At 38.3% G+C, this 71,435-nt stretch overlaps 5 protein-coding genes across 6 annotated transcripts; 3 read left to right on the forward strand and 2 right to left on the reverse strand.

Annotated features, from left to right (window-relative positions):
- The first annotated feature begins 11,244 nt into the window (after positions 1-11,244).
- On the forward strand, positions 11,245-15,302 carry LOC145798959 (uncharacterized). Its single transcript, XM_082888397.1, has 3 exons — positions 11,245-11,606; positions 12,471-13,565; positions 14,113-15,302. The coding sequence occupies exons 2-3, from the start codon at positions 12,476-12,478 to the stop codon at positions 15,162-15,164; spliced, it is 2,142 nt and encodes a 713-aa protein (XP_082744523.1). The 5' UTR covers positions 11,245-11,606; positions 12,471-12,475; the 3' UTR covers positions 15,165-15,302.
- A 722-nt stretch (positions 15,303-16,024) lies between these two features.
- On the reverse strand, positions 16,025-22,727 carry LOC145798956 (uncharacterized). Its single transcript, XM_082888394.1, has 11 exons — positions 22,602-22,727; positions 19,862-20,820; positions 19,632-19,772; positions 18,144-18,993; positions 17,844-17,930; positions 17,442-17,745; positions 17,262-17,346; positions 17,084-17,173; positions 16,709-16,960; positions 16,454-16,593; positions 16,025-16,373 (listed from the first exon to the last, which is right to left on the reverse strand). The coding sequence occupies exons 2-11, from the start codon at positions 20,816-20,818 to the stop codon at positions 16,193-16,195; spliced, it is 3,087 nt and encodes a 1,028-aa protein (XP_082744520.1). The 5' UTR covers positions 20,819-20,820; positions 22,602-22,727; the 3' UTR covers positions 16,025-16,192.
- A 1,043-nt stretch (positions 22,728-23,770) lies between these two features.
- Positions 23,771-29,528, forward strand: LOC145798957 (uncharacterized). Its single transcript, XM_082888395.1, has 7 exons — positions 23,771-24,188; positions 25,970-26,928; positions 27,018-27,158; positions 27,797-28,646; positions 28,860-28,946; positions 29,045-29,348; positions 29,444-29,528. Exons 2-7 carry the CDS (start codon positions 25,972-25,974, stop codon positions 29,514-29,516), a joined length of 2,412 nt encoding a protein of 803 aa, XP_082744521.1. The 5' UTR covers positions 23,771-24,188; positions 25,970-25,971; the 3' UTR covers positions 29,517-29,528.
- Positions 29,529-29,601: 73 nt separating this feature from the next.
- LOC145798958 (uncharacterized) lies at positions 29,602-30,743 on the forward strand. Its single transcript, XM_082888396.1, has 4 exons — positions 29,602-29,706; positions 29,830-30,081; positions 30,197-30,336; positions 30,417-30,743. Exons 1-4 carry the CDS (start codon positions 29,698-29,700, stop codon positions 30,601-30,603), a joined length of 588 nt encoding a protein of 195 aa, XP_082744522.1. The 5' UTR covers positions 29,602-29,697; the 3' UTR covers positions 30,604-30,743.
- Positions 30,744-31,478: 735 nt separating this feature from the next.
- On the reverse strand, positions 31,479-35,528 carry LOC145798960 (uncharacterized). 2 transcript variants are annotated; one of them, XM_082888398.1, is made up of 2 exons: positions 33,197-34,495; positions 31,479-32,677 (listed from the first exon to the last, which is right to left on the reverse strand). In XM_082888398.1, exons 1-2 carry the CDS (start codon positions 34,284-34,286, stop codon positions 31,626-31,628), a joined length of 2,142 nt encoding a protein of 713 aa, XP_082744524.1. In that variant the 5' UTR covers positions 34,287-34,495; the 3' UTR covers positions 31,479-31,625. The 2 variants fall into 2 exon arrangements, 1 of the variants encoding a protein (XP_082744524.1); XR_014340884.1 differs by lacking the exon at positions 33,197-34,495 and adding an exon at positions 35,167-35,528 and having other exon boundaries at positions 32,538-32,677.
- Positions 35,529-71,435: the final 35,907 nt, after the last annotated feature.

Here is a 71,435-nt window from a genome sequence, read left to right on the forward strand (position 1 = left end):
CTTCTAGGTGGTATGCCCCTTTGCCTGCTAACCCAACCACCTTATAAGGACCTTCCCAATTTGGTCCTAACTTGCCGTCTCCTGGGATCAAGGTGTTTCCCATTACTTTGCGTAGTACCCAATCCCCAATCTTGAATTGTCTTGGATGCACCTTTTTGCTGTATTTTCTGATTAACTCTCGTTGGTATGAGGCGATGTGGACTAACGCTCTTTCTCTTCTTTCTTCTGCAAGGTTGAGTTCTAAGGCTATGGCTTCTCCATTTAGGTCTGGATCAAAATTTTCGCTTCGAATTGTGGGGAGGCCAACTTCTAGTGGGATTACTGCTTCCATGCCATAGGCTAAGGAGAATGGTGTTTCTCCAGTTGATCGTCGAGGCGTGGTGCGGTAAGCCCATAAGACGTGAGGAAGTTCATCTGCCCACTTGCCTTTTGCTTTCTCTAGCCTTTTCTTTAGTCCATCCAAGACGACTTTATTTGATGCTTCAGCCTGCCCATTTGCTTGAGGATATGCCGGTGTGGAATTGTAGAACTCTATCTTGTATTCTTCACAAAAGTTTCTAAAGATTCTGCCGTCAAACTGAGTTCCATTGTCTGAGATTAGTGTTTTTGGTATGCCAAACCGAGTGATGATATTCTGCCAAACAAACTTCTTCACATCTTTTTCTTTGATTGACGCCAATGCTTCTGCTTCCACCCACTTTGTGAAGTAGTCTGTTGCTGCGAGAAAGAATTTTCTGCCCCCGGGCGCAGTTGGAAGTGGTCCTACTATGTCCAAGCCCCACATTGCGAAAGGCCATGGGCTAGTTAAGGGTAGGAGTTCTCTTGCTGGTTGATGTATTTGGTGTGCGAATTTCTAGCATTTTTCACACTTCTTCACATATTTCTCTGAGTCTGCTTGCATATATGGCCACCAATATCCTTGCGAAATAGCCCTGTAAGCGAGCGACCTTCCCCTTTGATGACTTCCACACACCCCTTCGTGTATTTCAAACAGGAATGCTTCTACTTTGCTGGGATGAACGCACTTGAGGTAAGGCCCAGAGAACGACTTCTTGTATAATGCCAAAGATGGAGATAGCCAAAATCGCTGCGACTTTGCCCTTATTCTGTTGGCTTCTTTTTTCTCTTCTAGTAGGATGCCGTCTTTCAGGAACAGGATGATGGGATCCATCCAAGAAGGGCCTAACTCTGCGCAACATACTTCTTCTGCTTCGGGGTCTTCTATGCTTGGTCTTGGTAAGAAGTCGATGAGTAATGGATGAGGGATTGATGTATCTGCCATTGAGGCCAGGCCTGCTAGCTCATCCGCTCGGCTGTTTTCCTCCCTGCCAATTTGTTCTATCCTTACCACATCAAACTTCTTGATCTCCGTTCTGACTAACTCTTGATACTTGGCCATTCTGTCGTCCTTTGCGTCGTATTCGCCAGAAATTTGGTTTACTACCAGTAGAAAGTCACTGTACACCATTAGTTCGGTTGCTTTCATGAAGTGTGCCGATTTGAGTCCTGCGAGAAGCGCCTCATACTCCGCTTCATTGTTGGATGCTGGGAAGCCAAGGTTGATTGCTTGCTCTATAACCAGGCCATCTGGAGAGATGAGGACTATGCCAAGCCCTGCACCATGTCGGTTGGATGCTCCATCCACAAAGAGCTTCCACATCACTCCAACGAATAGTTTCCAGCAAGTGGAAGGGTCAGATGATGCCGTGGGGTCAAGGATGGTGTTTTCTTCAAAGTCCATGTTGGCTGTCTGTACTTCGTCCTCTGTTTGAATTGCTGGTGAGCCTTTGTTCGTTGCTTCCTTGTCGTCCTTAGTATGGTCTGCCTTGGTACTTGATTGACTACCTTCTGTTAGGGGTTGCGCTATTTCGGCGTCTACTTCCGTCCTTAGTTCGGTTAAGTCAGTTAGGTCGACTGGGCAGATATGATGACTTCCAGGAGTAAACTCTGCGACGAAGTCTGCCAAAGATTGGGCTTTTATTGCTGTCTTGGGTTGGAACTTGATGTCGAATTGTCCCAACTCCACTGCCCACTTCAAAATTCGCCCACTAAAGTTCGCCCTTTCAAACAGAGCTTTTAGTGGAAAGGCCGTGAGGACGACTATGGTGTGGGCATGAAAGTAGTGCGCCAATTTTCTGGATGCCATCATTAATGCTAATGCTAGTTTTTCCAAGGGCAAGTACCTTGTTTCGGCTCCCAACAATGTCTTGCTGACATAAAAGATGGGCAAGTGTTGTATTCCTTCTGCACGAACTAACACTGCGCTGACTGCGTGCTGAGAGACTGCTAAGTATAAAAAGAGTTCTTCACCAGGTACTGGAGTAACAAGTAATGGTGGGGAAGACATGTACTCCTTTAAGCTTTCCAGAGCTCGGTCACATTCTTCATCCCACACAAACTTGGCCTTTAAGGCTTGGAAGAACGGTCGTAGTCTGTCTGATGACCTGCTTATGAACCGGTTGAGTGCAGCTGCCATACCAGTGAGATGCTGCACTTCTTTGACTGAGTTTGGTCTCTTCAACTCCTGGATTGCTTTGATCTGAGAGGGGTCTGCTTCTATACCTCGGTTGGTCACCAGGAAGCCCAAGAATTTGCTAGATCCAACACTGAATGCGCATTTGGACGCGTTGAGGCGCAACTTGTGTTTCTTCAGGATCTGGAACATCTCGCCCAAATCTTTCAGATGGTCATTCTCATCCTTGCTTTTGACCACCATGTCGTCGATGTAAGCCTCCATTGTTCTGCCTAACAATGGTTCAAACATCTTGGTTACCATCCTTTAGAATGTCGCCCCTGCGTTCTTTAGGCCAAAGGGCATGACCTTATAGCAATATAACCCCCTTGGTGTTGTGAAGGATGTGACCTCCTGGTCTGGTTCATGCATGGCGATCTGGTGGTAGCCTCTGTATGCATCCAAAAAGCTAAGTCGGTTATGCCCTGCCGTTAGGTCCACCAGTTGATCTATCCTTGGTAGAGGGAAGCTATCTTTTGGGCATGCCTTGTTGACTGTTTTGTAGTCGACGCAGACACGCCATTTACCATTCTTTTTTGGCACTACGACTGTGTTGGAGATCCATCTTGGGTAGTGCACTTCCCTTATTGCTCCTGCCTCCAGCAGGTTGCCTACCTCTTCTGCCACTATTTCGGCGTGGTGGAGTGCCGATCTGCGTGTGCGTTGGATGACTGGTCTGGCGGATGGGTGGACATTGAGTTGGTGACTGATGAAGTTTGGGTCGATACCTGGCATGTCGTAGGGCGTCCAGGTAAACACTTCGATATTAGAGGTCAAGAATTCCAAGACCTCTGATCTCTCAGTGCTGGACAACGACGAGCCAAGCAAGAAGAACTTATCCGGGTTCTTCCCATCTATTTTTACCTCCACCAAGTCCTCCACCGCTTTCTGGTCAGCCTCTTTGCCGATGTCCGCGAATAGTTCATTACTTTCTGGCTCTTCCACCGAATGAACGTATCCTTTGGCAGCTCGGCTTCCATTCACTGTGGTGAAGCACTGTTTTGATATGATCTGATCGCCATAGACTTCTTCAATTATACCGGCGTCATTGGGGAACCGCATTACCTGATGGTATGATGACGCTACCGAACGCATGGCATGCAGCCATGTTCTGCCCAGGATGATGTTGTAGGTGGAGGGGACCTTCAATACCCAGAACTCTACTTGTTTTGTTACGCTTCCTGCTCTGACTGGAAGGATTATTTTGCCGACAGGCCACTCTGGCATGGAGTTGAATCCAATTAGGGGAGAAACTGCAGGTGCCAAGTCTTTGTCTTGCAGCTTTAGTTGCTTGAATGTGTCGTAATACATGATCTCACATGAACTACCCTGGTCAATCAGAATCCGCTTGACGTCAAAATCCTTGACTCGGAGAGTGACAACCAGGGCATCATTATGGGGACAGTAAATTCGTTCCAAGTCCTTATCCGAAAAGGACATGACGTTTGTTGCCTCTGTCCTCCCCTTCTTGATGGCAGGTTGGGCACTTAATACTTCCCTAAAGTGCTCAGCCTTCTTGATTGAACCCCTGAGCTCGCATACGCGCTCAGGTTCAAAAACTCCATGAATTACATTGATAATGCCTTGAGGTGGTGCATCGATTGGCATTCTATTGGGATGGTCATTATAATCTTGGGGGGCCGGTTGCGCTCCTCCTTCAATGTATTTGTCCAAGTGGCCTGCTGCCACCAATTCTTCCAAGTGCTGTCTCAGTGGCGTGCAATTCTCAGTTCGGTGCCCCTTTTCTTTGTGGAAGGTGCACCGTGATCTGTCGTCGTAATTCTTCTGAGCTTCCCCTAGCTTGGCTGGCCACTTGACAAATGGCTCGTCTTTTATTTCGCTCAGAATCCGATATATTAGTTTTTTGAATACCGTTGTTATGGCAGTGCGGATTCTCAACCATCTTTTGTCTGGGTCTTCTCCGTTATCTCGTCTGCCACGCCCGTTTTTGTTCTGCCTATCTACTGTATTGACCTTTGCTGAGGCCTTCTTTTCTGGTACCGTGGTTGCACTAGTTTTCGCTTTTGCACGTGCGCCATCCTCTTCTACCCTGATGTGCTGATGCACTCTTTCCATCAGGGCCTCCATGGTGAGGGGTGGCGCCATGGTAATTGAATCCCTTAGTCGGTTTCCTACTGGTAGGCCTCTTTTATATTGCGCAATGGCTAGATTGGTGGGGTAGTCTCCAATCTGGTTGAATGTCTCCCAGTAGCGACTGTTGTAAGATCTGAGGGTCTCTTTTTCACCCATGTCGATGGAGAGTAACTGGTCTATCTCCACCGGTGTTTTAGTGTTTGTTCGGAATCTCGTTACGAACGCCTCTGCCAATTGGGCCCAGGAGGCTATGCTGCCCTCTGGGAGCTTTTCGAACCAAGTCAAGCCTAGGTCGCCCAGACTTGACGGGAAGAGTATGCACATTAGGGCCTCGTTTCGCCTGTACACAGCCATGACTTGGCGAAAGTGGCTCAAGTGAGAATACGGGTCCGTCTTCCCTTCATATGTATTGAATTTCGGCTGAAGGAAGCCTGATGGCAGGGGCGCATTTTCGATCGCTGGGACAAACGGCGAAGTCTGTAGTCTTGCCAATGCCTTGTCCGTTGGTTCGTAGGCCGGTCGTGGTATTGGCATTCCAACCTCAACGCTTCCATGCGTTCGAGGAGCCAACCGTTGTAAGGCCGAAACTCGGTGTGGATCCCTTGCCCTGGCATCCTCCTTGCATCGTGCTTTTTCTTCGAGCACGGTTCGTAAGTCGGATGACCTGGGCAGATCTGTTTGTCTTGATCTGGTTTGGTGTGAATGTGAAGGCCAATACGTGCTTCCTTCAGTGTATGATCTTTCGGATCTCGTCCTCTCAGACCTGGAGTGACGAGTTCTGGAAGATAAGGAATGAGTGTCGCCTGCCCTGAGGCTTCTGCTTTCTCCTTGGGAGGGTGTAGTGTTCCTACTACGATTCTCTGAGTGGCGAGGGGGCGTCATGTGCTTGCGCCCCTCTCCTGTCGCCACCTCTTTAGTCTTCATCTGGCGTTTCAAAGCCTCCATGTCCGCCGCCATCTTTCGAATTAGTTCATCTTGTTCCTTCACGCGATCTTCCAGGGCTTGAGGATCAATCCTCCTCCTTTGCCTGTCAGGACTTTGAGAGTGACGAGGGCTGCTATTCCGCCTTCCCCTGCCACTCCTCCTGGAATTATGTTGTTGGGGCTCCAAGTCCGCCATGGGAGGGACAGCAGGTAACCCTTCATGCCTTGCGCCCCCTTCTGGAGTTAGTCCGTCGACGGCGGACTGTGGCAAGTCTTCAATGTGTGCCATTGAATGAAAAAAGGAGAAGCTTAGTCAAGAGGTTTTTGTTTTTGTCTGTTCTTCCCACAGACGGCGCCAATTGTACGGGGAGGAAATAATTATCCTCGTATAATCCTGTTGACCAAGTCCACGCTCCTCCGTACGACGTCGCTTTATCACCTGAAAATACAAACGTGAGCTAGCCGGCGGGTGTGTGCCGGAAACCTCTCCGATGCCTAAGTCAGTAAGCTTGACAAATAGACAAAGCTCTATGTTCTCAGAAAGAATTGTGTTCAATTACCTCCTCCAAGGTGATGCTTGTGAGCTTTTATAAGTTTCCGTGGCGCAATCCTAGTAGGACTTGTACTTCTCCATGCAGAGTCCTCCTAGGATTCATTCTCCTAAGGATAATGCTTATCCTTTTACACCCTCCCCCACTACTTAAACCAAGTGGGATGGTTTTCTTTATGGCCGAACTTCCATTTGACCGAAGTAAAATTGGCTATACCGACCCACAAAGGGCCGAACTATCCTTAGCTCGGTCTTCTCCTCTAACTCCTTACTTCGGCTGCCCTGTTCAACCTTGGTGTGCTTGGATCAAACTTCCAAGTAACAAGTTTTGACCGACCTAACCATTGTAAGTCACGACCGGACTAACTCCGAAACTGGCCTTCCCAGAACATACTGCGACCGGACTAACTCTGAGACTGGCCTAACTCCGAGTTGCCTCCGGACCGGAGTACCTTTACTCTTCCTTGGGCCGACGCAACTACCTCTTCTTGAGCCGGAGTAATCACACCTCCTTGGGCCGGAGTAACTTTGCCGGAGTAACCTTGCTCTCCTGGGCCGGAGTATCCTTTACGGCCTTTTTTACTCAGTCCTTCGCGTTTTGGGCCTCAAAGCCCAACTCGCAGCTCGGCCCAATTTTTCCCAAAAATTACCCTCTCAGTGCACTTTTTGACTTATTGGCTTATATGGATTGAGTTTGGGTTGGGTTTGATGTGATGTATTAGAGAGGTGATGTGATTTAAATAAGATGATGTGACTTAAATATGATAGTAACTTTTTGACTTTTTGTATTATTTAGTTTATGCCAAACCAATGTTTATTCTTTTACAGATTTAGAACGGTATAACTCATCTCTTGTTGATTATTCTTTTGCAGATTTAGAACAGTATAACTCATCTCTTGTTGATCTCTCGATTAATATATGTGAGATAATTTCAACTTCGACAATGGTCATTATAATTTAAACAACAGTCACATCCTCCATAAAAAAATGAACGTAAAATTATGTCCAGAAACAGAAACAAACGCACACAAAAAGAGATAAATTATGCAATTTGTTTTTAACAAAATTAAATATTTAATTTGATGAATTACAAAAGTAGCATTTGGTTTTATTTTGAAATTATGATTTCGATCAAAAAAATTTAAAATTATTTTTAAAATTCATAACCAAACATTCAATTCAAAACTATTTTTAAAACTCATAACCAAATTCTTTTCAAAACTCTTTTTTTAAAACAAAAAAAATTCAATTTTTAAATTGTATTCTTTAAAATTATTTTTTATTTTTTTGAAAATATTTTTTTCAGAAAATATTATTTTTATTTTTCAAAAAAAATATTTTGTTATTTTAATAATTTGTTATGATTTAAATATATATGGACAATTCAAAATTTTTTAAAATTTACAAAAATTAAATATTTTAAAAAATAAAAAATATTTATTTTTTTAAAAAAAACATTTAAAATATTTTAAAAATTAAAATATTTAAAATATTTTTTTAAAAAAATATAACACAAATGTAATAAATACAGCATACATTAAAAAAATAAATATTTACAATAAAAAATGTTAACCTAAAAAAATAAAATTAAGAAATTTCTTAAATATTAAAAAATATAAAACCAAAATAATTTTAAAATATAACTCAAAACTCTTTTCAACACTCATAACCAAATATGCTTTCTCTTTTGAAAAACTTATATTTCAAAATATAATTTCACACTCAAATCATGATTTTAAAACTAAATCAAATGGATATTTTATAATAAAAAAAAGAGAAAGTATAAAGATTTAAGAGAAATCCAAAAAAAAATTTAAAGGAAAAAATTTTAAAAAAATGATTTTTTTTCATTTTGAATAATTTTTTTTTATAAAAAATTGAGTAGGGTTACATAACTTTCTAATTTGACATGCTAATGTCCATAATGATTGATATTTGATTAGGGCCCGAAAATAGAGCCCAAATTAATCAGTGAGCTAAGTCAAATGGATCCAAACCTTGTTTAACGGGCCGCAATCCTTTGGACAAGATAATAATATCCTTGCATGTCTATACAAATATATAAAATTTATATATTTATAGATCAATATGTCATTATGTGACTTTAATTACAATAGCTGAATGCAACCAAAAATTTGCAGTTGTTTATTCTAATTTGCGGTAATTACAGTTTAGTGAAATTTTTACAAAATATTTATAGATTAATAAAATAGTTTATAAAATTGGCCATTAATTATTTTGTTTTAATTTAAAAATGTTGTAATTCACCTTTCTAAGTTCTAGTATGTATAATGTATGCATCTATCTAGAGAAACTATAAGGTGTGTACCATATACACTTTATTATATATTTTTGTAATATAATTTGTGGTTGAAAAATGAAGTTAACATTTTGTGGTAGTATTATGCATTTTTGTAATAAATGCATAATATTACAAAATGAAGTTCACATTTTGTAGTATTATACATTTTTTTATCCAAACATTTTCTAATTACAAAATGTATAACAATAACACAAAAATACATAACTTTATTTCTCAACTACAAATTATCATAACTCTTACAAAAACATATATATATATATATATATATAATTTTTACTACAAAAATATATAACAATATGCATATGATACATACCGTGTTTCCCATCTATCTAAGGCTTCAATAGCGTTGACACAATGGGAGGAGGTGAGAATCCACACCCAAGACTTTCAATTTGAGAAATAATAATATTTTTATCTCTTGAATGGCAAATAATATATATATATATATATATAAATTAAAATTAAAATTTTTATTTTTATATATATTTATAGGATAAATTACAAATACATTTTTGGGATTTTTTTTTTAAATATGGATTGCTCTTATAGTTTAAAAAATTACAAATATTCCATCGTCAAATTTTTTTATTTTAACAAAATTAATTGAAAAAATGAAATTTATAACTGTTCTCCTATATAATGATAAAATTACTAAAATTATTAATTGAAATAAATTTCTGACATCATTAAAAAATATTAATTGACTTGATAATTTATTAATAAATGGGTCATTTGTTATGAAATTAAAAATTTCAAAGGGCGAGATATAATTTCTACAATTATAAAAAGTAAATTGTATTTTAAGTAAAACTCATAAAATATATTTATAATTTACCTATATTTTATATATACACATGTATATGCCAAGAAAGAGAGCGTGTAAAAGTGAGGTTAGAATTCACAAAAAGTCGGCTGAGCATAAAAATTGAAAAAATTGTAAATTAGTCCGGTTTAAACCAATTCGCAGTTTAGTTTGGTTTGATTTTTTCAATGAACGATTTGATTTTAATTTTTAAAATATGCAAACCGTACTTTAGGATTTGGTTTGTGATTTTATAGTTACAAATCCAATTGAAATGGAATTGGACCATTTAGATTATGCCTCCGTTTGGGAAGTGGGTTGGCTTTTTGACTTTTTGGCTTTTTTGGCTATTTTAGCCTGGGCTAAAAAGCTTGGTTTGGGAAGGACTTTTTGGCTTTTTGGCTTTTTTGACTTTTTTTGTGAGAGAAGAATGTAATGATTATAGGTTGGATGTGATGTTTTGTTTGTTATGGCTAAAATAGCCTATTTTGTTTTTTGTGGCTAAAATAGCCAAAAAAGCCTGAAAAAGCCCTTGCCAAACACAGGCTATATAATTTGTTACAGTATGTAATACTAAAATATTTTATTAGTATCCAATATATATTATATAATCCAAGCAAAAACGTTATTGGTTCATTGAATCTCAAAGTTTTTAACTTATTTTCATAAATTTTTGAATTAAAAAGTTATAAAAATACACATGACACATTGTCATTGGTTCTTCTATTTTGATATTTTAATTAAATCCTTTGTTGATATGGAAAATCTTTTAAATTTATTAATTTATAACTATTCATGGTATCTATTATCATTACTATCTATATCCATATTCTATATCTATAATTTTAAATTTCAAAATTACTTTTACAAAAAGTCAAAAAATATATTTTAGCCATATCTTTTATCAAAATCTAAGTCACGTCTAATTTAAATATGGAAAAAATTAAAATAATATTTCAAATGTAATTTTATCCTTATAAAACTTGAACATATTTATATTTTTTTGAAAAATAAAATATAAATATGACATGAAACACGTGTAAATAGAATTTCAAAACAAAAATTTAATCATACTTAACCCCACAACTAATTTAAAATTTAGAAGAAAAATCGAAATGAAATTTTAATAATAATTTATAAAGAGTTATAAAATTCAAGTATACACGTCCTAATCCTATTAAGAAAATATGAAATTAAAACTTAAAATTTTAAATATAAAGTTTAAATTAATAATTAACACTTCACTTTTCTTAAGCAAGTTCTAGGCCAAAAGTATAGCACATACCGGTCTAATATTGGATAATTTTTCAAACGTAAATATACCTTAATATTAATAAAATAGACATTAGTTATATTTTAAGAATAAATATATAAAATTCATAATTAAAATTTTAAAATGTTAATAAATATGCAAAAAAAAATTATATACATATCTCTTATTTTTATGATATATATATATATATATATATATTTATTTATTTATTTATTTATAACAATTTAATACAAATAAATAAATAAGTAGACAAGTAACTCATGGATTGATTTTCAAGCAACAATTCTCCAATAACTGGATTTAGGATAATAATGGTATAAAAGTCAACCCGAAATTGGTTTTTAGGCTATGTTTATTGTCTAATCCAGTTGTAGCACTCATAATCTAACATATGCTCCTTACAATCTACAAAATTATTATATAATTTATCTAATCATTTACCGAATATTTATTGATAAATAAATTTTCTTAGCTAGGTTCGAGTGTAGGATTATAACATGACTCATGATATATCAAATTCAACTTGGTTTTGGATTAAATTTTTTCATATAAAAATATATCTAAATAATAATTTAATAGATTTTATGCCCAGGTTTACATTTTTTAATAATGAAAACAATATCGTTTAGATATATTTTAATAGATTGAATATTAACAAATAAAATTTTGCCCAAGTTTATATTTTTTAATAAACATGCATAAATATGTACATATTTATTATTTTCCTTATTAAATATATGTATTTACCAATTTAAAATAGGGAAAATTGGCCTAAGGTCCCTCCTCTACTTTTGATATGAGGAGAGGTCCTTTATAATATGTTTTGATGGCTAAGGTCCCTCAAATTTATTTTAGGTTATAAAGTACCTAAATTACCCTTCCTTTATAACATAAATTTGTTTGAATATTATATGGTTGAGTTAACTGATACATTTTGGAAACCGAATTTGAAGGGGAGATTTTGTCGGAGTTTTCGTCGGAGATTTCAGTGGAGATTTCTTCGGAGATTTCAGTGGAGTTGACGAGAAAGATTGCTACGATCGTGTAGATTTTGTTGGAGATTTCGTCGGAGATTTCAGTGGTGTGATAGTGTATTGATCGCGTAGATTTTCAGTGGAGTTGAATCAGGTTTGTTTTCGATGGAGATAGCACATGCATTTTGATATTTGTTTTGAATTTTTGTGTAGAGAGAGGCCAGCTTGATAGAGTTGATTTTTATTTTTGGAATTAATTTTTTATTATTTGTTTTTTAATCAATTTGAAAGAGTGTTGATCGCGTAGGTTTTTGAGTTGAGTTGGATTAGGTTTGTTTTCGATTTAGATTCCAAATGTATTTTGATTTTTGTTTAGAGAGAGGCCAGCTTGATAGAGTTGATTTTTATTTTTGGAATTAATTTTTCATTCTTTGTTTTTTTGATCAATTTCAGATAGTGTTGACAGTGTAGGTGATTTTGATGTTTAGAGTTCATTTTTGGTGCTCTGTTTTTTATCAACATGATGATGAATTATAGTTGTGTTCTATGTTTTTTCAAACCAGAGAAATTTCATTTTCTGCACTATTGTTTGTGTAGTCCAGAGGAAATTATAAGTGCATATGGACATATTATTAGAAGTTTGTAATGGAGATAGAATATGAGAAAGTCAATGTAAGTTCATAAATTTCTCTATACTTGTATTTGTAGTTCAGAGAAAATTGTAAGTTTGTTACTCACTTTCAGTTTGTAGTTCAGAGAAAAGTATTTCTCTGGACTTGTATTCTATGTGATTTTTTTTCTATAATTGTGTTTAATTGTTAGCAGTAAATTTCTCTGTGATTCATTAAGTTTCTGTGATTTTGTTTTTTATCATCTTGAAGGTGAATATCAGTTTGTAGATGTCTTTGGAGTTTTATTTTAAGTTCAGAGAAAATTATAATTTTTAGAAATTTCTCTGACCAGAGATGTTGTTATTGTGAAGTGTTTGTGTGATTTTTTTTGTTGTTTTTTGTTTCAGTTTTAATGGACAGTGCAGTGTTGTTGCTGTGCAAATATGGGAATGATACTATTGTCATTAATGTTTCATGCGAATTGAATTTTGAGGAATTGGTTGGCATTTTGTGTAAAACATGGGAGAATTTGAAACCTGAGACTATGTGTATTTCATATTCTATTTTGGGCCATCCGAATTGTATGGTTCGAAATAATATTGATTTTCTGAATATGTTGAGGGTTGTTTGTGCATGCGGTGTTGATATAGTTGATGTTTCAGTTAGTAGATGTAGTACTTCTGATGAAGAGGATGAAGTGGGGTCTAATTGGGTAGATGTTGTGGATGGTGAGTGTGATAGGCTGGTGGATGTTGAAAGGAATTCACTCTCTAAGTTTTGTTCTCACCAAGAAAATGTGTTATTGTCGGCTAGTTGGCGGAATAATATTACGAGTGTTGGACAAAAGTTTGAGGGTGGTGTGGTTGAGTTCCGTACTTTTTTATGCAAGTATGCTATTGAGGTTGGTTTTCAGTTTACGTATGTTAAAAATGACAAGCTGAGGGTTACGGCAGAATGTGCATATAAGGAATCAAGGGGATGTATGTGGCGTGTACATGCTTCTGTTGAAAAAACAAATGGGTTCTTCTACATAAGGACTTTGAACAATGAACATACGTGTGGTGTGGCGGTTCGTACGAGTAAACATTCGAGGATGACTTCCAGCTTGGTTTCTGGGCTGATACTTGAAGAGGTAAGTGCAAAACCTTTAACTCGTCCAGTGGATGTTGTGAAAGGAATGAAAGACAAGTATGGGGTCTCAATTAGTTATAACTGTGGTTGGTTGAGTGTTGAGAAAGCAAAATGTAGTACATATGGGGATTCTTGTTTGTCATTTGATCAATTACGGTGGTATTTTGATGAGGCATTGAAGAACAATCCAGGGAGTCGTTTTGAGTTAGATTTTGAAGATAACAAGCGTTTCAAAAGAGTGTTTGTGGCTTTTCATGCATGCATTGCTGGTTTCAAATATTGTCGGTCATTGCTTTTTCTTGATGGAACATTTTTGAAAGGACGATACAAAGGAGTTATGCTTGCTGCAACGGGGAAAGATGGGAATGAAGGTAATTGTAAATATATCTATTTTTATCTAAGTATGTGAATTTTCTATACATGTAGGAATTGAGTGAATGTGAATTTTCTCTGGTTTTGGCCACTGTGTGGATTTTCTATTGTTGTGGCCACTGTGAGAATTTTCAATGGATTTTTGTCAGTGTATGAATTTTCTCTGGATGTTGTCATTGTGTGAATTGTATCTGTAGGTGGTCACTAAGTGAATTTTCTCTGTATATTATGATTGTGTGAATTTTCTCTGTAGCTGGTCACTAAGTCAATTTTCTCTGGATGTTGCCAATGTGTGAATTTTCTCTGGATGTTGGCAGTGTCAAACTTCTCTTGTTGTTTTATTGGTCTATTTTTCTCTGTTGTTTTGTAGGTGGTCACTAAGTGAATTTTCTCTGTATATTATGATTGTGTGAATTTTCTCTGTAGCTGGTCACTTATTCAATTTTCTCTGGATGTTGCCAATGTGTGAATTTTCTCTGGATGTTTATTGTTCTATTTTTCTCTGCATGTGTGTACCTAATATGCTTGTTCCTATTTGTTTTGTAGGTTTTTTTCCTGTAGCTTTTGCTGTTGTTGATGCTGAGAATAAAGACAATTGGTGTTGGTTTCTTGAACATTTATATGGAGTATTAGGATCAGAAAGGGTGATAAGTTTCATATCAGATCGACATTGTGGAATTGTGGAGGGAATTGCTAGGTTTTTCCCTAACTGCTTTCATGGATTTTGTCTGGAACATCTAAAGAGAAATTTGAGGGATAAGTTGTCATGTGGAAACACAAATTTGGTTAGGGAGACGATTGTGTCCAAGTTTTCAGAATGTGCATATGCTCCAACAAAGGCATCATTTCATTTCAAGTTAAATGAGTTAAAAAGTGAGGGAGGAGACATTGTGAGTGTTTTCTTGAGAAGTTTACCATATGAAAATTGGAGTGATGCATATTTTGCAGGGAAACGTTATGGTGAGATGTATTCAAATGTTGCTGAGTCATTCAATTCATGGATACGAGAAGCTCGGCACTTGCCAATAACAAATTTGGTGGACATGATACGGTTGCAAATCATGAATATGAGGTCTGATAGGAGGCTGCTCTCTAGTAAATGGAATAAAATTTTGTGTCCTCGTATGGATAGTGTGTTGGAGAAGTCTTTTTTGGACGGGAGGACATGGAATGTGAGTTTATCATCTGATAATGTCTTTGAAGTGCATTGTTTTCCTTCGGTTATGGTTGATCTTGGGTTGAGAACTTGTTCATGTCGAAAATGGGAAATAAATGGGTATCCATGTCAACATGCTGTTGCTGCAATTTTTAGGAGTGGAAAGAATTTGAATTCATTTGTTGAACCATTTTTTCATGCTGATATGTATCGTCAAGCATACTCCTTTTCGATTGGCCCAGTTCCAACTGTTGAAAAACCTGTGTGTAGCATTGAAGATGCTATGATTTTACCTCCATTGAGCAAGAGACCTGCTGGGAGGCCGAAGAAGAACAGAATTGCTTCTACTGGAGAGTTTAAAAGGGTGATTAAGTGTAGTCGCTGTGAGAGTATTGGTCACCATAATAAGAGGACATGCAAGGAACCTTTGTTAAATAGTTGAGGATTATACATTTTATTGATGGAATAATACATTTGATGATTACTTTGTGTATTTTGTTTTGTGAAATTTATTTTTTGGACAGTGTATATAATAATATCAATCAAATTCATCCAGAGAAATTTTTCAATATGAGTTAAAGTGTGTTTGTTGATATATACTATAGGCAGTGGGTTTGTAGTACCTGTAAAATTCATCCAGAGAAATTTTCCTATGGCAGAGAAAATTCTGTGTGTTGTGTTTTGAAGCTTCATATTCATCCACATAAATTTGACAATGGCAGACTAAAGTACTGTGTGGATTGTGTTTTTTCAATTTGATAATTGTTTTGTACTAACACAGTGCATTAGAGATTGAATGATCATATAGGCACCTTCTTTGGTGAGATAGGAGTTAAATTTATCTGTAAATTTCTGGTAGCTTCATATCAGTCATTTCAAGAAATGTGCACAGCAGACAGAGGATTCAAAAAATTTCTCTGAGTTGAGAATTTCTCTGGACCAGGATAGAATTTCTCTGGACTCACTTGAACTCAGAAATTTGTGTCAAAGCCAGAGAAATTTTCATCCAGAGAAATTTTTCACCAACAGAGAAAACTATATGGGCATTGTGGTCTGAAATTTGAAACTCATGCAATGAAATTTTCCAGTGGCAGATAAAATTATTGTGTGCTTTGTGTTTTGTTGAGTTTGATGATTGTTTTGTACCAACACAAAGTTTTACAGATTACATGATCATATAGGCATCCCCTTGGGACGATACAAGTTAAATTTCTCTGTGAATTTCTGGTAGTTTATACCAGAGAAATTTCTGCAGACAATTTTCTCTGGTAGACAATTGTTGAAATTTACATTAGCCGAAATAAAAAAAAAAATGAAATTTAGATTAGTCAAGAAAGGATATATACATATACGTCAAGGATCATCATTCCTTCAATGTATGAACAAGAAAGGATATATACATATATGTGAGACAATTTTCTCTGTGTGGATATGTACATTGTCTTCCTTTCACTAGTTTCACTATTACATTTATGGTTCTTCTGGGGGTATTTCAATTGGTTCAGTCCATGACCTGCCAACTTCGGTCACAAATCTCTCTATGAGTTCTGCCCTCATCAACCTTATCTCTTGTGTGGATAATTTGGATTTGATAGGTTCATGCTTGCTATATTGTTTCATTATATAGCAGACGAAGAGGCCACAATCCAGACTGCATACAAATTATAGGTATGGTTAGTTTTAAGAAACATGCAACAGAAATTATCTTATTTATAGATGTATGAAACTTACGAATCGCTTTCTTGTTGTGGAGCATTGTTGACATACTCAAAGTCATAACTTGTGTTTTGTGAGTTAATTAATTTGAAAGAGGGTTGTGATTGAGCGTCTCTTTCAAGACAAGCTTTCAGAAAATTCTCCACGTAATCTTGCTGCAAAAAAATAATTTTTATATAAGAGAGAAATTTACGGACAAGTCAATGGGATTCTATGAAAATTATCATCACATAAAGATGATGATGGATCAGAGAAATTTGCACTCGTTACCAATTGTTTTGCATCTTTGACATATTTGTCTTCTGCATCATCCCTCCTTGGCCTCAATGAGTTGTAGAACCTCCATAAATTGTCTTGTTTGTCCAGGACAAGCAAGGTCCAGTGATTTCCATGTGTGGACTTCTCATTACCTCCAGTATTTATTGGGAAATGGAGGAACCTATAGTTCCTCCATGCTGTTTCAATATGCTTGTCAAATAAGGACACTCGAAAACTTTGATTTTCTGTCATGTTGATGAAATTCTGTGCTCAGAGAAAATCAAAAAATGGTTTTGTTAGTGAGACAACTGACTTCAAGAAGTATATTAAGAAGAGAAAGTAGAAAGTAAATTCCAGAGAAAATCAAATAAAATAGTAGTAACATACTAAGCACATGGATGTGAAAAAAAATGAGGTTGGTTGTTGTTTCTCTCTGATTTGGTCAGCCAAAAGGATCTCTCCATAGCCATCAATGACCTGAAAAATATGATTTATAATTGTAATATTGTTTTATAAAGGCTGATGGAACATTGCAGAGAAATGTTGATGAAAGGGAAAGACTTACATTGTTGGCAATTTCTTTTTGCTTTATGAGGTTTCCAATGTCTTCAAAGGTAATGATATTCAACTCACTTGTCCAAATTAAAGCTCTACAAGATGACAAAGAAGGGATTGAATTGTTGTTAATGCAACATAAGTTTGTAATTTGTTGTTTGTTATGTTCTATTTTGTTTGTTGTACTTACTCAAGCCCAGACACATTTGATATGTGCTGCAAGATGTCTTTTATATGATCTTTTATCAATCTTGAAATGGGAAGAGTTTGTGGAAAGACCCAAGATTTTGTGATGTTTATAGGTTGAGGCAAGACGTATGCATCAGCATCAAGCACTTCTTTGTCCTTTGTGCTTTGCTCAACTTGTTTTGCAGCTTGTTTTGAAGCTCTAGTCACTTTCGCAACTTTCGGATATTGGAATTCTGGATCATGCTGCTTTTCCTTCCTTTCTTTTGCCTTTAAATTTTTTATCATTGAGGTTGGATCTTTTTTGACTGTAGGCAGTGAAAATATTAGGAAAAGTGAAATTTCTCTGAAGCAACAGATGATATTTCAATATGTAAATTTATTTAATTCAATATTTTGTAGTTACCATAGAGTTTCTTCTTTTGTTTCGGTTGTTGTTTGTGTGGGATTTGCTCTTGTTGGGTTGTTGGTTGTTGTTCCAGTTGCATTCCAACTATATACAGTGAAAATCAAACAAGCCCCAAAAATGGAATAAGAAAATATACAGAGAAATGAAATGAGCAGTAGAAATATAACTAATGTGTTGAGAGAGATATAACTTCCAGAGAAAATTACCAATGACAGAGAAAATTATAATAAATAGAAATTTCTCTGAGTTATGATGGCACAAGGACATAACTTTTTGTGGCTCAAGATTTTCACTGACCTTGTGGTTGAAGTTGTGTTGGTGTTCGGTATGGTTGTGTTGCTAGTTGGACAGATAGTTCTTGAACTTGTTCATGCAATTTGGCATTTTCAGTTTCAAGCTCCGAATTTGAACACCTCAACTGTTGAATTGTTTTTGCATCGTCTGCTTTTTCAACCTCCAACATCCTTAGTTTCATTCGGATTGTGCTTTCTTTTTCTTGAAGTTCTGAGTTATGTGATGTCAGGATTCTTATTGAAATATCTTTTTCAGCAAGTAATTCCATCAAATTTCTGTCTTCTTCTTTTTTAGATTGAGACAGTGCCTTCAGTCTTTGACGTAGATCAGCAATTTGGGCATCCTTTGATTCCTCAAATTCTTCAGGCTGATGCATTGTTGAGCCACAAATGCCATCATGTTGTTGGTCCATCTGCTCATTATTTTCTTCTTCATCACTTTCATCCTTGTTCTCTTCTTCTTGTTCATCTTCATCTTCATCTTCTTGTTCACTTTCTTTCTGTTCATTTTCTTCTTCATCACTTTCTTCATCATGTTGTTGGTCCATCTGCTCATTATTTTCTTCTTCATCACTTTCTTCATCATTTTCTTTCTGTTCATTTTGTTCTTTGTCTTCTGGTTCTATTTCTTCACTTTCTTTGGTGGTTTCTTCTTCTGTGCTGCTTGCTTGATGTTCTTGTCCATTGCTGGTTTCTTTGGTGGTTTCTTCTTCTTTTTGTTCATTCCCTCCATCTTCAGATGGATCTTGTAATTTCTCCTTGAATATGACAATTGCCTTTTTTAATTCTTTCTTTGTCTTTTTGCCAAGACAAAACTCCTCAGATGGGTTTTTGACTAGCTGCTTGTTATCAATCTGTAACAGGAGACTCTTTTATTAGAGAAATGTTACAAAATTCACTCAGAGAAAAAATTCAAATAAGGAAAATAAAATTCATCTAAATGATACTAATTGGAAACAAACTTCAGAGAAAATTGTATTGGGGCAGAGAAAATTAGAGGCATGGAGTTAATTGTATGGGGCAGAGAAAATTATGAAACAGTGAAATAAACAGTGTTTATAAGTTAATGTTTTACTATATTTGTGTCAGAGAAATTTGAATTCCAGTGAAAATTCATTAGAAGGGTAGAAATAAACAGTGTTAATCAAAGATGCAAGGCACACAAGTTATGGGCAGAGAAAATTACACACAAGGAGATAAAATTTGATGGGCCAGAGAAAATTATGTGACAAAGAACATAATTCAGATATTAGAGAAAATGAATCAGGGCATATAAGTTAATGTGTTACAATTGTGGTCAGAGAAATTTGGATGGGAGAGAAAATTGATTACAATGGCAGAAATAGACCAGTGGTTAACAAAGAAGAAAACAGAAATTGATATTTCAGAGAAAATTAATCTTAATCAATCAATGCATAAGGAGGGAAACAAAGCAGTAGTCAGAGAAATTTTTGAAATTTCACTGAGATTTCGGTAGCAATAGGAATCTAACCTGTCGAGGTGCAAGAGAGTGGACTGGTGTCTTCTGCAGCTGTTTCGTCAAGGTTTGAAGGTTCCACTTGGCACATCTTGGGAAGTCTGTTGTGTTACTGTCTTCTGAGTCAATGATAGTTGCATGTTCACATAGCCAATACTGTGATGAAAATGAAAGTAAATAAAATTTTGTAAACGCACAAATTTGTAAGTATGATAACTGCAAATTTGAATGGATATTATACTTACCAGCAATGCAATGACACACCCCGTAACTTTTTCTGGAGTTCTATGCAATGCCATGATAGAATCAATCAATGTTGATGTGATTGCTTCCGGCCAATCATACTGTTTCATTGATTCAAGAGGTTCCACATACTTTATAAAAACCCAACCTATTGAATTCCCACTTGTTGCAAAAAATAGGGTGAGACACAAGTACAATGTAACAATGATTGCTACATCTTTGAAGTCAGTTGGTTGCTTGCCTTTCATTGCTTTGACCAAGGCATTTTTAAGAACAGGACCAGTGAGCCTTGTGTCCTTTTGGAATCTTCTCTTGAGGAATGCAGATTTTGGCTTTTTAGAGTATCTTAATGACATGGCTCCTTTACCTCCTTCCAAACCAAAAATCAAGGTCATGTCATTTGTTGTAAAGGTCAGGTTCTTCTTCCCAACTGTGAATGCTTTTGTTTTTTCATTGTAACATTGGATTATGGCAACTACATCATCATCGGATTTCCTAGATTTCTTTGGATCCATCCTTCCAGTGGTTAGAGCTTGAATCAAATACCAGAATGGGGTCTTTTGAAGCTCTAGAAAATGTTTTGAACTGAATTTAAGTGTTTGAAAGAAGGAGACGACAGATGAGAGGTTGGATCGGTATTGAATGCTGTAGTGAGCTCTCTTTCTGTGGAGTTTAACAGGTTTTTTCCCCCTTGAGCTTGAGTCTTTTGAAGTTGGGGTACTCATCTGGATGCTAGTTGCTTCATCAGCTTGGACTTGTGTGTTTTGGGAAGGAGTTTGTGGTGTTTTAGTGCTGGTTTTTGATCTTAGATGATAAGAGGACTGAGAGAGTTGTTCTTGCTTCCTTGGTGTTTCTAGTGTTTTGCTGCTGGTTTTTGATCCTTGTGCATAAGAAGACTGAGACAGTTTCTGTTTTTTGCTTGGTGTTTCCGGTGTTTCGCTGCCTTTACGTTTTGCCATTTCTAGACAATGATTAAAGCATAGAGATGTCAACATTAAATCCCAGAGAAAAATGGAAATGTCAGAGAAAATTACAGATAAGGGAGAAAATTGGAGATGCCAGAGAAAATTACAGATAAGAGAAAATTACAGAAAATTTGACATGTCAGAGAAAATCAACTCAGCATCATAAACATGGGAGAGAAATTTTCAATAATTGTTTAAATTACAGATAGAAGTAAACATACCAGAGAAAATGAATGATAGAAAAAAGTAAAACATGGCAAGTGAAAGAAAATTTGCATTCCACAATTAGCAAAGATAAAATAAACAAAGTAATGTAAACATGGCACTGAGAAGTATACCATATTGAAATCAAGAATTGAACAAAATAAACATACCAGAGAAAAATGCACATTCTGAAAAAAATTACACATTCTTGAGGAAATTTCCATTCCAGAGAAAATTTCAATTCATAATATTAAAATGCAAGAAAAATTTACATACACAAGCAGAGAAAATTAACCATGATAGAGACACTCAATGGAGGAAAGTGGTGCGATGTGGTCAGAGAAAATTATAAATACCAGAGAAACTTAGACAGGGGCAAGAGTGTAATTGACATTGCAGAGAAGGATACATATTCCAGAGAAATTTACAAAGCAGAGAAATTCAGAGACAAAATGACAAAACATATTCAAGAATAAGATTAAAATTCAGAGAAATAACTTTTTCTCAAAGTACATATGGCAGAGAAAATTCCAAGAAGAAACATTCATTCCAGTCCACAATATTAAAATTCCAGAGAAAATTTAAAATGACAAAGACACAAGGGAGGAAAGTGGTGCGATGTGGTCAGAGAAAATTGTAAATACCAGAGAAACTTAAGACAGAGGCAAGAGTGTAATTGACATTGCAAAGAAGGATACATATTCCAGAGAAATTTACAAAGCAGAGAAATTCAGATACAAAATGACAGAAACATATTCAAGAATAAGATCAAAATTCAGAGAAATAACTTTTTCTCATAGTACATATGGCAGAGAAAATTCCAAGAAGAAACATTCATTCCAGAGAAAATTATAAATACCAGAGAAACTTAAGACAGAGGCAAGAGTGTAATTGACATTGCAGAGAAGGATACATATTCCAGAGAAATTTAGAAAGCAGAGAAATTCAGATACAAAATGACAGTAACATATTCAAGAATAAGATCAAAATTCAGAGAAATAACTTTTTCTCAAAGTACATATGGCAGAGAAAATTCCAAGAAGAAACATTCATTCCAGTCCACAATATTAAAATTCCAGAGAAAATTTAAAATGACAAAGACACAAGGGAGGAAAGTGATGTGATGTGGTCAGAGAAAATTATAAATACCAGAGAAACTTAAGACAGAGGCAAGAAAGCAATAGACATTCTAGATTAAGATAGACATTGCAATTAAAAATACATATTACAGAGAAATTTACGGAGCAGGAAAATTTATAGACAGAATTACAGAAACATGTTCAAGAATAAGATAAAAACACAAAAAATTGTTGTGAAAATAAACTTGCCAGAGAAAATTGAAAGAAGAAAATTACATTAATCAAAAATCAGAGAAATTCAAATGCCAGAGAAATTTACAGATAAAGTCAAACAAACATGTTGAAGAATAAGTTCAAAATATACAGAAATAAATTTTTTCAAATGCAGGTAGCTTTTTATTACGAAATTGAAACCCTAATTTATGAAAGGTTATTATAAAATGCTATTAACTGTGTTTCCAGAGAAAATCTAGTTGTATTGTAGAAAAACTGACCAGAGTTAGGATGAAACTTGAATGATGAGCTGATATGGTCCGCGATGAAGATGCGACGTGACGAAGATGGACTGAGATGATGATGAGCCGTGAAAACGAAGCTTTAACGTAGGTCAGAGAAATTTGTGAGGAAGGAATGGGAATGATTTTTGGAGAGGATAACGAAGCTGTAATGTCGATGGTGCAGATGATGTTGAAACCCTAATTCTGCTGGTCTCCTGTTCGTGAAGATGCTGGATGTTTGGAATGTAACTGAGACGTCGGAATGAGTTTGGTTCTGTGTTGATTTTGGCGAGGGTATTTTGGTCCACAAAATAATTAAAAACGCGCGCCAAGTTGTTTCAGGGACGTGAGGCATCACTATCTTTTTGTGTGTCCTTTAGCCTCTAAATTGTTATTATTAGGGATCTTAAAAAAAAATCCCCTTTAAAATATATTTACATAAATAAGTTGATCAAGTAGCTCTTCAATTTGTATTGGTTGATTTAATCCTAACATGACTCGTGACAGTTCGACTAGCCCATAAAATTCTAGAATTCCCAAAAGGGTTTGGCTTCTCTCATATTGAGAATCCAATTTGAGAGAGTATTTAGGTTTAGCGGCTCTATTGTGAGCCCGATTTCAGTGATCCAAATCACTCATATTTTAAAACTCATTGAGAAATATATTTACGTAAAAAATCAAGATGACTTGACTTTCGTAGTTATATCTTTGAATCATACATGTCTTAAAAAAATGGACGGTTATTATGGAAATTATATTCGCAATCCATTTTTTAAGATAAATGTGATTCAAACATATATAGCTACCGAAATTCAATTATCTTGATTTTTTATATAAATATTCTTTTCAATGAATACTGAAAAGTGAACAGTTTGAATTATCAAGATTGGGCTCACAATAGGCCCACTAAGTTCAAATGCTCTCTCAAGTTGGATCTCAACATGAGAGAAGTCAAACCCATTTAAAAAATGCTTTTACACTTTTAAAGTCAACTTAAATTTATCCTACTATATCAATTAGTTATTTTTCTAAATCGCAACATGACAAACAATAATTCGAGTAATATTTTTAATATAGTTATTGAATTAAATATAAAATATAAAATTTTCACTTTATTTCTTTTTTTTAGGTCACATTGCGTTAACTCGTAAAATCCAAAGGGGATTTTTTTTTAAGATCCCTAATAATAACAATTTAGAGGCTAAAGGACACACAAAAAGATAGTGATGCCTCACGTCCCTGAAACAACTTGGCGCGCGTTTTTAATTATTTTGTGGACCAAAATACCCTCGCCAAAATCAACACAAAACCAAACTCATTCCGACGTCTCAGTTACATTCCAAACATCCAGCATCTTCACGAACAGGAGACCAGCAGAATTAGGGTTTCAACATCATCTGCACCATCGACATTACAGCTTCGTTATCCTCTCCAAAAATCATTCCCATTCCTTCCTCACAAATTTCTCTGACCTACGTTAAAGCTTCGTTTTCACGGCTCATCATCATCTCAGTCCATCTTCGTCACGTCGCATCTTCATCGCGGACCATATCAGCTCATCATTCAAGTTTCATCCTAACTCTGGTCAGTTTTTCTACAATACAACTAGATTTTCTCTGGAAACACAGTTAATAGCATTTTATAATAACCTTTCATAAATTAGGGTTTCAATTTCGTAATAAAAAGCTACCTGCATTTGAAAAAATTTATTTCTGTGTATTTTGAACTTATTCTTCAACATGTTTGTTTGACTTTATCTGTAAATTTCTCTGGCATTTGAATTTCTCTGATTTTTGATTAATGTAATTTTCTTCTTTCAATTTTCTCTGGCAAGTTTATTTTCACAACAATTTTTTGTGTTTTTATCTTATTCTTGAACATGTTTCTGTAATTCTGTCTATAAATTTTCCTGCTCCGTAAATTTCTCTGTAATATGTATTTTTAATTGCAATGTCTATCTTAATCTAGAATGTCTATTGCTTTCTTGCCTCTGTCTTAAGTTTCTCTGGTATTTATAATTTTCTCTGACCACATCACATCACTTTCCTCCCTTGTGTCTTTGTCATTTTAAATTTTCTCTGGAATTTTAATATTGTGGACTGGAATGAATGTTTCTTCTTGGAATTTTCTCTGCCATATGTACTTTGAGAAAAAGTTATTTCTCTGAATTTTGATCTTATTCTTGAATATGTTACTGTCATTTTGTATCTGAATTTCTCTGCTTTCTAAATTTCTCTGGAATATGTATCCTTCTCTGCAATGTCAATTACACTCTTGCCTCTGTCTTAAGTTTCTCTGGTATTTATAATTTTCTCTGGAATGAATGTTTCTTCTTGGAATTTTCTCTGCCATATGTACTATGAGAAAAAGTTATTTCTCTGAATTTTGATCTTATTCTTGAATATGTTTCTGTCATTTTGTATCTGAATTTCTCTGCTTTGTAAATTTCTCTGGAATATGTATCCTTCTCTGCAATGTCAATTACACTCTTGCCTCTGTCTTAAGTTTCTCTGGTATTTACAATTTTCTCTGACCACATCGCACCACTTTCCTCCCTTGTGTCTTTGTCATTTTAAATTTTCTCTGGAATTTTAATATTGTGGACTGGAATGAATGTTTCTTCTTGGAATTTTCTCTGCCATATGTACTTTGAGAAAAAGTTATTTCTCTGAATTTTAATCTTATTCTTGAATATGTTTTGTCATTTTGTCTCTGAATTTCTCTGCTTTGTAAATTTCTCTGGAATATGTATCCTTCTCTGCAATGTCAATTACACTCTTGCCCCTGTCTAAGTTTCTCTGGTATTTATAATTTTCTCTGACCACATCGCACCACTTTCCTCCATTGAGTGTCTCTATCATGGTTAATTTTCTCTGCTTGTGTATGTAAATTTTTCTTGCATTTTAATATTATGAATTGAAATTTTCTCTGGAATGGAAATTTCCTCAAGAATGTGTAATTTTTTTCAGAATGTGCATTTTTCTCTGGTATGTTTATTTTGTTCAATTCTTGATTTCAATATGGTATACTTCTCAGTGCCATGTTTACATTACTTTGTTTATTTTATCTTTGCTAATTGTGGAATGCAAATTTTCTTTCACTTGCCATGTTTTACTTTTTTCTATCATTCATTTTCTCTGGTATGTTTACTTCTATCTGTAATTTAAACAATTATTGAAAATTTCTCTCCTATGTTTATGATGCTGAGTTGATTTTCTCTGACATGTCAAATTTTCTGTAATTTTCTCTTATCTGTAATTTTCTCTGGCATCTCCAATTTTCTCCCTTATCTGTAATTTTCTCTGACATTTCCATTTTTCTCTGGGATTTAATGTTGACATCTCTATGCTTTAATCATTGTCTAGAAATGGCAAAACGTAAAGGCAGCGAAACACCGGAAACACCAAGCAAAAAACAGAAACTGTCTCAGTCTTCTTATGCACAAGGATCAAAAACCAGCAGCAAAACACTAGAAACACCAAGGAAGCAAGAACAACTCTCTCAGTCCTCTTATCATCTAAGATCAAAAACCAGCACTAAAACACCACAAACTCCTTCCCAAAACACACAAGTCCAAGCTGATGAAGCAACTAGCATCCAGATGAGTACCCCAACTTCAAAAGACTCAAGCTCAAGGGGGAAAAAACCTGTTAAACTCCACAGAAAGAGAGCTCACTACAGCATTCAATACCGATCCAACCTCTCATCTGTCGTCTCCTTCTTTCAAACACTTAAATTCAGTTCAAAACATCTTCTAGAGCTTCAAAAGACCCCATTCTGGTATTTGATTCAAGCTCTAACCACTGGAAGGATGGATCCAAAGAAATCTAGGAAATCCGATGATGATGTAGTTGCCATAATCCAATGTTACAATGAAAAAACAAAAGCATTCACAGTTGGGAAGAAGAACCTGACCTTTACAACAAATGACATGACCTTGATTTTTGGTTTGGAAGGAGGTAAAGGAGCCATGTCATTAAGATACTCTAAAAAGCCAAAATCTGCATTCCTCAGGAGAAGATTCCAAAAGGACACAAGGCTCACTGGTCCTGTTCTTAAAAATGCCTTGGTCAAAGCAATGAAAGGCAAGCAACCAACTGACTTCAAAGATGTAGCAATCATTGTTACATTGTACTTGTGTCTCACCCTATTTTTTGCAACAAGTGGGAATTCAATAGGTTGGGTTTTTATAAAGTATGTGGAACCTCTTGAATCAATGAAACAGTATGATTGGCCGGAAGCAATCACATCAACATTGATTGATTCTATCATGGCATTGCATAGAACTCCAGAAAAAGTTACGGGGTGTGTCATTGCATTGCTGGTAAGTATAATATCCATTCAAATTTGCAGTTATCATACTTACAAATTTGTGCGTTTACAAAATTTTATTTACTTTCATTTTCATCACAGTATTGGCTATGTGAACATGCAACTATCATTGACTCAGAAGACAGTAACACAACAGACTTCCCAAGATGTGCCAAGTGGAACCTTCAAACCTTGACGAAACAGCTGCAGAAGACACCAGTCCACTCTCTTGCACCTCGACAGGTTAGATTCCTATTGCTACCGAAATCTCAGTGAAATTTCAAAAATTTCTCTGACTACTGCTTTGTTTCCCTCCTTATGCATTGATTGATTAAGATTAATTTTCTCTGAAATATCAATTTCTGTTTTCTTCTTTGTTAACCACTGGTCTATTTCTGCCATTGTAATCAATTTTCTCTCCCATCCAAATTTCTCTGACCACAATTGTAACACATTAACTTATATGCCCTGATTCATTTTCTCTAATATCTGAATTATGTTCTTTGTCACATAATTTTCTCTGGCCCATCAAATTTTATCTCCTTGTGTGTAATTTTCTCTGCCCATAACTTGTGTGCCTTGCATCTTTGATTAACACTGTTTATTTCTACCCTTCTAATGAATTTTCACTGGAATTCAAATTTCTCTGACACAAATATAGTAAAACATTAACTTATAAACACTGTTTATTTCACTGTTTCATAATTTTCTCTGCCCCATACAATTAACTCCATGCCTCTAATTTTCTCTGCCCCAATACAATTTTCTCTGAAGTTTGTTTCCAATTAGTATCATTTAGATGAATTTTATTTTCCTTATTTGAATTTTTTCTCTGAGTGAATTTTGTAACATTTCTCTAATAAAAGAGTCTCCTGTTACAGATTGATAACAAGCAGCTAGTCAAAAACCCATCTGAGGAGTTTTGTCTTGGCAAAAAGACAAAGAAAGAATTAAAAAAGGCAATTGTCATATTCAAGGAGAAATTACAAGATCCATCTGAAGATGGAGGGAATGAACAAAAAGAAGAAGAAACCACCAAAGAAACCAGCAATGGACAAGAACATCAAGCAAGCAGCACAGAAGAAGAAACCACCAAAGAAAGTGAAGAAATAGAACCAGAAGACAAAGAACAAAATGAACAGAAAGAAAATGATGAAGAAAGTGATGAAGAAGAAAATAATGAGCAGATGGACCAACAACATGATGAAGAAAGTGATGAAGAAGAAAATGAACAGAAAGAAAGTGAACAAGAAGATGAAGATGAAGATGAACAAGAAGAAGAGAACAAGGATGAAAGTGATGAAGAAGAAAATAATGAGCAGATGGACCAACAACATGATGGCATTTGTGGCTCAACAATGCATCAGCCTGAAGAATTTGAGGAATCAAAGGATGCCCAAATTGCTGATCTACGTCAAAGACTGAAGGCACTGTCTCAATCTAAAAAAGAAGAAGACAGAAATTGGATGGAATTACTTGCTGAAAAAGATATTTCAATAAGAATCCTGACATCACATAACTCAGAACTTCAAGAAAAAGAAAGCACAATCCGAATGAAACTAAGGATGTTGGAGGTTGAAAAAGCAGACGATGCAAAAACAATTCAACAGTTGAGGTGTTCAAATTCGGAGCTTGAAACTGAAAATGCCAAATTGCATGAACAAGTTCAAGAACTATCTGTCCAACTAGCAACACAACCATACCGAACACCAACACAACTTCAACCACAAGGTCAGTGAAAATCTTGAGCCACAAAAAGTTATGTCCTTGTGCCATCATAACTCAGAGAAATTTCTATTTATTATAATTTTCTCTGTCATTGGTAATTTTCTCTGGAAGTTATATCTCTCTCAACACATTAGTTATATTTCTACTGCTCATTTCATTTCTCTGTATATTTTCTTATTCCATTTTTGGGGCTTGTTTGATTTTCACTGTATATAGTTGGAATGCAACTGGAACAACAACCAACAACCCAACAAGAGCAAATCCCACACAAACAACAACCGAAACAAAAGAAGAAACTCTATGGTAACTACAAAATATTGAATTAAATAAATTTACATATTGAAATATCATCTGTTGCTTCAGAGAAATTTCACTTTTCCTAATATTTTCACTGCCTACAGTCAAAAAAGATCCAACCTCAATGATAAAAAATTTAAAGGCAAAAGAAAGGAAGGAAAAGCAGCATGATCCAGAATTCCAATATCCGAAAGTTGCGAAAGTGACTAGAGCTTCAAAACAAGCTGCAAAACAAGTTGAGCAAAGCACAAAGGACAAAGAAGTGCTTGATGCTGATGCATACGTCTTGCCTCAACCTATAAACATCACAAAATCTTGGGTCTTTCCACAAACTCTTCCCATTTCAAGATTGATAAAAGATCATATAAAAGACATCTTGCAGCACATATCAAATGTGTCTGGGCTTGAGTAAGTACAACAAACAAAATAGAACATAACAAACAACAAATTACAAACTTATGTTGCATTAACAACAATTCAATCCCTTCTTTGTCATCTTGTAGAGCTTTAATTTGGACAAGCGAGTTGAATATCATTACCTTTGAAGACATTGGAAACCTCATAAAGCAAAAATAAATTGCCAACAATGTAAGTCTTTCCCTTTCATCAACATTTCTCTGCAATGTTCCATCAGCCTTTATAAAACAATATTACAATTATAAATCATATTTTTCAGGTCATTGATGGCTATGGAGAGATCCTTTTGGCTGACCAAATCAGAGAGAAACAACAACCAACCTCATTTTTTTTCACATCCATGTGCTTAGTATGTTACTACTATTTTATTTGATTTTCTCTGGAATTTACTTTCTACTTTCTCTTCTTAATATACTTCTTGAAGTCAGTTGTCTCACTAACAAAACCATTTTTTGATTTTCTCTGAGCACAGAATTTCATCAACATGACAGAAAATCAAAGTTTTCGAGTGTCCTTATTTGACAAGCATATTGAAACAGCATGGAGGAACTATAGGTTCCTCCATTTCCCAATAAATACTGGAGGTAATGAGAAGTCCACACATGGAAATCACTGGACCTTGCTTGTCCTGGACAAACAAGACAATTTATGGAGGTTCTACAACTCATTGAGGCCAAGGAGGGATGATGCAGAAGACAAATATGTCAAAGATGCAAAACAATTGGTAACGAGTGCAAATTTCTCTGATCCATCATCATCTTTATGTGATGATAATTTTCATAGAATCCCATTGACTTGTCCGTAAATTTCTCTCTTATATAAAAATTATTTTTTTGCAGCAAGATTACGTGGAGAATTTTCTGAAAGCTTGTCTTGAAAGAGACGCTCAATCACAACCCTCTTTCAAATTAATTAACTCACAAAACACAAGTTATGACTTTGAGTATGTCAACAATGCTCCACAACAAGAAAGCGATTCGTAAGTTTCATACATCTATAAATAAGATAATTTCTGTTGCATGTTTCTTAAAACTAACCATACCTATAATTTGTATGCAGTCTGGATTGTGGCCTCTTCGTCTGCTATATAATGAAACAATATAGCAAGCATGAACCTATCAAATCCAAATTATCCACACAAGAGATAAGGTTGATGAGGGCAGAACTCATAGAGAGATTTGTGACCGAAGTTGGCAGGTCATGGACTGAACCAATTGAAATACCCCCAGAAGAACCACAAATGTAATAGTGAAACTAGTGAAAGGAAGACAATGTACATATCCACACAGAGAAAATTGTCTCACATATATGTATATATCCTTTCTTGTTCATACATTGAAGGAATGATGATCCTTGACGTATATGTATATATCCTTTCTTGACTAATCTAAATTTCATTTTTTTTTTTATTTCGACTAATGTAAATTTCAACAATTGTCTACCAGAGAAAATTGTCTGCAGAAATTTCTCTGGTATAAACTACCAGAAATTCACAGAGAAATTTAACTTGTATCGTCCCAAGGGGATGCCTATATGATCATGTAATCTGTAAAACTTTGTGTTGGTACAAAACAATCATCAAACTCAACAAAACACAAAGCACACAATAATTTTATCTGCCACTGGAAAATTTCATTGCATGAGTTTCAAATTTCAGACCACAATGCCCATATAGTTTTCTCTGTTGGTGAAAAATTTCTCTGGATGAAAATTTCTCTGGCTTTGACACAAATTTCTGAGTTCAAGTGAGTCCAGAGAAATTCTATCCTGGTCCAGAGAAATTCTCAACTCAGAGAAATTTTTTGAATCCTCTGTCTGCTGTGCACATTTCTTGAAATGACTGATATGAAGCTACCAGAAATTTACAGATAAATTTAACTCCTATCTCACCAAAGAAGGTGCCTATATGATCATTCAATCTCTAATGCACTGTGTTAGTACAAAACAATTATCAAATTGAAAAAACACAATCCACACAGTACTTTAGTCTGCCATTGTCAAATTTATGTGGATGAATATGAGGCTTCAAAACACAACACACAGAATTTTCTCTGCCATAGGAAAATTTCTCTGGATGAATTTTACAGGTACTACAAACCCACTGCCTATAGTATATATCAACAAACACACTTTAACTCATATTGAAAAATTTCTCTGGATGAATTTGATTGATATTATTATATACACTGTCCAAAAAATAAATTTCACAAAACAAAATACACAAAGTAATCATCAAATGTATTATTCCATCAATAAAATGTATAATCCTCAACTATTTAACAAAGGTTCCTTGCATGTCCTCTTATTATGGTGACCAATACTCTCACAGCGACTACACTTAATCACCCTTTTAAACTCTCCAGTAGAAGCAATTCTGTTCTTCTTCGGCCTCCCAGCAGGTCTCTTGCTCAATGGAGGTAAAATCATAGCATCTTCAATGCTACACACAGGTTTTTCAACAGTTGGAACTGGGCCAATCAAAAAGGAGTATGCTTGACGATACATATCAGCATGAAAAAATGGTTCAACAAATGAATTCAAATTCTTTCCACTCCTAAAAATTGCAGCAACAGCATGTTGACATGGATACCCATTTATTTCCCATTTTCGACATGAACAAGTTCTCAACCCAAGATCAACCATAACCGAAGGAAAACAATGCACTTCAAAGACATTATCAGATGATAAACTCACATTCCATGTCCTCCCGTCCAAAAAAGACTTCTCCAACACACTATCCATACGAGGACACAAAATTTTATTCCATTTACTAGAGAGCAGCCTCCTATCAGACCTCATATTCATGATTTGCAACCGTATCATGTCCACCAAATTTGTTATTGGCAAGTGCCGAGCTTCTCGTATCCATGAATTGAATGACTCAGCAACATTTGAATACATCTCACCATAACGTTTCCCTGCAAAATATGCATCACTCCAATTTTCATATGGTAAACTTCTCAAGAAAACACTCACAATGTCTCCTCCCTCACTTTTTAACTCATTTAACTTGAAATGAAATGATGCCTTTGTTGGAGCATATGCACATTCTGAAAACTTGGACACAATCGTCTCCCTAACCAAATTTGTGTTTCCACATGACAACTTATCCCTCAAATTTCTCTTTAGATGTTCCAGACAAAATCCATGAAAGCAGTTAGGGAAAAACCTAGCAATTCCCTCCACAATTCCACAATGTCGATCTGATATGAAACTTATCACCCTTTCTGATCCTAATACTCCATATAAATGTTCAAGAAACCAACACCAATTGTCTTTATTCTCAGCATCAACAACAGCAAAAGCTACAGGAAAAAAACCTACAAAACAAATAGGAACAAGCATATTAGGTACACACATGCAGAGAAAAATAGAACAATAAACATCCAGAGAAAATTCACACATTGGCAACATCCAGAGAAAATTGAATAAGTGACCAGCTACAGAGAAAATTCACACAATCATAATATACAGAGAAAATTCACTTAGTGACCACCTACAAAACAACAGAGAAAAATAGACCAATAAAACAACAAGAGAAGTTTGACACTGCCAACATCCAGAGAAAATTCACACATTGGCAACATCCAGAGAAAATTGACTTAGTGACCAGCTACAGAGAAAATTCACTTAGTGACCACCTACAGATACAATTCACACAATGACAACATCCAGAGAAAATTCATACACTGACAAAAATCCATTGAAAATTCTCACAGTGGCCACAACAATAGAAAATCCACACAGTGGCCAAAACCAGAGAAAATTCACATTCACTCAATTCCTACATGTATAGAAAATTCACATACTTAGATAAAAATAGATATATTTACAATTACCTTCATTCCCATCTTTCCCCGTTGCAGCAAGCATAACTCCTTTGTATCGTCCTTTCAAAAATGTTCCATCAAGAAAAAGCAATGACCGACAATATTTGAAACCAGCAATGCATGCATGAAAAGCCACAAACACTCTTTTGAAACGCTTGTTATCTTCAAAATCTAACTCAAAACGACTCCCTGGATTGTTCTTCAATGCCTCATCAAAATACCACCGTAATTGATCAAATGACAAACAAGAATCCCCATATGTACTACATTTTGCTTTCTCAACACTCAACCAACCACAGTTATAACTAATTGAGACCCCATACTTGTCTTTCATTCCTTTCACAACATCCACTGGACGAGTTAAAGGTTTTGCACTTACCTCTTCAAGTATCAGCCCAGAAACCAAGCTGGAAGTCATCCTCGAATGTTTACTCGTACGAACCGCCACACCACACGTATGTTCATTGTTCAAAGTCCTTATGTAGAAGAACCCATTTGTTTTTTCAACAGAAGCATGTACACGCCACATACATCCCCTTGATTCCTTATATGCACATTCTGCCGTAACCCTCAGCTTGTCATTTTTAACATACGTAAACTGAAAACCAACCTCAATAGCATACTTGCATAAAAAAGTACGGAACTCAACCACACCACCCTCAAACTTTTGTCCAACACTCGTAATATTATTCCGCCAACTAGCCGACAATAACACATTTTCTTGGTGAGAACAAAACTTAGAGAGTGAATTCCTTTCAACATCCACCAGCCTATCACACTCACCATCCACAACATCTACCCAATTAGACCCCACTTCATCCTCTTCATCAGAAGTACTACATCTACTAACTGAAACATCAACTATATCAACACCGCGTGCACAAACAACCCTCAACATATTCAGAAAATCAATATTATTTCGAACCATACAATTCGGATGGCCCAAAATAGAATATGAAATACACATAGTCTCAGGTTTCAAATTCTCCCATGTTTTACACAAAATGCCAACCAATTCCTCAAAATTCAATTCGCATGAAACATTAATGACAATAGTATCATTCCCATATTTGCACAGCAACAACACTGCACTGTCCATTAAAACTGAAACAAAAAACAACAAAAAAAATCACACAAACACTTCACAATAACAACATCTCTGGTCAGAGAAATTTCTAAAAATTATAATTTTCTCTGAACTTAAAATAAAACTCCAAAGACATCTACAAACTGATATTCACCTTCAAGATGATAAAAAACAAAATCACAGAAACTTAATGAATCACAGAGAAATTTACTGCTAACAATTAAACACAATTACAGAAAAAAAATCACGTAGAATACAAGTCCAGAGAAATACTTTTCTCTGAACTACAAACTGAAAGTGAGTAACAAACTTACAATTTTCTCTGAACTACAAATACAAGTATAGAGAAATTTATGAACTTACATTGACTTTCTCATATTCTATCTCCATTACAAACTTCTAATAATATGTCCATATGCACTTATAATTTCCTCTGGACTACACAAACAATAGTGCAGAAAATGAAATTTCTCTGGTTTGAAAAAACATAGAACACAACTATAATTCATCATCATGTTGATAAAAAACAGAGCACCAAAAATGAACTCTAAACATCAAAATCACCTACACTGTCAACACTATCTGAAATTGATCAAAAAAACAAAGAATGAAAAATTAATTCCAAAAATAAAAATCAACTCTATCAAGCTGGCCTCTCTCTAAACAAAAATCAAAATACATTTGGAATCTAAATCGAAAACAAACCTAATCCAACTCAACTCAAAAACCTACGCGATCAACACACTGTCAACACTCTTTCAAATTGATTAAAAAACAAATAATAAAAAATTAATTCCAAAAATAAAAATCAACTCTATCAAGCTGGCCTCTCTCTACACAAAAATTCAAAACAAATATCAAAATGCATGTGCTATCTCCATCGAAAACAAACCTGATTCAACTCCACTGAAAATCTACGCGATCAATACACTATCACACCACTGAAATCTCCGACGAAATCTCCAACAAAATCTACACGATCGTAGCAATCTTTCTCGTCAACTCCACTGAAATCTCCGAAGAAATCTCCACTGAAATCTCCGACGAAAACTCCGACAAAATCTCCCCTTCAAATTCGGTTTCCAAAATGTATCAGTTAACTCAACCATATAATATTCAAACAAATTTATGTTATAAAGGAAGGGTAATTTAGGTACTTTATAACCTAAAATAAATTTGAGGGACCTTAGCCATCAAAACATATTATAAAGGACCTCTCCTCATATCAAAAGTAGAGGAGGGACCTTAGGCCAATTTTCCCAAATCCAAACCTATCTTCAGCCATGAAAGCTTTCTACAACAAAAAAAACTAACCCAAGAATCAAAACTGCCTATAAAAATTTAAATATTTTCAATATAATATTAAAAAATAAATAAAAATAGAGAACATATGGAAGAGAGAGTTAGAGATACCTCTATAATAATAATAATAATAATAATAATAATAATATTGTTATGTCATCTAGCAAACTTTGATATGATAAATTATAAAATTTTTATAGATAGAATATATTTATGTTCAATAGAAATGATTTTTTTGTAATTTATGCAAATTTATTTGCTTTTAATTTACCAATTGAATTATGATACATGTATTTTGTTATAAAACAAAATGCTAATAGAAAGCTTAGATAATTATTGAATCTTACTTAATTTTATTCATTTATTTGTTTTAAAATTATTTATAATTAATTTAAAATTAAATTTTGAATCATTGTCTAAAACTATACATAGCACGGATTTTATGTTAATATATATTTAAATTATAACTATTTACTATTATAAGTATATTTTTATATAGTGAAAGAACTAATTTTAAATAATTATATAAACAATTGTTAAATTGTAAATAATATTTTATAATCATATTATGAATAATGATAATATTTTTAAAATATATGTTTTTAAAGCTAAACTATAATTTAACAGTTCAGTTTTGGTTGATTCTCAAAAAAATTTATGAATTAATTTAGTTCATAAGTAATGAATTCATCTTAATTACCAAATCAATCCAGATCAATCCGAATCAGAATGGAGGAGAGTAGCCGGCAAAAGCAGAGAGGAAGGGCGGCTTTTGATAGAGAAGTGGCGAGACGCACTTTATTGTATAATTAAGGTCAGGTTTGGCCACTCAAAAATAATCTATTTTTTTATTTTTTTTATTATATTATTTATTTTATTTTTTTATAAAAAGACAAAAATATACTTATTTAACTCATCTCAAACAATTCCTCTCTCTCTGTTTAGTTGTCCGTCTCTACACTTTCGACCAACTTTTATACGTGAATAAGATATATACATATAAAATATTTTTTATTGTTTGTGGTTAATTTTAATAATAAAATTTATTACATTTATATTAAATATTTAAAGAATAATATAAAATATATATATATATATATATATTTATAATTAATGAAAAAATAATGACACATAGTAACATATAAAAATTTCTCAACAATGATAGAGACCATTAATTTTGGAGCTCTAAAAAGACCACTAATAACATGACACTCAATAAAAAAAGAAAAAAAATACAACACCAAGATTAAAACATCAAATCATTCATGATGAGGCCCATTGCTACATCATTAGTGATAGCACTAATTAGTGCTCTCACTCATTTTCCAAATTTTCTCCACACTGTCCCTCGCTCCTCCGAATCATCTCTCTCTCTATGTATATATCTATGTATACATGATGGTGTCTGATCATTAATGGCAATTTAAGAACACTAGTCACTCCTCCTAGGATGAGTAAGGATCCTCTAGAGTGATTTTTTCCTAAAGTTTTCTAGAGTGTTTCATTGTGTGGTTGAGATTTACTGGCAAGTCACATTAGAAAAATTGATGTGACTTGCCAGTAAATCTCAACCACACAATGGAACACTCTAGGAAACTTTAGGGAAATTTCACTCTAGAGGATCCTTGGTGTCCTAGGATAGCTTCCTCCTCTTTAACCTGAACCAACCTTCCCATGCAAAATCTAAGTCCATTTTAAATATATATATATATGCACACGCGTGTGCTCCATTATTTGTTGATCTTCTCACCCAACACGCCTCCCTTCAATATCCGGTGGTATTACAGTGTGAGTGAATTTCTAATCACACTGTTAACTTAATATTCAACTGGAGAGTACTGACTGAATAAATGGCACCTGAATGACCTGTAACAGAAAGAAGAGATTTCGCTGGTGGTTCGTCCACCCGGGGTACTCCGGCGATCAAGTCAGTTATCTCTCAAAGATAATCAATAGAGCTTAACTCACTGTTCAAAATGTAAATTGCGTACCTTAGACCCATGAGGGTGCCTCTCTTTTATAGTTAACCCAATCTTAGTTCCAATAGAAGCCTAGTTTCAATGGATTTCTGCTCAGTGCTTATCCTAGACTCTCTAATAGATAAAGATAAACTTCCTAAGTGCTTTATCCTTATCCTAGCTGAAGTCCTTCCTCATTCTAGGACTCTTGTCACTTATCCGCTTACTTCGAAATCTGAAATCTTCAGAGATAACCTCGGCCTAGCCGAGATCACCTCGGCGTTACGACCAGGACACGTGGCACCTCGGCTGACACATCGGCGTCACCTTGGCCACGTGTTGGTTCTTAAGAAATATGTCCCCACAACTGCCCCCTAGGTTCTATTACCTCGGCGTACTGAGGTGATGGAACCTAATTCATCATACCATTCAGCATGTCGGTTATCTTGCTTCACCATTCATTACCAAGGTCATAATACGTCGGCTTGCTTGATCAGGTCCTGTAGTCTATCTCATTAAGGTTTTTAGAACCAATAACTTAGTTTTATTCGAGTTCATTTAGCCGACATATTCCTTACGGCCGAGGTCACTGCTTCATTAAACCAAGAACTCCAAGAGTTTTGTCACGCGTATGAGCTGTCACGCACAATAGTTCAACCGTTTCTACCACGCGTCTGTCCCCTACTGGACCGTGTCTGATACGCGCTATTCAAGTCGTTTTGCGCCTGCGTGCGCCGTCTGACATATACGTCATTCTAAACTCATTAATTTCTTTTTGCCGCCTTTTCGCATTTTTGACAAAACTAGTACCCTCTCTCTTCGTCTTTTCACTTTACACCGCTGTCTTTGTGCAAAAAACTCTTTCTCCCTTTTACTCTGCTAAATCCTCCATTGTTGCTTTTGCGAAGCTTTTTGCAACCAATCTTACGCTCTCCTCCGTCGAGGCTCCTGCTGCAATTCCTTACTTCTGGCTACCGTCTGATCCCGGCAAACTTCACTTCGGCTTCATTTTTCTTGGGTGAGTCACTGTTCTTTTCTTGTTTCTCTTCAAAAGCTCTACTTTATTTTTTTGCTGCCATTGCTGTTTTACTCAAGTTCTTGATCTATAAATCACGCATCTGGGCACGTTTATTCTACGATTTTGCTATTGCCCAATTCGTGTCCTGAATACATACACACTGTTCACAAATTTGCTCACTTTTTCCACTGTTCTTGGCCTCACACCCTTGTGCACATTTCATCACAGTGTTCTTGATAGTTCATCACTATTCTTGATTCTGAAACACGTTCTTTGTTTTCTATTTTTTGTGTCTTTTTCAGATTCGTGCCTCCAATCTTTGTTTTCATAGATCTAGGTTTGGGATTTGCTTATAAAACCCACAAATTCTAAAAACTTACCCCAGCTCATGTTTAGGTTTTTGCCGAGGTCCTTATAACCTTTACAAAACACATTCTTTCTAAAATCCAACTCCTCCAATTTAAGCTAACGTTATGGGTATGTGGAAGCATAGGGTAGACACCCCGACCAAATTAGAACACTTTAGGCGGGAGTTTGACATTCCGACCGACGTTTATCTGAGGTTGGCTGGGGAAAAGGACTCCATCATGCCCACAACCGATTCTATGGCCTTCCCTGTTGTAGCTTTTATCGAGTGCGGACTTCGGCTCCCACTCAATATCCTTTTCTGTGAGATAATCCATTATTATAAGTTGAACCCAATGCAGCTTGCTATCAATTCCTATCGAGTCATAAATGGTATAATTGCCTTAGCCAAACAAGAAAATGCTAGGGTTACTTTAGCCGACATCTATTACTGCTACACCATGCGTGTCCTTAAAAACGAGAAAGGCTATATTTACTACCTCAAGCCGAGGTCCACAGAGTACAAAATTATTTCCGACCTCCCAGACTCCAACAAGGGAGCCGAAGATGATTACTTCATTATCTCGGGGAACTGGGAGTTCGCTCCAGATGAGGACCTCCACCTCTACCCTCTTCCTCGAACAGTTTTTGTAGAGGGTAATGGTAAGAGCCCAGTATTTATACTTACTTGTTTTTAAAGTCTTCAATACTTCATTTGTTTCTAATGTTTGTTTTTCTTGTAGCTCTTCCCCAACCAGAAAAAGGCTTCCGCAAGTCCTTTTTCCCCAGCAAGGGTCTGAAGAAGTTATTGGATTTGCCAATCCATAAGCGTAGAGCCCCTTTGGTACTCAATTTCATCCCAACCTACAAATCAGTACTCCCTGACGTCCCAAAGAGGAAGAAAAGCCAATATCCCCCTTCTGCCACAACTCCACAAGCTGCCTCCACATCTCGGCCAGATCAAGGATCGACCTCTGATCCAGTAGAGCAGCCGTCAACCTCGGCTCCATATCTGATCCCACCATCTCAACACCAACGGCGGCGATGAACTTTTTTTGCTGCCGAGATGGGCCGCCAGAAAGCAGTTGCTAAAGATCTCTTGGCCAACATTCCATCCACCGTAGACGCCCAACCAGCGCAGTCCCAGCCTCTACCAAAGTCAAAGCCAAAAAGAATAAAGAAGGCTCAGCCAAAGGCAACGGTGATTCAGATTGATACTGAGGACACCTTTCCAATTTCCAAATTGGCTTCGAGCGAGAAAACCCCTTCTGCTGCCGAGAAGAGGCCTGCCGAGGCCCAACCGTCCGAATCCACTCGGTCAAAGAGGCCGAGGTCCAAATCTGCAACAACTTCGGGCTCTATGAAGTTTGATGCCCACTGGGCTCCACCCATTACTTTGGAGGATAGGCTGGCCAAAGTTAATGATAGTGTCGATGACGTTAACGTCGGCGTTGCCCTTAGCACAGCTTTGCTCCTTCCCGGAGATCTCGACCGAAATGTCAAGATGAGCGAGTATGAAAACTTTGCTCTGATGCTCCAGCGTTCTGTTCAAGTAAGTCTTTCACACTTGGCATCCTTCTTTCTCTATCCCTTCATACTCAGAGAATTTCACTAACTTTTGTTTTGTTTATCTTCTTCAGGCAATCCAGCACGCCCACTCCTTCTTAATGCAATCTTTTGAGACAAAGAAGGCGTTGGCCGACAAGACTAGAGAGGCTACTAGTTTGCAAAAGACCAATAAAAACTTGCAATCGAAAATGAAGACTTTGGCAGACCAGGCCGAGGCTGCTATCAAAGCTAAGGATGATACCGAAGAAAAAACAGATGCCGCTGAGGCCATTAACAAAGTTCTTGAGGCCCAGAAGAAAGAGACTGAAGAAAAGACGGTCGAGGCCCAGAAAGAGCTGCAGGATGCCTTGGCCACAAAAAGACGCTGAGCTCAAGGCCGCTGATGAGAAGGGATACAATGAGAGGGTGGCCGATGTCACGTCGGACTATGAGAAACAGGTGAAGTAGGCTTGCAACAAGGGTTTCACCCTTGGTTGGATGACTTTACTGAAAAAGCTTGAAATCCCCGGGGACTCCCTCCTCGGGAACACTGATGTCCTTGCCCTGCCATTCCCCCTAACTCTAAGCCAATCCGACAACGAATCTGAGTCTGAGGAGGAAGCTTTGGTGAGGAAGTCAAAGGAAGTTGTTGGGGCCAAGTCCCCAACTTCAAATAAGCAAGTCTTGGACTTGACTTAAGATGAGGAGGGTGAGGAGGTTCCCAAAGATGCTACTCCTAAGAAGGCAATATCGGACGCGCCTATTGTCGATAAGAGCCTCGACCAAACCCTCCAGGAAATAGATGCCGAGCTTGCGGCTGAAAAGGCGGCCGACATGTCTTCTCAGCAGTCTTTCGGGCTCCAGACCCAACCTGCTAGTGGCACTGAAGAATCTTAGTTTGATGCACTTTTTCTTTTTTCTGTACCTTATACTTTTTCATTCTCTGGAGCAATGTAAGCAGTTTTTATAGCCGATGTGCCTTCTTTTGAATATAAATACAACTTTCTCTTCTGAATGTTTGTATCTTTGTCCTCCTTTTACTGTTTTGTATGACTCTCATATTTGGAATATTTCTGTATATCTTTAATGTACACCTTAACTGTGTAATCTTCTCGGGGTGAAATACATCGGTTATACCCACCAACGGTTTACATGGCAAGTACATAAGTACTCATTTTAATACAACATTGGCCTTTACTTGTAAATTTTTTCACAAATTTCAATAAGTGTTTGACATGATTTCGGTTTAACTTCAACTTGTAAATTTTTCACAAATTTCAACAAGTGTTAAACATGATCTCGGTTTAACTTCAACTTGTAAATTTTTCACAAATTTCAACAAGTGTTAAACATATCCTCAGTTTAACTTGAACTTGTAAATTACATGATCTCGGTCTAATTTCAACTTGTAAATTTTTCACAAATTTCAACAAGTGTTAGACTGATTTTAGCTTGTATATTCTACCTTGCCAGGAACTATTTTCCAACTTTCTGCCCCCTAATGTGAACTTAAGTTCCACTTGGGTTCTCATTATGCATGTATTCTAGAAACATCATCAACTATTTTATTAGTCAAAAGTGTAAAAAATCAAGCTTTATTTATTACTTCGGCTAATAACAAAGAACAAGAAAATTTAATGATAAAAAAACTTAAGAATGCAAGTATTCCAGGGCCTTCGCAACTCTTTGCCCTCATTATCTTCAAGCCGATATGCCCCATTGTCCAGTACCGAGATGATTCTATAGGGTCCCTCCCAATTTGGGCCAAGCTTGCCCTCTCTGGGATCCTTCTTGTTGCCGACGACTTTTCTCAAGACGAGGTCACCGATTTGAAACTCTCTTGGGTTGACCTTCTTATTGTAAGCCCTGGCAAGCTGCTGCTGGTATGCCATTAGCTGAATTGCAACTCTCTCCCTTATTTCTTCTAGCAGATCCAGATCTCGAGTTAATAATACACCATTAGTTCCGTTCTCTACTCCGTGAGTTCTGATCCCTGGGATGCCGACTTCAAGAGAAATGGCTTTTTCTGTGCCATAGGCCATGGCAAATGGGGATTCCCCAGTTGATCTTCTCGGCGTAGTTTGATATGCCCAGAGTACACTTGGTAGTTCATCTACCCATTTCCCCTTTGCTGCTTGCAACCTCTTCTTAATCCCATCCAAGATGACTTTGTTGGATGCTTCTGCTTATCCATTGCTTTGAGAAAAGCTTGGGGTTAAAAAATAATTCTGGATCTTGAATTTTGTACAGAAGCTCTTGATTAGCTTACTATTAAACTGTGTTCCATTGTCTGCAATTAGTGCTCTTGGAATCCCAAACCTAGTGATTATGTTTTTCCATATAAAGTTCTTCACATCTACGTCTCGGATCTTGGCAAGGGGTTCAGCTTCTATCCACTTGGTGAAGTAATCTGTTGCTACCAGCAGGTACTTCCTTTGCCCAGTTGCTTGGGGCAATTTTCCAACAAGATCCATGCCCCATTGGGCGAACGGCCAAGAACTGGATACTGGGTTCAGGTCTGCTGCTGGTTGGTGTATCAGTGGTGCAAACCTTTGGCACTTTTCACACTTCTTGACATAGGCTTCTGCATCTTTCTGCATGTAGGGCCACCAATACCCTTGGGTAATAGCCCTATGGACAAGTGATCTGCCCCCTGCGTGGCTTCCACATATTCTTTCATGTATTTCGTATAAAAATTCTTCAACATGTAAAGATGTACACACCTTAAAAGGGGTCCAGTGAAGGATCTTCTGTAGAGATGTCCTTCTGCTGTCAGACTGAATCTTGCCGACTTCAATCTGATCTTGCGTGCCTCTTTGTGATCATCTGACAATTTTTCTTCTTTGAGGAATGCTATTATTGTGTCCATCCAGCTTGGTCCCATGTCCACATACATTGCTTCACACTTTGTGGTTAGTGGTTCGATGCTCGGGCCCGACAAGTAGTCGACCATTATCATCCTTGCCTTTCCAGATTGTATTGCACTAGCCAGGTTGGCCAGGGCATCGGCGTGACTGTTGTCATCTCTGTTAACCTGGTGCAGTCGGCAATTTTGAAACAAGGCCACCAACCTACCTACTTCCTTTACGTATGCCGACATACCTTCATCTCGGGTTGCGAATTCGCCTATTGTCTGGTTAACTATAAGCTGAGAGTCACAGAAGACTATCACCTCATTTGCTTCTATTGTTACGGCCAATTTCAGTCCTGCAATCAGTGCTTCATACTCTGCTTCATTGTTTGAGGCCTTAAACCCTAAACGAATGGATTGTTCTAGTATCTGTCCATCCGGAGATACCAGTACTACTCCTGCCCCCACTCCTTGTTGATTTGAACTCCCATCAACAAATAGTCGAAAGAAGTTGCCAATGTAAATGCTGTAGGGCCTGAGTTTCTGTTCTTTCCTTTGTTCTGTTGTCCTTGGCTAGCCTCCTCTTTGCTCGTTTGGACATCGTTCACCTCGGCTCAACGGAGCCTGATGTATGATGGATTCTGGCGTGAACTCAGCCACGAAGTCGGCCAAAACTTGGCCTTTAATTGCTGTTCTAGGTCTGAACTCCAGGTCATACTGGCCCAAAGCCACTGCCCATCTGGCTATTCTGCCTATTAGGTCTCCCTGCTGCAATAGGGACTTCAAAGGGTGCTCAGTTAGCACCACAATTTTGTGGGCTTGAAAGTAATGGTTCAGCTTCTTTGAAGCCATTACTAAACCCAACGCCAACTTCTCTAGGGGTAAATACCTAGTTTCTACATCAGCTAGGGTTTTGCTTACATAGTAAACAGCTCTTTGCTCCCCTTTTTCCTCTCGGATTACCACTGCACTTACCGCGTGTTCCAAAATTGCTAAGTACAGGAACAGTTCCTCTCCAGGTTCTGGATTTGAGAGAATTGGAGCCGTGGTTAAATACTTCTTTAAGTCGGCTAAGGCAGCTTCGCACTCCTCGGTCCATAAGAAGTTTGTGACTTTCTTTACTAAGTTGAAAAAAGGTTTGCACTTGTCTGAGCTTCTGTTTATGAACCTGTTCAAGGCTGCAGCCCTTCCGGTCAGCATCTGTACCTGTTTTGTCGACGTCGAGCTCTTCAACTCTAGGATAGCCTTGATCTGATCTGGGCTGGCCTCAATGCCCTTTCTGGTCACCAGGTACCCTAGGAACTTACCATATCCAACTCCAAATGCACACTTCGATGCATTGAGTCGGAGCCGACATGTTTTAAGTATGTCAAAGACTGCTTTTAGGTCGGCTAGATGACCTGCAGGTTCCTTGGTCTTCACGACCATGTCATCGATGTAGACTTCCACTGTTCGGCCAATCATGTGTCTAAGCATCTTGGTTACCAATCTTTGGTAAGTTGCTCCTGCATTTTTCAACCCAAAAGGCATCACTCTGTAGTAATATAGCCCTTTTGGGGTGATAAACGCAATCTTCTCTTCATCTGGGGGGTATATGGCTATCTGATGGTACCCCCTGTAGGCATCGAGGAAGCTTATCCTTCCATGCCCTGAAGTAGCATCCACCAGTTGATCGATCTTGGGTAAAGGAAAACTACCTTTGGGATAAGCCTTGTTTAGGCTGGTAAAGTCCACGCAGACCCTCTATTTACCATTATTTTTCTTCACCACCATTGTATTTGATAGCCATGTCGGGTAATTTACCTCTCGAATGGCTCTGGCTTCCAGAAGTGTCATGACCCGAACCCGCCCCTATGGGTTAAAGACATAACCGGCCAGTAATCAAGGGATTACCTACGGCCTCAAACCAAACCAGACATAACTCATCAGAGTAAAAGGGCCAAACGGAAGCAAAATTTAAAATTTTTGTCCATAGAGCTGTGCTTATATGGCACGTCATAACAAACCATGCATACATATATATATATATATATATATTAATAACTCACATCAGAAAATACAGTAACATAAGTTCTGTACAGACAGGATCATTCAAGTCTAGGTCAGCCAATCAAAACTATATACAAACGTAAACTAAAGTCCTCGCCAACAAGACAAAATGAAACAAAATAGCAAAAAGGTGAAGACTGGTCTCGTGCATGAGACGCGAGGGTTGACTCTTCAAAACCTTGGTTGTTCCACACAAGCTTCACTGAGGCTGGGTTTGGACCTCTCTTGGCTCACTTACAAACACACGAATGAGCGTGAGCGAAAGCCCAGTGAATAATTTCAAATAAAGGAGATACATTAGAACAACATACACCAAACGGCCTTAGGCCCAATTCGTATTTCTATCAGGCATATATACATATTTGTATAGGTCAAGTGGCTGTGATTCCAAACACATCAAACGGCCTTGGGCCCAATTCGTTCTTGTTTGACGGCCTTTGGCCCAATCATTTGTGTCATACGACCTCTGGTCCATCCATTTATGTCATACGACCTCTGGCCCATTCATTCATGTCATACGGCCTCTGGCCTATTCATTTATGTCAGACTACATTCGAGTCAGACTATCATTTGTGTCAGACTGGCCTCTGGCCCATTCAAACTCTCATTCATGTCAAACTGGCCTTTGGCCCATTCAGACTTTCATTCATATCAAATTAGCCTTTGGCCCATTCAGACTTTCATTCATGTCAAATTGGACTTTGGCCCATTCAGACTTTTATTCATGTCAAACTGGCCTTTGGCCCATTCAAACTTTCATTCATGTCAAACTGGCCTTTGGCCCATTCAAACTTTCATTCGAATTAACGAACTTATATGACTTACATAGAAGTAAGTAATTGGACAAATAACATACTTCAAATATCTTTAATAAGATATTACTCACAGTGATCGGCTGGATGATTTGCCCTGGAGCTTGACCCTACATTTTACATAACACACATGGGTCACAAACGATTCGATCCGTTCCTTAATTCACATATTCCTCTTTAGGCTTATTTCTTATCCTTTTAACTCATTTATAATGCTCAATACATGCCTAAGACCACTTAGAAGTGAAAGAGAACGGAAAACGAAGCACAAAATGCATTTTCAAAATTTCAGAAACAGGGGTCCCCCGCTCGAGCGTGGACTTCCCCACTCGAGCGGACCCATGAGGTCTGCAGAAGTACTAGTTACATCAATTTTGCGCTCGAGCTGAAAAGCTTCTCTACATGGTTCCCCGCTCGAGCGTGAACTTCCCCGCTTGAGCGGACGTCATGTCTGCAAAAAATACTGGGAGCCCGAATTTCACGCTCGAGCGGCGATTTCCTCGCTCGAGCGAACATCAAAATTTCTAGATTTTCCAGAACTTGTTCTTGAGCTTCAACTTGATATTCAAGGGCTCTAAATACATGATTTTGGCTCAAACTCCACATATACATGTATCAACATGATCCAACACCAAATTTATTACATTATGAAGCTCATTTTCACAAATTAATCACATGCATGTCCCAATTTACACCAACGCATTTCCAACATAACAAATTCAAACATTCAAGACTTACACCTCCATAATTTGTACTTGCATGTGGGATATACTCAATACTCTCAATTTAGTTGGTGAAGAAATGATCAAATACATGGACTTTAGATCAAAATCCAACATGGATCACACACATTATGCTCAAACATAGAAATTCATAGCAATATCTTTCATGCATGCACCTATTGACTTCAAATTCATCAAATATAACACAATCATTGTTCTTGATTATCATTCAACTTTGAATTCACAAAATTACAACATTCAACCCATGAATTCATAATCAATCACTCACCTAGAAGCTCAATCTTCCCAAATTATGGTCAAATCTTGAATTGGTCTTCAATTTATTCAAGCTTCAAGATCAAAATCTCAACTTGAGCTATTCCTCTCTCTCTAAGCCGGCCTCTCCCTCTCTCCTTAGAGTGATTTCAGCCAAAATGAAATAAAGAGAGAAGTTGAGGGCATAGTGCCCTTTTATGTAAGTCCCACTAATCAAAATTATTTTAATATTGAATAATTGAGCACTTAATTCATTAATTTAATCCATTTAATCTGATTCAAATCAATTTTCAATTAAATTTCACTGTAGGCTCTAAAAATTACGCCAATCATAATGCCGCAGTCAATTTCGGGTTTTGTGGCCGATAAGGCCTTCAATTTAAATTCCAAAGCAGATAATCAAACAGATATTCCTACGCTGAACGGATAGAAATTCAAAATCACATATTTTCACATAAATGGTGCACAAAATCATATCAAACATATAATCACATTCATAGTAAGAACCAATTAGCGTAATACGGAACAGGGTTATCACAAGAAGTCTGTCTACTTCCTCTTCCACTGCTTCAACGTGCATCAATGTCGGTCTTCTTACTCGTTGGATTATAGGTTTTGCCGACCTGTCTACGTTCAGTTTGTGGCAAGTGACCTCGGGGTCAATGCCAGGCATTTCGTAAGGCATCCAGGCAAACACCTCAATGTTTGCTCTCAAGAAAGCCTCAAACTATTTTTTCTCTTCTTCGGCTAAGCCCGAGCCGAGAAGGAAGAAGTGTTCTTCATCCTCCTGCTGGATGAGGATTTTCTTTAGTGCTTCTTCACTCTTCTCGGCTGGCTCCTTGCCAACGTCGTCTAGGACCTCCACGTCCTCGCCTTCGATCTCTGCCCTCTCTGGTTCTCGTATGCTGTAGGTGGATTTCATTGCTGCCATGGAGCAATTTTTTGCCTGCAGCTGATCTCCTCTGACCTCCTCTATTCCATGCTTTGTTGGGAACCGCAATAGTTGATGCAATGTTGAGGGAACAGCACTCATTGCATGCAACCATGGCCTTCCTAGGATAGCATTGTAAGGGGAGGATGTGTCGATTATGGTGAACTCTGTCTTTATCTTCCTGGTGCCAGCCTTCACTTCCAGGCTTGCTGCTCCGAGTGGCCATGTCGACGTTCCATTGAACCCGACCATTGGGCCATTGGATTGCTCTATATCGTCTGGGTGAAGGCCAAGCTCCTTGTAACACCTGACATACATGATGTCACAAGAGCTGCCTTGGTCAATCAGGATACGCTTCACTTGGCACTCCCCAACCTGGAGGGATACTACCAAGGCATCGTTATGTGGATGTTCTACCATCTCAAGATCGGCTTCAGTAAAGGACACTACTGGTCCCTGGCACTCTTCGGCCCGATGTCGTTTTTCCCCAACCTGGTACACGTGCCGCAAGTGCTTTACTTTCTAGGTCTCCCCCCGTATTTCGTTTTCGTTGACCTTCGAGTGAATTGCATTAATTACCCAAGGTCCGCCTGCCTGCGGTTGTTGTGCTGGGGGGTGGAGTTGCTGGTGCCTGTGGCAATCTTGCCTGCTCTTCCCTTATCCTGGCCTCATTTATAAGGTCTCTCAAGTGGCCTTGCCTTACCAGGTCTTCTAGGTGTGATTTCAGGGCTTTGCAACCCTGAGTCAGATGCCCATTCTCATTATGGTAAGCACAGTGCTTACCAAGGTTTCTTCCCATAAACTCTCCTGGTACCCTAGTTGGTGCTCTGAAATAGGGCTGGGATCGGATTTTATCTAAGACTTTGTGAATTGGGATTCGGAACACAGTTGTGACTGCCTGTGCAGCCCTCAGTCCTATCTCTTGCTTATTAGATCCGTTGTTACCTCGGCCTCGCTTCGGCGAGCCGTTTCCTTTCTCTTGCTTTGTCTCCTTAGTTCCTGATGTGTCTTCCTTGGCACTGGGGGGGTGGAGCTGCTGGTTCCTGAGGCAATCTTGCCTGCTCTTCCCTTGTCCTGGCCTCATTTATAAGGTCTCTCAAGTGGCCTTGCCTTACCAGGTCTTCTAGGTGTGATTTCAGGGCTCTGCAACCCTGAGTCAGATGCCCATTCTCATTATGGTAAGCATGGTGCTTACCAAGGTTTCTTCCCATAAACTCTCCTAGTACCCTAGTTGGTGCTCTGAAATAGGACTGAGATCGAATTTTATCCAAGACTTTGTGAATTGGGATTCGGAACACAATTGTGATTACCTGTGCAGCCCTCAGTCCTATCTCTTGCTTGTTGGATCCGTTGTTACCTCGGCCTCGCTTCGGCGAGCCGTTTCCTTTCTCTTGCTTTGTCTCCTTAGTTCCTGACGTGTCTTCCTCGGCTCTGGAATATTTCTCAATTTTGGCCATGAGCTCTTCCATGCTTTTTGGCAATATCTTTGCCAAAGACTTTCGTAGTGGACAGTCATTGTTTAGGCCGTTCTTGAAGGATACGATCGCCACCTCTTGGTTTCACTCGGGTATTCGGTTGAACACTTCATAGTACCTTTTAGCGTAGGCCCTAAGGCCTTCATTCTTACTGATTCTCAAAGCCATCAAGGCGTCTACCCTTAATGGTTATAGTTTGTTTGTTATGAACCTGGTCACGAACATCTCGGCCAGGCCTTCCCAGGTTTTCATACTTCCCTTTGGTAATTTGTGAAACCAATCTGATGCAATCTCCCCGAAGGATGAGGGGAACACCTTGCAGAGCAACGGCTCATTCCCAGTGTACAGTGCCATCGAGTACAGGTATAATCCGACGTGAAAGTTGGGGTCCGACTTTCCGTCGTATATCTGAAACCTCGGCATACTGAATCTTTTTGGGGCCTCAAATTTGTCCAACTCTACCAAGAACAGAATGATCTCGGCTTAACAGGGCAAGTCACCTCAGCATCTTGTTGCTTCCTCTCGAGGTAATCTCTCAAGTCCTCCTTGGTCTACCCAGGAGCTCGGCTATCTCCTGATTTCAATCTTTTTGGTGCACTACTTTCAGCCTCGTTGTGAGCCCTTTTCGACATTTCTCCATTAGTTGTGTCGAAGCACAGCTCCTGCCGTTGAACATGCCGATGTTCTTTGCGGTCTGCCTCCTTGGTGCGATGTGTCCTTCGTGACTCTTCCCTCCTCGACTCTCCTCGCCCGACCTCCCTTGAAGGCCGGTGAGAGTGTTTTTCTCTCCTGGTGTGCTGGGGGGCTATAGGGATTGTTTTCTGCCCTTCCTTCTGGGCATTAGCTGCTGGAATCGGTATGTCCTATAGCAGGAACGGTGGCTGCATGACGTTATTTTGCATCATGAAATTGACGACCGATTGCAGGTCAGCCAATTTGTTTGCCATCTCTTTTACCTCTTCGTTCCTTCGCAGGCATCTATCTTTCCATACCTAGAGGTTGTCCTCATTGTAATACCCGCTTCGGTCTGACTTCTTTGGTACATCGCCCTCCTGGCCGACGTCTTCCTTACCGTGATTCTGGTCCTGAGTCTCCTCGTTGTAATTATCTTCCTCCATGTTAGGGTCAACGTGTTTATCATTCCCAGCAGGGATTTCGCCCCCCACCTTATCCTTTTGTCCGTTGCTGGCCATCTATCCTCCTTTCTTTCCCACAGACGGCGCCGAATTGTGTGAGTGAATTTCCAACCACACTGCCAACTCAGTATTCAACTGGAGAGCACTGGCGGAATAGATGACACCTGAATGACCTGTAACAGAAAGAAGAGATTCTGACAGTGGTTTGTCCACCCGGGGGCACTCCGACGATCAAGTCAGTTATCTCTCAAAGATAATCAGTAGAGCTTAACTCACTGTTCAAAATGTAAATTGCGTACCTTAGACCCATGTGGGTGCCTCTCTTTTATAGTTAACCCAATCTTAGTCCCAATAGAAGCCTAGCTTCAATGGACTTCTGCTCAGTGCTTATCCTGAACTCTCCAATAGATAAAGATAAAGGGTGTGTTTGGTTTGTGTTTATAGAGTAGTTTTTTAGATAAAAAGTACGAAAACTTGTTTGGCTTGCCTTTTTTCAAAATTAGTTTTGAAAAATTATTTTGGGGAGAGAGTTTTAAAAAAAGTGATTGATTTGATGTGTGTGAGAGAGTGATTTTGGAAAGTAGGTAACCAAACAAAATTTTTAGAATTTTTTTGGAAATATTTGTTTGGTTTGATTATTCTTGAAAATTTGTTTGTAAAGAATTTTTCTCAAAAATTTTTCTGAAAAACAAACCAAACAAGGCCAAACTTTCTAAGAGTTTTATCTTTATCCAGGCTGAAGTCTTTTCTCATTCTAGGACTCTTGTCCCTTATCCGCTTACCCCGGAATTCGAAATCTTCAGAGATAACCTCGGCCTAGCTGAGATCACCTCGGCGTTACGACCAGGACACGTGGCACCTCGGCTGAAACGTCGGTGTCACCTTGGCCACGTGTTGGTGCTTAGAAAATGTCCCCACAATTACATATATCAATTACTATATACATTAATATATAAATTAGTGTTATGTCATTATTATTAATTCTACTTATTATACAAATTATAAATATCTAAAATTTTTAAAATTATACCATATCATATATTAATATACTTGAGAGGGAGATTTATGAGCTGAATTGGGCCGTGGTAATGGCCGGGCAAATTGTGGGCCGAGCACAATTGGGCCATGGTAGCTTGGGCCTGTCCGGAAGGGTTTTGCTTGGTTAAGGCATAGGGCATGTGGGACCGAGCTACTTGGCTTGTTGGTGCGGAAGCCGGTCTACTGGGAGTTCGGCCGAGATGTTTGCCTGTCTCCACGGGTTCCACGGTTCATGCGTTAGCTCGGCAGGAAGACCGACGGCTAATCGGCTCGACCTACTTCGAGCTTGGCATGCCGGAATGCAGCCGAGTTCGGTTGTACAGGAGCTCGGCGAATGGTTCATTAAGGTATGCCGCGCAGCGCGGTCAAGAGAAACCGAGGAGGTTCCGCCAGTCTGCCGAGCTCCGCCGAGGTATCCTAACAGTTTGGTTAAGTGGTGATTGTTGGATTTGTGCTGACAGATGGGATAGCAGCACCACGCGTCGAGAGACTAATGAGAGTAGTTTTGGGGCGCAGAAGGTATATAAGCGAGGCTGCGCCTTCCATGCCTGGACAGATGAACATTTGGTGAGACATACACTAAACACTCAACACTCTCCCTTCGCTCTATCTATCCCCTGTGTGTGTGTTCTAACTTGATCGTCGGAGGGTTTTTCCGGCCACACACCGTCGGGTAGCTCACTGCCGTTGTGCTCGCAGGTGATCGGACAGAAACGGAGCTCGGAAGAAAGGAGTACGGGCTTGCCGGAATCTTTGCTCCCCGTACAATTGGCGCCGTCTGTGGGAACTTTGAAAGACAAAACCTTGTCTTCCAGGCTCATCTGATCGCCGTCCATGGCGAACAACGACGAGATTCCGTTGTCTGCCATCGACGGAGTTACCCCGGAGTCAGGCAGACGGAGAGAAGGACATCCCGCTATTCCTCCTATGGCGAACCTGGAAACTTCTCCAGGAGGACATTCAAGAGACGCGTGGGATAAGCGCGGAAGAAGCTTTGGACATTCACGGAGTCCAGACGGTCACCAGTGGCGGAGAGAATTGCACGCCAGGCGACTGGAACACAAGGTAAGGAACCAAGACGCCGTCATCCGAAGAATGGCGGCGGAGATGGAGGATCTTAAGTGACATGTCAAAGGGAAGGGTGTAGCTAGAGTGGGAGACCACAGTGAGCGCACCCAACCCCGCCGTTCATGCAGTCAGAGCCAGCAGCTATCCTATGGGGTTCACGCCAGTGAAGAGGTTGGAATGCCTCCACCTCGCCTAGCTGTGTCTCTCCTTCTAGACACAGACTTGGCAAGGTTGAGCGCCACCCCTTTCTCCGTGGGGATAGAAACAACACCGCTTCCTGCGGGCTTCCACCAACCTAAGTTCACGCTCTACGACGGAAAAACCGATCCCTATATGCATGTAAGGCACTTCCGACAGGTCATGGCTGGACATAGGCGGAATGACGCTCTTATGTGCCTTATCTTCCCGTCAAGTTTGGGCATGCTGGGCTTGAAATGGTTTGAGAGGCTGTTGGAGGGGAGCATAGAAAGGTGGCAGCAGTTGGCCGAAACCTTTGTGACGCGCTTCAAAACTAACACTAAAATGCCAAAGGAAGTTGACCACCTTCTCAGTGTCAAGATGGAGCCGAGCGACACACTGAAGGAATACAACTCCAAATATTGGGAAACCTTCAACGAGATCTTGGATTGCTCGGTCAACTTGGCAATCACCCAATACAAACGCAGTCTCCCGGTTGGATATAGGCTGAGAGACTCGCTTACAATGAACCAGCCGCCATCCATGGGGCAACTAATGCAGCGCATCAACGAGCACATCTGAGTAGAGGATGATGCAGCGGCGTCCACCGTGAAGACAACCCCGATGGCAACAGACAAAAAGGCCTTACAAGATAACCAGTCTGGCGGGTAAGGGGGCATACCACTTAAAAGATTTGGATGGCAAAGGCGTATCCCAGCCATGGAATGCGGCTAACCTCAAACTATTATATTCTTATCGTTCTTAAGTAATTTTTTGAGAAAGAACTTGTTTCCCCTACACTTTTGAATATGATACTCTTTTTGTCAATGCAATAGAAATGAATTACTTTTGCTGAAGAACTTTTCTGATTCAGCCGAGATGATTTACTCCGGCCAAATGAGTTGATGATTTGCTCTTTGAAGTTTTATCCGAGATGATTTACTCCGACCAAATGGGTTGATAATTTGCTCAACTCTGAAGATTCAGCCGAGATGATGTACTCCGGCCAAATGAGTTGATGATTTGCTCAACTCCGAAGTTTCTGCTGAGATGATTTACTCTGGCCAAATGGGTTGATGATTTGCTCAACTCTGAAGATTCAGCCGAGATGATTTACTCCGGCCAAATGGGTTGATGATTTGCTTAACTCTGAAGATTCAGTCGAGATGATTTACTCCGGCCAAATGGGTTGATGATTTGCTCAACTCCGAAGATTCAGCCGAGATGATTTACTCCGGCCAAATGAGTTGATTTGCTCAACTCCGAAGTTTCAGCCGAGATGATGTACTCCGGCCAAATGAGTTGATGATTTGCTCAACTCCGAAGTTTCAGCCGAGATGATTTACTTTGGCCAAATGAGTTGATGATTTGCTCAACTCCGAAGATTCAGCCGAGATGATGTACTCCGGCCAAATGAGTTGATGATTTGCTCAACTCCGAAGTTTCAGCCGAGATGATGTACTCCGGCCAAATGAGTTGATGATTTTCTCACCTCCGAAATTTTAGCCGAGATGATTTACTCCGGCCAAATGGGTTGATGATTTGCTCAATTCTGAAGATTCAGCCGAGATGATTTACTCCGGCCAAATGAGTTGATGATTTGCTCAACTCTGAAGATTCAACCGAGAGGATTTACTTCGGCCAAATGAGTTGATGATTTGCTCAACTCAAGGCTCTAGCCGAGATGCTCTATCCCGGTAGAAAGCTCAGAGGATGGCAGTGCGAACAACCATGGAAGAGATCTAGGGAGTTTGGTTTTGGAAGTCGTCAGTCAGAAGGCCGAGGAAAAGGGGCAATTGACAATCATTTTGGTGGAAAGACTAGAGTTCTTTGCCGAGCTGATTTTGCTCGCCAAGAAGGAAGTCGCGGAGCGGACCTTGCTCGCCTTCTTTGGAGTCCCTTGCCGAGCTGATCCTGCTCGCCAAGAAGGAAGTCGCGGAACGGACCTTGCTCGCCTTCTTTGGAGTACCTTGCCGAGCTGATCTTGCTCGCTAAGAAGGAAGTCGCGGAGCGGACCTTGCTCGCTTTCTTTGGAGTACCCTGCCGAGTTGATCTTGCTTGCCAAGAAGGAAGTCGCGGAGCGGACCTTGCTCGCCTTCTTTGGAGTTCCTTGCCGAGCTGATCTTGCTCGCCAAGAAGGAAGTCGTAGAGCGGACCTTGCTCGCCTTCCTTGGAGTTCCTTGCCGAGCTGATCTTGCTCGCCAAGAAGGAAGTCGCGGAGCGGACCTTGCTCTCTTTCTTTGGAGTTCCTTGCCGAGCTGATGTTGCTCGCCAAGAAGGAAGTCGCGGAGCGGACTTTGCTCGCCTTCTTTGTAGTTCCTTGCCGAGCTGACCTTGCTCGCCAAGAAGGAAGTCGCGGAGCGGACCTTGCTTGCCTTCTTTGGAGTTCCTCGCCGAGCTGATTTTTCCTGCCAGGAAGGCAAGTTGAGGCTTTTGCCAAGCAAGCCAAGAAACCGAGCAAGAGGAATAGCGCGGTTGATGTCTTGCAAACTAAGAACCGAGGAAGAGTCTACCCCGGTCAGATCATGTAATCCCAGTCACACTTGCGCGGACGGAATTAAGGGGCAATTGAGAGGGAGATTTATGAGCTGAATTAGACCGTGGTAATGGCCGGGCAAATTGTGGGCCGAGCACAATTGGGTCGTGGTAGCTTGGGCCTGTCCGGAAGGGTTTTGCTTGGTTAAGGCACAGGGCACGTGGGACCGAGCTACTTGGCTTGTTGGTGCGGAAGTCGGTCTACTGGGAGTTCGGCCGAGATGTCTGCCTGTCTCCACGGGTTCCACGGTTCATGCGTTAGCTCGGCAGGAAGACCGACGGCTAACCGGCTCGACCTACCTCGAGCTTGGCTTGCCGGAATGCAGCCGAGTTCGGTTGTACAGGAGCTCGGCAAATGGTTCATTAAGGTATGCCGCGCAGCGCGGTCAGGAGAAACCGAGGAGGTTCCGCCGGTCTGCCGAGCTCCGCCGAGGTATCCTAACAGTTTGGTTAGGTGGTGATTGTTGGATTTGTGCTGACAGATGGGATAGCAGCACCACGCGTCGAGAGACTAATGAGAGTAGATTTGGGGCACATAAGGTATATAAGCGAGTCTGCGCCTTCCATACTGGACAGATGAACATTTGGTGAGACATACACTAAACACTCAACACTCTCCCTTCTCTTTATCTATCCCTTGCGTGTGTGTTCTAACTTGATCGTCGGAGGGTTTTTCCGGCCACACACCGCCGGGTAGCTCACCGCTGTTGTGCTCGCAGGTGATCGGACAGAAACGGAGCTCGAAAGAAAGGAGTACGGACTTACCGGAATATTTGCTCCCCGTACAATACTAATTAATATATTAATTATTACATATAATATTATTCATCAATGCCATCTCTCTCCCGTTTCTTCCTACTCTACATAATTTATTCAGAAAGTACTTAACTTTTGTGAAGTTGTCATTTTTGAAAGAATGTTTAAATTTGATAAATTTATTTTAAAATTAATTTTGATAATTTGAATGGTTCACTTTTTAAGATTTATTGAGTAAAGTATTTATATAAAATAGTAAGATAATTAGATATTAATAACTATATAGTTAAATCATTTTTATTTTAAAAAATGACCGACAAACACAATTTAAAAAAGACAAATGCTTACCTGCGATATATATTGTTTAATATTAAAAAATGTGTAAAAATTGTCTTATAAATATGTAAAAATGTTAAAAAAAAGTATATTAATTTTAATAAAAGTGTATTGAATTTAAGTAAAAAAAATATTGTGTTTTTTAAATTTTTTTTGTCTTTTATTTGTGCCCTGAGACACTTGTTAGCAAAATGCTTTCAAGAATAATTATCAATTTTTTATAATACAAATTTGATTCAAATATATAGCTATCGATATTTGATAATCTTTTTTTTTATATGAATATTTTATTCAACGAATTTTAAAAAGTGAACAATTCAAATTACCGAAATTTGTCTCAAAATTAATTTATTAAATCTAAACGCTCTGAGTTGACATGGCCAACTTGAAAGAAACCAAACCCTTAAAAAAAATATTTATAATGGGTAAAAATTACACTTTACACCCCTCTAGTTTGCACTAAATCTCATTTTGACCCCTACACATAAAATCATGATAGTAAACCCTCTGCATTTCTGGTCAAATCTCACTTTGGTCTCTACATATGAAATTGTGATAGTCAACCTTTTGTACTTTTGGTAAAAGCTCACTTTGATCCCTACATAAGTGTCAATGTTATATTTTTGTTACTCAATTGTTTAAATCTTTAACAGAATCTAATCATGTGATAAGAATGTGACTACGACATGAGGGTAAAAAATAAAATCATCTACATTTTTACCAATACATATTTTATCTTAAAATTTATATCAAAATATGACTGTATTAGACTAAAACAAAATATAGATTGGGAACAATTAAGAAGATGAATTATGATTTTGCATAAATTAAAATCACGAAACTCTATTTTTCATAGTAACACGGTCTTTTGTCTATTCATCTTTATTTCTTTTTGATTTCTTTGTCATATATATATATATATATATATGTTTCATATGCTTATTAGGATAAAGTGTATTAGTGATAAATATGGATGATTTTCTTCTCTTACCTTCATTTCGTAGTCACATTTTTATCACATGACTGAATTTTGTTAAAGATTTAAAAATGAAGTAAAATAAAAGAGATAGTGACACTTGTATAGGGACCAAAATGAGATTTGAGTAAAAGTGCATGGGTTTGACTATCATGATTTCACATGTAAGAACCAAAGTAAGATTTGATCAGAAGTGCAGGGAGTTAACTGTGATGATTTCATATATAGAAGTCATAGTGAGATTTAGTGCAAAATACATAGATACAAAGTGTAATTTATCCCAATTTATATTCAACTTATGTAAATTTCAAAATTCACATTTAAAATAAATTTCAATCAAACGATTATTATATATATATATATATCTATAGATATACTTGTGTCGTGTTATTATAAGATGAAGGATTTTTTTTTTAAAAAAAAAAAATTATACATTCAACTTAAAAATGATTAAGGTAAAACTATAATCTGTTGAACATATGTCATAAGATTGCGCACACTAACAAAATCTTTAACGTATCTCATAAAAAAATGTAATTAAATTATAGTCATGAAAAAGAGAATGTATAATGAGGCTCAATTTTCTTGCACCACAACTATAAGAGGTGAAGAGACACAAGTCAAACCAAACCAAACCTAACAACTTTAAACATATTGGGGCTAAGATTGTTCACTGGTAAATCCAATTTCTTCGATTACACACATGCATGGATAGATCCAGTAAGAGGTGGTTTGGGGGTGGATGTTGTTGAATTGAATCCAAGATTTTGCAAAATTAAATTTGCTGAATTGAAAGCAACTCGAATTCAGTCCGATTTTTTTAGGGTTTGGACAAAAATTTGAATTAAATTTGGACGGATTTGGATAAAGACATCAAACAATTCGAGCAATTCGAAACCCGAATTATACATATATAGATATATAAAAATATTAAATATATATAAAAATTCTTAGTCATTACATGATATTAAAGTAATTTAGATTATTAAATCATATTGAATATATATTATATATACAAATAACATAAAATCTTACTTTTTTTATTTTTTTTATTTTTACTCATAAATTGTAAAGACTACTATAGCGGCATCTCTTATACATTTAATAAATTATTTATTTTGATAGTATTAATGATTTTCTATATATAAAAAAATATATAAATTGAGTCAAATTTTAATAATTTAATAATGTAGTTGCAAAAAAAAAATACAACTCGGACAACTCAGGTTTAACTCGGGTCGGGCTTGAGCAGACAACCTCGGGTTACAATTCGAGCTTGGGTGAGCCTGAACAGATCTCAGCACAACTTAGGCTAAACTTGACAACCTCCTAACCCGTCCGAATCCGCCCAAGTTACACCCTAGTTTTAACAAAGGCTAAGATGGACCCCAGGGCTGAACTTTGGCAAGAGAGAGCATTTTGGCTATAGGTAAATTTTATAATACATGTTTTATTTTGAGTTGTGTATCATATGTTTTAAGTATAGCGTTTATAATATTTAATTATAACTTATTATAGTGTTAGTTATGAATTTTATAATTTATTAACGCATTTATTGATTAAGGTATAATTTATTATTTTGATTATAATTTAAAGAGTTTTTGGATATGACTTTTCCTTACGCTCCATTTGTTTAGGTAAAAAACATTTTCAAATAAAAAACATTTTCTACATAAAATACTTTCAAAAAATATTTCCTGAAAAAAATATTTTTTTTATATTTAGTAGTGGTGGTGGTGAAATAAAGATGGAGGTAGAGGCGGCGGCGGCAGCGGCAGCAGCATGGTGGTGGGGTGACGGTAGAGGTAAGAGTAGTAGTGGTAGTATGATGACATTGGTAAAACTTTAGTTCAAAAAATGTTTTTTACTTTTTAAAAATGAAAAGCATTTTATACCTATAGGTTTTTTTTTATTTTTTTTGTTGACTATAGAAAGTGTTTTTTGTTAACTTTTATTTTTCATCATAAACACCAGAAAATACCCAAACAAACGGAACGTTAGTTATAATTGAAAATGATTTCATTATAATATTAGTGTTAATCAACATTACAAATATCTCAATAATTTACATATTTTAATAATGTATAATTTAGAAGGACTATATATAAACTAACAATTCACACACCATATATATTCGATTCAAATAAGCCATTCAGCCTCCGTTAGGGAAGTGGGTTAGCTTTTTGACTTTTTAATTTTTTTGATTATTTTAGCTTGGACTAAAAAGCTTAATATGGAAAGAATTTTTTGACTTTTTAATTTTTTTTAACTTTTTTTATGAAAAAAGAATGTAATAATTATGAATTAAATATGATATTTTATTTATTATGACTAAAATAATTTATTTTGTTTTTTATAATTAAAATAACTAAAAAAAATTTTGCCAAATCAAATCTCACTATAACACATAAACACACGTTGACTTGCTTTCCAATGAGTCCATATGTCGGTTTTATTCTCCCCGGTGATAGTGGTGTGGACCCGTCTACCGCATTCGCTCCCCAATTTTGAAGTGTGTGTTTCGGTTTTTTTAATGAAAAAGGTCGGTCCCTAGTCAGCTCATCTGTCTCCACTTAACCCCCATTAATTAATGGGGTCTTTCAGGAAGTTGTCAAAAAAAAAAAAAAAAAAAAAAAAAAAAAAAAAAAAAGTCAATCACCTTGCTGGGTTTCATTTTTTTAAAAATAATTTTCAAAAAATTTTATTTTTTTATTTTTCGTATTTTTTTATTTTTATTGAATTTTTTTTAATATTTTATGTAAATTTTTTACTTTTTAGATACACCTAACATAAATACACTTAAAAAGTAAAAATTTGTAAATTTTTTTTTTAAAAATTCACTAAATACTAAAAATACAAAAAAATACAAGAATTCAGTATATTTTTTGTATTTTTATGTATTTCTTAATTTTTTAAAATATTTTTTCACAATTTTTTACATTTTAGATACATCTAAGTAAGGTGCATCTAAAAAAGTAAAAAAATGTTTAAAATTTTAAAAAATTGACTAAAAACAAAAAAATATGAAAACCAAAAAACTCAGTTTTTAAAAAATTTAATTCAAAAAACTCAAACCAAACACACTGAATTTTTTTATTTTTCAACTTTCTAAGACAAAAAAGTCATTTTTTTTACCTAAAATAATTCAGTTTTTTGAAAAAAAAATTACTAAAAAAATTAAAAAGTGAAAAAGTCAACTTTTTATCAGCTTCTCAAAATCCCACAATATATTAACATTAGTTATAATCAGTGTTTGGTTTGAGTTTTTTGGATTAAATTTTTTGAAAATTGAGTTTTTTGATTTTCGTGTTTTTTGATTTTTAGCGAATATTTTTAAAATTTTAAACATTTTTTTTTTACTTTTTTAGATGCATCTTACTTAAATATATCTAAAAAGTAAAAAATTTGTGAAAAAATATTTTTAAAAAATTAATAAATACATAAAAATATAAAAAATATATTGAATTCTCGTATTTTTTTTTGTATTTTTGGTATTTAGTGAATTTTTAAAAGGTTTTTTTCACAAATTTTTTACTTTTTAGGTATATTTATGTTAGGTATGTCTAAAAAATAAAAAAATTACTTAAATATTTAAAAAATTCAGTAAAAATAAAAAACACGAAAAATAAAAAAATAGAATTTTTTGAAAAGTGTTTTTAGAAAAGTGGAACCAAGCAAAGTGAATTATTGACTCCACTCATTATATAAATACCAAATATCAAAAATACTTTAAATTATATCATATCATCAATTAGTAATTGATATATTAATTGATGCATATAGTATTATTCTGAAATGGTAGTGCTACGTGCACCAATTAGTATACTAACTAGTGTACTAACACTAGTTATGACATTATTATAGACCCCACTCATTATACAAATACCAAATATCAAAAATATCTTAAATTATGTCACATCATTAATTGGTACACTAGTTAATACATTAATTAATACATATAGTATTTATTGTTTTTTGGTTAAAAGGAACATATATAAAGAAATTACGAGTACATGAGTCTGGGGGTACAACACCCCATTAGCATCATCATACAATTGGTTTACAAGAATCGAGGGAGCAAAATGGAAACATTGTAAACCCAGCATTGTATCAAAACCCAACTTAGCTATAATATCCGCACATTGATTAGCTTCGCAATAAATATGATTAATTGTTTGGATCCCCAACAGCTCCATAAGAAACCTGCAATCAGAGATAAGATTATTAAGAGGGTGCTGCATGTTTGGAGTTCTTTGGAGCAGTGTTTGCATCATCATGGAGTCGGTTTCGATTACTAGATTGGTGAACTTTTTTTCCGATGCAAGTTTGAGACCGTCTCTGAGCGCCCACAGCTCAGCTTCGATTGCAGAAGTGATACCGATAAATCTGCAGTAGCCCAATATCCAATTACCAGTAGCATCTCTGAACACACCCCCTTCACTAGCTTTACCGTTAGAGCCTTGAGTTGCATCATTAGTATTGAGTTTAATGAAACCTGTGCTGGGAGCTTGCCACCCAATCTGAATGGTGTTTCTCCTTTGGGAATATGCTTATGGTCATTTAGATGTTGCCATTCAACTGCAGTCGCAAGGACCAGATCAAGCTTAAAAGGAGTAGGATTATTGAGCGTAAAACAAAATGAATTTCTAGTTTTCCAAATGTTCCAACAAACAAGAGGAAAGAGTGTGTTCCAGTTAATGGCTGACGTATGAATAGCAGAAGAGTGACAGTTTTTCTCAAGCCAAGAAGGTAAAGGAAGCAAGGTAATCCAGAGGAATGCCCATTTCGACCCAACTGTTTTTAGCAATTGAGCAGTCCCGAAGAATATGACAGGTAGTTTCAGGAAGCACTTTGCAACCCGGGCAAAGGTTATCGGTAGTAATATTACTGCGAAAAAGTATGAGTTTAATGTTAAGTTTTTGGCGTGTAGCCAACTAGATAAAATGAATAATTTTGGGGAAGGCCGGTATGTGCCAGATCCAAGACCAGTTGGTAAAAGCAGGGAAGGGAGAGCAAGCATGTGCAAGAGTAAAAGTTGTTTTGCTTGAGAAGATGCCATTGGACGTGGCTTTCCAGATTTTGTGATCAGGGCCAAAGCTGAACCAAGGGATGGGAGTGCTAAGAATAGTGTGGAGAATATCAGTAGGAATTTGGTAGGAGGAAGTAGAAAAATCCCACTCTTTATAATTCCAACAGTCAGAAACATTAAGTTTATCTTCACAATTTCGAAGGGGGCCCTCCAGTCGGTTTCTTAAGGGGCCCGTGCCCAACCAATCATCCAACCAAAATGATGTGCTTTCTCCATTTCGTAAAACCACCTTTGAACCTTTGGAAAGGATGTCGTTGCTCTTTTTTAATCCTCTCCAAGTAGATGAGGGTCTAGTGGTACTAAGACTGGAGGATGGGTACTTAGCTTTAAGAACACGTGCCTAAAGCTCCTCCGAATTGTTTTGAAGTCGCCACCCCAATTTAGCCATAGCCACTTTATTAGCCAACGTAGTTTGACGGATCCCCAAGCCCCCCAATACATTTTGGCTTTGTGATTGGGAAAATGATAGAGGTCCCAAATTTTCTACCAAATAAATGACCAAATGTCTCACATGGGTGTGGGGCCCACAAAATTGCGGACCCCACACCCATGTGAGACATTTGGTCATTTGTTTGGTAGAAAATTTGGTGTCCCTAGCATTACCCTTGTGATTGTATCCTAATCAACCGAATACATTTTCCTATGATCAGAAGTAGAGCCCCAAAGGAAATCACGGTTGATTAGCCATAGCCACTGTACGGGAAAGAAATACGCCTTCTCGTATAATCCCGTTGACCAAGTCCACGCTCCTCCGTACGACGTCGCTTTATCACCTGAAAACACAAATGTGAGCTAGCTGGCGGGTGTGTGCCGGAAACCTCTCCGATGCCTAAGTCAGTAGGCTTGACAAATAGACAAAGCTCTATGTTCTCAGAAAGCAAAATTGTGTTGTGTTCTGTTACCTCCTCCAAGGTGATGTTTGTGAACTTTTTATAAGTTTCGTGTGGCACAATCCTAGTAGGACTTTTATTCCCCCATGCAGAGTCCTCCTAGGATTCATACTCCTAAGGATAATGCTTATCCTTTTACACCCCCCCACTGCTTAAACCAAGTGGGATGGTTTTCATCACGGCCGAACTGTCATTTGACCGAGATAAGCCTAATCATGTTGAGCCGCTGAGTAGGCCGAACTACTCTTAGTTCAGTTCTGTTTTTACTCATCTCGATTCTCCTCTGCTCAACCCATAGCACGGCTGAACCAATCTTAACAAATTGCGACCGGTATAACTCCTAGGTCGGCCTAACTCAAAGACACTGCTAGACCGATCTATTCAAGATATATCTTGACCGGACTAACTCCGAGATCAACCTAGCTCAAACCCGCCCGGACTAAAGTAGCTTTACTATTCTTGAACCGAAGTAACTTCATAATTCATGGGCCGGAGTAACTATTTCTATTGGGCCGGAGTAATCATTACGGTCTTTTTACTCAGTCCTTCGCACTTTGGACCACAAAGCCCAACTCACAGCTCGGCCCATTTTTTTCCAAAAATTACCCTCTCAATTGCCCCTTAATTCCATCTGCACAGCATGATTGGGATTATTAGTCTATCAGCCGATCTGGAGTTCTTTAAGCCTTTCCAGCCGAGCTAAAAAAACAGTTTAGCCTCTCCAGCCGAGCTAAAAACTCTTGAGCCTTCCAGCCGAGCTACTTCCACTCCGGGCTCTGTTTGTCCGGTCAAAACGTCTCTTCAATCACAGCGACTGTAACGCTTCCCTTTCCAATGACACGTGGCAGATTCTGATAGGCTGAGGACGGCTGTCACGCCGTCTTTCGTACTTCGCGAATTTTGAACAGTCCCGCCCAAATTTTGGGCTTTCTAACAAAAACAATCCCCGTGGCTAGGTCCCTTCACTTTTGCCATTCACTTTCTTCCTTTTCTTCGAGTTCTTCATTTTTCTTGCAACTGTGAAGTATACTTCGTGTGTGCCTCCTTTACTGTTGCCGCTTCCATTTAGATCTTCTTCAATCTGGTAAGCATGCCCATCCTTCTTGCTCTGTTTTGCTGTCGTATCTGTTCTATGTATTTTGTTTACCGTATTTTTGCAAAACATTTTCTTCCATTGTTGTTTTGCTTTTGTACTTTCATGAAAAAACAATAGAACTTATACGTGTATGAACTGTGTTGTAGAAAATTAGTCTCTGATCCAAAATCTTGTCCCAACCGAACTAGGATACTGTTTTTGTGCTATATCGGTAGATCACCTTAGACAATTAACCAAACTAAAACTTGTAGAGATGACAGCAGCTTCGAAAAATAAATTTCTGATTCAACTTAGCCGAAATAAGATCACCGAATGAAGTTTGAATGCAATAAACTAGAAACCTCAGTCTTTAACCGAGCTAAGCCTTTGGGGCTAAGCTAGCTTTCTCAGTTTCTATATCAAACTCTGAAAGCTGCCCCTAGAGGCTTAACCGAAGTAACAAAACACATAGCTTAACCGATTTAGGCCTTGGGGCTATGCCAGCTTTTTTAGTTTTTAGACCGAACTAAGAAAGTTGTCCCCAGACGATGACCCGGTCTGATATGCAACCCGCTCAAACCGAGCTACCAAACCTTTTGAAGAACCAAGGTAGAACCAGTCCACAAGGCCGAAGTAGGGCTCTTATACCTTGCTTTTAATTTGTAGCACGGTCCAATGGTCTGTGCTTAACCCGTGTTTTCTACTTTGCAGACTTAGGTTGCCCAAGCACTCCTGCGTGCGCTCAACCAAGCTACTGAGCATAATATTTTCACCGAAATAACTTATTCTTAAATTATACGGTAGATGAGGAAGTATAGATACCTAGTAAATACTCCGGGTGGCCTAGCTGAATTCAGGAAAGACTACCAAATACCTGACGACGTCCAGCTGATTCTGGCCGAAAAAGACGTCATTCCCTGGGACAACGAAGGCTTCGTCCCCTTCACCCTTTTATCCATTATAGAAACTGGGCTACGGTTTCCGGTTCAACCGTTGATCTGTGAATTTCTTAGGCAGACCAGATTATGCCCTACCCAATTGTCCACCAATACGTATCGCATCATCATGGAAATAGCCGAACTAAACCGCCAAGCCGGACTAAATCTTGGCCTGGCCAAAATATTCCATCAATACTCCATCGGCTCAAAAGAAGATGGGTGGGTCTATTACCTTAGGATACGCCGCCGCCGAGAGAAGATAATTAAACACACACCGGACAAAGATGTAAATGACGACGACTTTTTCTGGGTCTCTGGGAACTTTGAGGATTTTCAAACCCAAATTCCTGGCCGACCTATAAATTGGAAAAAAGGGGAGCCCGGTAATTTAACTTCGGTCTTGTTCCTTGCAATTTTTTATTTCGGTTTTGCTAGTCCATCAACCGAACTAACAGTTGTCTCTATTTTCGCAGATTCTGCTCACCTTCATTCCTTGTACAGTTATCCAAATCTTGCAGTGTTGCGAGCCACACTACGGTATCCTGAACGTAGTTGGGCCAAGTTGCTGCAATTCGAGCCGACCTACCGATATAGCGGTCGCCGAAAAGCCCGAGTGACCGACTTCCTTCTTGAAGACGCACCTGAACCAGACCCTACCTTGCCCGAAATACGACTTGTCCCACTAACCGCTGAAGAAGAGATGGCAAAGAAAAGCAGAGTTAGGGCCCTTCTGATCGCAACAACCAGGGCCGAAGTACCACCAACAATCCAAACGCAGCCTGCCGTTGTGGCCCTCCCTTCTCAACAGCCTTCTTCATCTCGCCCTTCAAAACGCGCCCGATCTACATCGACCGAACAACAACTTGTCGATGAGGTTGAATCCATCCCCCAAAGTCCTCAACCTACCCTTCAACCGGAGCAAACTGACCGAGCGAAATCTTCCACATGGGCTCCGCAACTAACCTTCAACGACCGAGATATCAAAGACTCTGATTCGGTTGTTGCTGAAAAAGATCATCAATTGGCCTTCAACCTGGCCAAGAGTGTGTGCCTCCCCAAAGACATGGAGCACCACCTAAAGTAACTAAACACCGAATTGAAGTCCATCCGGTCTTCATCGAAGTCCATGATTTTGGTAAGTAGTTCTGTCCGTTTTTTCTGGCTAATTTTTCCAATATTTACTTCGGCTTAAGAGAAATCTTCGTTTTGCCAGGCCTTACAGAAAAACAACATAACTTACAAGAAAGTCCAAGAGCTTAGAAAAACCACAAGGCAAGCAATGGCGGAAGCTGAGGCAAAAACGGCCGAGCTGGAGGATGCCAGAAAGGAAATGGCCGAGCTACACGGGGAGGTCGGCAGACTGACCGGACTAGTTAGTTCGGCCGAAGCCGAAAAGCAAAAGACTGCCATTGCTCTGAAGGACAAGTACCTGCGTGAGCTGGTAAAACTTGAAAAGAAGAAAGACGCCGAAATAACCCAGGCGAAGGAGGACGCCAAGGAGGCCCAGAAGAAGGGTTTCAAGAAGGCTGAGGATGTATACGTTAAGCAATGTGAGGCTGCCAAGGAGCTGTTTTTTAAGTGCGGCTGGAGGGGAGCCATTGAGAAGCTCGGTCATGATCCACAGACCGAGGTTTTCAACCCTCCAGCCTACTTCATACCGAACTCCCTCCTGGATTATGCAAATGCTATGCAACAGGAGTTTCTTGAAGGCTCAGATTCTGATGAAGATTCTGCCTCCGAGGATACTCCGGTTGTCAGCGTGGATCAGGCGGTTCGGCCGGAGCCGATAGTGGAAGATCTAACTATTGAACAACCGAGTGAAACTGTGGTTCCGGCCGAAACCATTCTTGCGACCGAAAACGTCCTTCCGCCTGAAACCGGTCTTCCTGTTGACGCAGATGCGGCCTTTGACGCCGAAATTGAAGATCTTTTTTCCTGATTTTTTCTCATTTTTTGTTACCTTTTCTTTGTAACCGGGCTATGTCCCTCTTGTACTTGCTTTTCAATGAATGAAAATTTTGTTGGACTCTTATTCCGGTTCTAATATGTATGCCTGTACTTCGTAATGCCTTCTAATACTCCAACTTCTATTTCGGTTTTTACTTGTTAAACTATGCTTACCAGCCAACCACTCCTTAGCCGACATAATTACTGCGGCAGAGGAGTACACAGAGTTTGGTTAATCCAGCCAACCACTTCTTCAGCCATACCCTTACTTCGGCTGAAGAGTAATAAGAGTTGGTTTTATTCCAGCCAACCAATCTTCAGCCGTACCCTTACTTCGGCTGAAGAGTAACAAGTGTTGGTTTATTCCAGCCAACCACTCTTCAGCCGTACCCTTACTTCGGCTGAAGAGTAACAAGTGTTGGTTTATTCCAGCCAACCACTCTTCAGCCGTACCCTTACTTTGGCTGAAAAGTAATAAGTGTTGGTTTATTCCAGCCAACCACTCTTCAGCCATACCCTTACTTCGGCTGAAGAGTAATAAGTGTTGGTTTATTCCAGCCAACCACTTTTCAGCCATACCCTTACTTCGGCTGAAGAGTAATAAGTGTTGGTTTTATTCCAGCCAACCATTCTTCAGCCGTACCCTTACTTCGGTTGAAGAGTAACAAGTGTTGGTTTATTCCAGCCAACCACTCTTCAGCCGTATCCTTACTTTGGCTGAAGAGTAACGAGAGTTGGTTTATTCCAGCCAACCACTCTTCAGCCATACCCTTACTTCGGCTGAAGAGTAATAAGTGTTGGTTTATTCCAGCCAACCCTTCTAAGTTAGTTTTTCTAGCTATCTTAGAATAATGTTTGGCTATTGGGTCCAAACGTCCTGCAGCCTGAATCCTTATCCTGGGCTTAGGAAGGGTGTTGGTTTATTCCAGCCAACCTTTAAGTTAGTTCTTCCAGCTAACTTAGAATAAAGTGCTTGCAATGTACCTAATTTTCACTAAAGCTAACTTTTACAATGAACAACTCGTACTGGAAAGAATTGTTTGTTTTATTGAAGAAAGAAAAAAATTACATGTTTGAAAAAGAAAAGCTAGAAGTAAAATAACTTGAGATTGGCCGTGTTCCATGGCCTAGGGATTGCTTTGCCATCCTTGTCTTCTAGGTGGTATGCCCCTTTGCCTGCTAACCCAACCACCTTGTAAGGACCTTCCCAGTTTGGCCCTAACTTGCCGTCTCCTGGAACCAAGGTGTTTCCCATTACTTTGCGCAGTACCCAATCGCCGATCTTGAATTGTCTTGGATGCACCTTTTTGTTGTATTTTCTGATTAACTCTCGTTGGTATGCGGCGATGTGAACCAGTGCTCTTTCTCTTCTTTCTTCTGCAAGGTCGAGTTCTAAAGCTATGGCTTCTCCATTTAAGTCTGGATCAAAATTTTCGCTTCGAATTGTGGGGAGGCCAACTTCTAGTGGGATTACTGCTTCCATTCCGTAAGCTAAGGAGAATGGTGTTTCTCCTGTCGATCGCCGAGGTGTGGTGCGGTATGCCCATAAAACATGAGGAAGTTCGTCTGCCCACTTGCCTTTTGCCTTCTCTAGCCTTTTCTTTAGTCCATCCAAGACGACTTTATTTAATGCTTCTGCTTGGCCATTCGCTTGAGGATATGCTAGTGTAGAATTGTAGAACTCTATCTTGTATTCTTCACAAAAGCTTCTGAAGATTTTGCCGTCGAATTGAGTGCCATTGTCTGAGATTAGGGCCTTTGGTATGCCAAATCGAGTGATGATGTTTTGCCAGACGAACTTCTTCACACCTTTTTCCTTGATTGATGCCAATGCTTCTGCTTCAACCCACTTTGTGAAGTAGTCTGTTGCAGCGAAAAAGAACTTCCTGCCGCCGGGTGCTGTTGGAAGTGGTCCTACGATGTCCAAGCCCCACATTGCGAAAGGCCATGGGCTAGTCAATGGTAGGAGTTCTCTGGCTGGTTGATGTATTTGATGTGCGAATTTCTGGCATTTTTCAGACTTCTTTACATATTTCTCTGAGTCTGCCTGCATATATGGCCACCAATAACCTTGTGAAATGGCCCTGTAAGCTAGCGACCTTCCCCCTTGATGGCTTCCGCACACTCCTTTGTGTATTTCGAACAAGAATGCTTCTACTTTGCTGGGATGAACGCACTTTAGGTAAGGCCCTGAGAATGACTTCTTGTATAATGCCAAAGATGGAGATAGCCAAAATCACTGCGACTTCACCTTTATTCTGTTGGCTTCTTTTTTCTCTTCTGGTAGGATACCGTCTTTTAGGAACAGGATGATGGGATCCATCCAAGAGGGGCCTAGTTCTGCACAACATACTTCTTCTGCTTCGGGGTCTTCTATGCTTGGTCTTGGTAAGTAGTCCATGAGTAATGGATGAGGGGTTGATGCATCTACCATTGAGGCAAAGCCTACTAGTTCGTCTGCTCTGCTGTTTTCCTCCCTGCCAATTTGTTCTATCCTTACTACATCGAACTTTTTGATCTCTGTTCTGACCAGCTCTTGGTACTTGGCCATTCTGTCATCCTTTGCTTCGTAGTCGCCAGAAATTTGGTTTACCACCAGTTGTGAGTCGCTGTAAACCATTAGTTCGGTGGCCTTCATGTAGTGTGCTGACTTGAGTCCTGCGAGAAGCGCCTCATACTCCGCTTCATTGTTGGATGCTGAGAAGCTAAGGTTGATTGCTTGCTCTACAACCAGGCCGTCTGGAGAGATGAGGACTATGCCAAGTCCTGCACCATGCTGATTGGATGCTCCATCCACAAAGAGCTTCCACATCTCTCCAACGAATAACTTCCAGCAAGCGGAGGGGTCAGATGATGTCGTGGGGTTAAGGATGGTGTTTTCTTCAAGGTCCATGTTTGTTGTCTGCCCTTCGTCATCTGATTGTACTGTTGGTGAATCTTTGTTTGTTTCTTCCTTGTTGTCCTTGGTCTGGTCTGCCTTGGAGTCTGACTGAGTGCTAACTGCTAGAGGCTGCGCTATTCCGGCGTCAACTTCCATCCCTAGTTCAGTCGTGTCAGTTAGGTCGACTGGGCAGATATGATGATTACCAGGAGTGAATTCTGCGACGAAGTCTGCCAAAGACTGGGCCTTTACTGCGGTTTTGGGTTGGAACTTGATATCGAATTGTCCCAACTCTACTGCCCACTTTAAGATTCGCCCAGAAAAGTTCGCCCTCTCAAACAAAGCTTTTAGTGGAAAAGCTGTGAGGACGACTATGGTGTGGGCATGAAAGTAGTGTGCCAATTTTCTGGATGCCATCATTAATGCTAATGCTAGTTTCTCTAGTGGCAAATACCTCGTTTCGGCTCCCAGCAATGTCTTGCTGACATAATAGATGGGCAGGTGTTGGATTCCTTCTGCACGAACCAACACTGCGCTAACTGCGTGCTGAGAGACTGCCAGGTACAAAAAGAGTTCTTCACCAGGTACTGGAGTAACAAGCAGTGGTGGGGAAGACATGTACTCTTTCAAGCTTTCCAGAGCTTGGTCGCATTCTTCATCCCACTCAAACTTGGCTTTTAAAGCTTGAAAGAATGGTCGTAATCTGTCTGACGACTTGCTTATGAACCGATTGAGCGCAGCCGCCATACCGGTGAGATGCTGCACATCTTTGACTGAGTTTGGTCTCTCCAGTTCCTGGATTGCTTTGATATGGGAGGTATCTGCTTCTATGCCCCGGTTGGTCACAAGGAAGCCCAAGAATTTGCCAGATCCTACGCCGAAGGCGCACTTGGACGCATTGAGGCACAACTTGTGCTTCTTCAAAACTTCAAACATTTCTCCCAAGTCCTTGAGATGGTCATTCTCATCCTTGCTTTTGACCACCATGTCGTCGATGTAAGCTTCCATTGTTCTGCCTAACAATGGTTCAAA

Source organism: Camellia sinensis, chromosome 9, assembly GCF_055761805.1.
Source record: "Camellia sinensis isolate YWXY chromosome 9, ASM5576180v1, whole genome shotgun sequence".
Lineage (NCBI taxonomy): Eukaryota > Viridiplantae > Streptophyta > Magnoliopsida > Ericales > Theaceae > Camellia > Camellia sinensis.

Excerpts from the sequence above, each read along its gene's own strand:
- LOC145798958 (XM_082888396.1), top strand. Across the intron at positions 30,082-30,196 it reads TCAAAGATGCAAAACAATTG|CAAGATTACGTGGAGAATTT; the intron begins GTAACGAGTGCA and ends ATTTTTTTGCAG. Across the intron at positions 30,337-30,416 it reads CCACAACAAGAAAGCGATTC|TCTGGATTGTGGCCTCTTCG; the intron begins GTAAGTTTCATA and ends ATTTGTATGCAG.
- LOC145798956 (XM_082888394.1), bottom strand. The coding sequence starts at position 20,818 with ATGGCAAAACGTAAAGGCAGCGAAACACCGGAAACACCAAGCAAAAAA. Across the intron at positions 17,746-17,843 it reads ACAAAAGAAGAAACTCTATG|TCAAAAAAGATCCAACCTCA; the intron begins GTAACTACAAAA and ends CACTGCCTACAG. Across the intron at positions 16,594-16,708 it reads TCAAAGATGCAAAACAATTG|CAAGATTACGTGGAGAATTT; the intron begins GTAACGAGTGCA and ends ATTTTTTTGCAG.
- LOC145798959 (XM_082888397.1), top strand. The coding sequence starts at position 12,476 with ATGGACAGTGCAGTGTTGTTGCTGTGCAAATATGGGAATGATACTATT. Across the intron at positions 13,566-14,112 it reads GGGGAAAGATGGGAATGAAG|GTTTTTTTCCTGTAGCTTTT; the intron begins GTAATTGTAAAT and ends TTTGTTTTGTAG.
- LOC145798957 (XM_082888395.1), top strand. The coding sequence starts at position 25,972 with ATGGCAAAACGTAAAGGCAGCGAAACACCGGAAACACCAAGCAAAAAA. Across the intron at positions 26,929-27,017 it reads GGTGTGTCATTGCATTGCTG|TATTGGCTATGTGAACATGC; the intron begins GTAAGTATAATA and ends TTTTCATCACAG. Across the intron at positions 28,647-28,859 it reads AACACAACTTCAACCACAAG|TTGGAATGCAACTGGAACAA; the intron begins GTCAGTGAAAAT and ends CACTGTATATAG.
- LOC145798960 (XM_082888398.1), bottom strand. The coding sequence starts at position 34,286 with ATGGACAGTGCAGTGTTGTTGCTGTGCAAATATGGGAATGATACTATT. Across the intron at positions 32,678-33,196 it reads GGGGAAAGATGGGAATGAAG|GTTTTTTTCCTGTAGCTTTT; the intron begins GTAATTGTAAAT and ends TTTGTTTTGTAG.